Source organism: Oncorhynchus nerka, linkage group LG3, assembly GCF_034236695.1.
Source record: "Oncorhynchus nerka isolate Pitt River linkage group LG3, Oner_Uvic_2.0, whole genome shotgun sequence".
NCBI classification, from domain to species: Eukaryota; Metazoa; Chordata; class Actinopteri; order Salmoniformes; family Salmonidae; genus Oncorhynchus; species Oncorhynchus nerka.
In genome coordinates this window covers 5,688,436-5,760,524 of record NC_088398.1, presented here as the reverse complement: position 1 = coordinate 5,760,524, position 72,089 = coordinate 5,688,436, and the positions used below count along the sequence as shown (strand labels likewise).

General features: G+C 45.4%; 1 protein-coding gene and 1 pseudogene across 1 annotated transcript; one reads left to right on the top strand and one right to left on the bottom strand.

The window, feature by feature from the left end:
- Nucleotides 1–14,301: 14,301 nt before the first annotated feature.
- On the bottom strand, nt 14,302–36,714 carry LOC115125789 (serine/threonine-protein kinase SBK2-like). The gene is made up of 4 exons (XM_065007387.1): nt 36,357–36,714; nt 21,484–21,628; nt 16,532–16,734; nt 14,302–15,506 (listed from the first exon to the last, which is right to left on the bottom strand). The coding sequence occupies exons 1-4, from the start codon at nt 36,360–36,362 to the stop codon at nt 14,706–14,708; spliced, it is 1,155 nt and encodes a 384-aa protein (XP_064863459.1). The 5' UTR covers nt 36,363–36,714; the 3' UTR covers nt 14,302–14,705.
- Nucleotides 36,715–48,928: 12,214 nt separating this feature from the next.
- Nucleotides 48,929–72,089, top strand: part of LOC115126325 (epsin-1-like) — a 23,385-nt pseudogene continuing 224 nt past the window's right edge.

Here is a 72,089-nt window from a genome sequence, read left to right as displayed (position 1 = left end):
TATTCTAATAATTCATGTGAATGTGATAATATGATCATCTGTGTGCTCCATTTTGCATTTTGATGTCTGTTTGTGCGCAGCTCTGCCTCCCACTCACTAATACTCTAACCCTGGTTACAGCCCTGGACACAAACACACACAAACAACAAGTGCACATTCTCCCTCGCATACACACTCACACTCAATCACTCACAGCCTTTATGACCTAGATCAGGTGACATTGTGTGAGTCAGTGCTCCCTCTAGTAAGATAGTTCATTTGAGAATCATCCAGACTCCTTCCCTGATGCCATTCACCTGATCCAGCAGAACAATTCCAGTATTACTGACTTAACAAGGGGGCGGGGCACATCTCACCGTCTTGTCTCGCTCAGTCTGGTTATCTACTGTCTCTTATTTACCCAGTCTGTCTCTCTGTTTACCTCTGTCTGTCTGTCTGTCTCTGTTTAACTCTGTCTGTCCTCTTGTCTATCTGTCCCTCTGGCTTTGCCCCACCCCCTCTCTGTCCTGTTGTCTCACTGTCCCTCATATCAAACTGTCCTCCTGGCTATGTCCTATTATTTAATCACCTCTCTGTCACTCTCTCTCTCTCTCTCTCTCTCTCTCTCTCTGCCATGCAGACAGCCTCCCACAGATCTACGCCTGGATCAGCATCTTTGTGTTGGCACTCCATTGTCTACCTGCACCATGTGTTTCCATTTGTCAAACAGAGTGTCTGTGCTCCTGTATGAACCCCCCCAACCCTGTCACATGAGCCCTGTCCCCCTGTTTCCTGGAAATAGTCCACCCTAAACATCAACAACTGAGGGGGGGATCCAGCACAACCATTTACAAAGAGAGGGGGTGAGGGGTGTTAAAGACATGCTCTGGTACTTTGGCAATAAAGAAGTATTTTATAGACCTCCTGATTTGGGATGTGTCAATGTGTAGTTCATACATACATAATCTATGAGCAGAATTACTGTCAATTAGCCACAAAATCCCTAGTTTGAATCTGACTGTTTTCTTGAAAACCAGAAATACCAGGTGCATCCTGTTTCCATTGATCATCCTTGAGATGTTTCTTCAACTTGATTGGAGTCCACCTGTGGTAAATTCAAATGATTGGACATGATGTGGAAAGGCACACACCTGTGCATGTCAGAGCAAAAACCAAGCCATGAGGTCGAAGGGATCGTCCGTAGAGCTCCGAGACAAGATTGTGTTCGAGGCACAGATCTGGGGAAGAGTACAAAAAAATGTCTGCAGCATTGAAGGTCCACAGTGGCCTCCATCACTCTTAAATAGAAGAAGTTTGGAACCACCAAGACTCTTCCTTAGAGCTGGCTGCCCGGCCAAACGGGGGAGAAGGGCCTTGGTCAGGGAGGTGACCAAGAACCCGATTGTCACTCCGACAGAGCTCTAGAGTTCCTCTGTGGAGATGGGAGAACCTTCCATAAGAACAACCATCTCTGCAGCACTCCACCAATCAGGCCTTTATGGTTGATTTCCCAGACGGAAGCCACTCCTTATTAAAAGGCACATGACCGCCTGTTTGGAGTTTGCCAAAAGGCATCTAAAGACTCTAAGACCATGAGAAACAAGATTCTCTGGTGTGATAAAACCAAGATTGAACTCTTTGGCCTGAATGCCAAGCGTCACGGCCAAGCGTCACGGCATGGTGGTGGCAGCATCATGCAGTGGGGATATTATTCAGCGGCAGAGGCTGGGAGACTAGTCAGGATCAAGGCAAAGATGAACGGAGCAAAGTACAGAGAGATCCTTGATGAAAACATGCTCCAGAGCGCTCAAGACTACCGACTGGGGCTCAGGTTCACCTTCCAACAGGACAATGACCCTAGGCACACAGCCAAGACAAAGCAGGCCTCGGGACAAGTCTCTGAACATTCTTGAGTGGCCCTCCCAGACGCCGGATTTGATCCCGATCAAACATCTCTGGAGAGACCTGAAAAAAGTTGTGCAGCAACGCTCCCCATCCAACCTGACAGACCTTGAGAGGATCTGCAGAGAAGAATGGGAGAAACTTCCCAAATACAGGTGTGCCAAGCTTGTAGCATCATACCCAAGAAGACTCAATGCTGTAATTGCTGCCAAAGGTGCTTCAACAAAGTACTGAGTAGAAGGTCTGAATACTTATGTAGATGTGATATTTTCATTTTTTTTTAATTAAAGTAGCAAAAATTTCTAAAAACCTGATTTTGCTTTGTCATTATGGCGTATTGTGTGTAGATTGATGAGGAAAATGTATTTAGAATAAGGCTGTAATGTAACAAAGGCACTGTAGGATGTCCACAACTTGCATACAGAACTCTAGACTACACCAGCTGTTACTGGCCCAAGTAAGCAGTGACCTGCAGAGACAGAAGGCAATGAAGAGAAAGAGTGCATTTTTAAAAACTAGAGTGGGGACAAGATGTAATAAGTAAAAAAATGAGAGGAAACAAAAAAGCATGAGGTAAAGATAAAGGGGGAGAAAGTGCAAGAGAAGAGTGAGAAGGGGTGCCATGATAGAGAGAATGGACAAACTGTTGAACAACCACTAGAGTCTAAGTCAGGCTGCCTTGCGAGTTTTGGAGAGGAGGAAAGGTATAGAGTGAGAAAGGGAGGGAGGAAGAGAGAGAAAGAGAGTGTGAGAGAACCGATAGCGGAAGGTCAAACTGTTTGGCCAAATTGTGCTTTAAGGTATGGAGATGTAGAGTGGTAAAGAGAGAGGAAGCCAGGGAGAGGAGGCAGAGAGGGAGAGAAGTAGAGAGGGAGGGAGGGAGCCATGGAGAGAGGGAGGCAAAGAGGGAGAGAAGTAGAGAGGGAGGGAGGGAGGGAGCCAGGGAGAGAGGGAGGCAGAGAGGGAGAGAAGTAGAGAGGGAGGGAAGTAGAGAGGGGGAGGGAGACAGGGACAGAGGGAGGCAGAGAGGGAGAGAAGTAGAGAGGGAGAGAAGTAGAGAGGGAGGGAGGGAGCCATGGAGAGAGGTAGGCAGAGAGGGAGAGAAGTAGAGAGGGAGGGAGGGAGGGAGCCAGGGAGAGAGGGAGGCAGAGAGGGAGAGAAGTAGAGAGGGAGAGAAGTAGAGAGGGAGGGAGGGAGCCAGGGAGAGAGGGAGGCAAAGAGGGAGAGAAGTAGAGAGGGAGGGAGGGAGCCAGGGAGAGAGGGAGGCAGAGAGTGAGAGATGTAGAGAGGGAGGGAAGTAGAGAGGGGGAGGGAGACAGGGACAGAGGGAGGCAGAGAGGGAGAGAAGTAGAGAGGGGGAGGGAGACAGGGACAGAGGGAGGCAGAGAGGGAGAGAAGTAGAGAGGGAGAGAAGTAGAGAGGGAGGGAGGGAGCCATGGAGAGAGGTAGGCAGAGAGGGAGAGAAGTAGAGAGGGAGGGAGGTAGAGAGGGGGAGTGAGACAGGGACAGAGGGAGGCAGAGAGGGAGAGAAGTAGAGGGAGAGAAGTAGAGAGGGAGGGAGGGAGCCAGGGAGAGAGGGAGGCAGAGAGTGAGAGATGTAGAGAGGGAGGGAAGTAGAGAGGGGGAGGGAGACAGGGACAGAGGGAGGCAGAGAGGGAGAGAAGTAGAGAGGGAGAGAAGTAGAGAGGGAGGGAGGGAGCCATGGAGAGAGGTAGGCAGAGAGGGAGAGAAGTAGAGAGGGAGGGAGGGAGGGAGCCAGGGAGAGAGGGAGGCAGAGAGGGAGAGAAGTAGAGAGGGAGGGAGGGAGCCAGGGAGAGAGGGAGGCAGAGAGGGAGAGAAGTAGAGAGGGGGAGAGAGGGAGCCAGGGAGAGAGGGAGGCAGAGCGGGAGAGAAGTAGAGAGGGGGAGTGAGACAGGGACAGAGGGAGGCAGAGAGTGAGAGAAGTGGAGAGGGAGATAAGTAGAGAGGGAGGGAGGGAGCCATGGAGAGAGGGAGGCAGAGAGGGAGAGAGGTAGAGAGGGAGAGAAGTAGAGAGGGGGAGGGAGCCAGGGACAGAGGGAGTCAGAGAATGAGAGAAGTAGAGAGGGGCAGAGAGGGAGCCAGGGAGAGAGGGATGCAGAGAATGAGAGAAGTGGAGAGGGGGAGGGAGGGAGCCAGGGAGAGAGGGAGGAGGAGAGAATGAGAGAAGTAGAGGGGGGGAGGGAAGGAGCCAGGGTGGCAGTGTAGCCCCCGGAGCTGATGATGTATGTGTTGTGTAAATAGATGGGCCTGGGGTCTATTTATAAAGTCATCTGGAGTGGCCCTTAGCTGGGGTTAGCACAGACCTCCCTTCCTGACACACACATACACACTCCCATGCACGCATGCACACACAAACACACAAGCACATACATGCACACACACACAAATGAACGCACGCACTCACACACGCTGAGGATTTGTAGTTTTTCTATTTGTGTTAATTGGTATACAGTTCAGTCTGCGCACTATCAACCAATAAATGCTGCTACGTAACTGGTAGCATTGGCTTTGCATTCAATTAGGGGTCAAGTCTACATAGGCTACTGACAGGCTAACAGCATTGCATGGTTGGGTCTGGGCTATTAGGGTAACATTCAGGGAGGTCATTTTTCATCTGTTGGCATCATTCTCAGTGACAGAAATGGGACAGGTCCAGAGTTCCTTCTGCTGCAGGGTATAGTTATTGTACTCAGGGGGACAGTTAAGCAGGTCAAGGTCAAGGGTCATGGAGGCAGATCTCTCCACAGCAGGTTATTATATTCGTCAGTTGTGGCAGTGACATAACTTTAAAAGGAGCCTGTCCTGTAGTTAGGTGTTAGGGTCAGTTTTTGCTAAGGTAGTGACATAACTTTAAAGGAGCCTGTCCTGTAGTTAGGTGTTAGGGTCAGTTTTTGCTAACATCAGCAGTGTAATGATGGTGCCTGATTGACCTGCTTCTAATGAAACACCCTGATAAGCTATTATTCCTAACGTGGGTGGACAGGGCAGATAGGGGCCATATGAGATTGAATACTGAGCTTGGAACAGCCAGGGTATTAGGTATTATTTACTGCTAATGGTAGCCAAGTGTGTGTGTGTGTGTGTGTGTGTGTGTGTGTGTGTGTGTGTGTGTGTGTGTGTGTGTGTGTGTGTGTGTGTGTGTGCGTGTGTGTGTGTGTGCGTGCGTGCGTCTCCACATCTTTAGTTCCAGTACTGGCTTCATCCTGTCCCAAGGTCTTAAAGGTCCAATGCAGCTGTTTTTATGTCAATATCAAATCATTTCTGGGTAACAATTCAATACCTTACTGTGATTGTTTTCAATGATCTCAGTGATCACTGTCCTACTGCATTTATTAGCGATACCAAACAGATTAACACTGATCCTCAAATAATCATGACGAGAAATGTTTTAAATTCCAACAAGCTTTCTTCATAATGTATAACTCTGACATTTCCTCTATCAGCCACAGTGCCTTGCAAAAGTATTCACACCCCTTGGCGTTTTTCCTATTTTGTTGTATTACAACCTGTAATAGCATGTACCATGTAAATAGATTTTTATTTGGATTTCATGTAATGGACATATACAAAATAGTCCAAATTGGCGAAGTGAAATTAATAAAATTACTTGTTTCAAAAAATGTTTAAAAATGTAAAACGGAGAAGTGGTGCGTGTATATGTATTCATATGTATTCACCAACTTTGCTATGAAGCCCCCAAATAAGATCTTACCTTCAGAAGTCACATAATTGGTTAAATAAAGTCCACCTGTGTGCAATCTAAGTGTCACATGATCTGTCACATGATCTCAGTATATATACACCTGTTCTGAAAGGCCCCAGAGTCTGCAACACCACTAAGCAAGGGCCACCACCAAGCAAGCAGCACTATGAAGACCAAGGAGCTCTCCAAACAGGTTGCGGACAGCTCAGGTTTGGGTTATAAAAAAATATCCGAAACTTTGAACATCCCACGGAGCACCATTAAATCCATTATTAAAAAATGAAAAGAATATGGCACCACAACAAACCTGCCAAGTGAGGGCCGCCCACCAAAACTCACCGACCAGGCAAGGAGGGCATTAATCAAAGAGTCAACAAAGAGAACAAAGATAACCCTGAAGGAGCTGCAAAGCTCCACAGCGGAGACTGGAGTATCTGTGCATAGGACCACTTTAAGCCATACACTCCACAGAGCTGGAAGAGTTGCCAGAAAAAGCCATTGCTTAAAGAAAAAAAATTGCAAACACGCTTGTTGTTCACCAAAAGGCATATGGGAGACTCCCCAAACATATGGAAGAAGGTATTCTTGTCAGATGAGACAAAAATTTAGCTTTTTGGCCATCGAGGAAAGCGCTATGTCTGGTGCAAACCCAACACCTCTCATCAGCCCGAGAACAACATGATTTTCATCGGCAAGGACTGGGAAACTGGTCAGAATTGAAGGAATGGTGGATGGCGCTAAATACAGGGAAATTCTTGAGGGAAATCTGTTTCAGTCTTCCAGAGATTTGAGACGGGACGGAGGTTCACCTTCCAGCAGGACAATGACACTAAGCATACTGCTAAAGCAACACTCACGTGGTTTAAGGGGAAACATTTAAATGTCTTGGAATGGCCTACTCAAAGCCCAGACCTCAATCCAATTGAGAATCTGTGGTATGACTTAAAGAATGCTGTACACCAGCGGAACCCATCCAACTTGAAGGAGCTGGAGCAGTTTTGCCTTGAAAAATTGGCAAAAATCCCAGTGGCTAGATGTGCCAAGCTTATAGAGACATAACCCTCAGAGACTTGCATCTGTAATTGCTGCAAAAGGTGGCTCTACAAAGTATTGACTTTGGGGGGGGGGGGTGAATAGTTATGCACCTGTTATTTCTTGTTTGCTTCACAATAAAAATATTTGACATCTTAAAAGTGGTAGGCATGTTGTGTAAATCAAATGATACAAACCCTCCAAAAATCTATCTGAATTCAAGGTTGTAAGGCAACAAAATAGGAACAATTCCAAGGCCTGGGCCAAGGCTTTGTCAAGGCTGGGTCAAGGCTGGGTCAAGGCTGGGTCAAGGCCTGGGCCAAGGCTGGGTCAAGTATAGAAAAAATGACTCTGTAGCTGATTTGCAGCTTTTCAGGCAATTGGGAAATTGATGCACTTTTGCAAATTAGGCCAGCTAAATCTATCTACTGTCTTAGTTCCATCTCAGACTGATCTGTCTACATGTTAGAAAACAGTTAACGCGCTGAAGAGTGGAAATCCCTCTCCTTCCTTGCCTAAGCAAATTGTGTCAGACTCTGGGATCATTACTAAGAAAAGTAAGATGTGATGCTTTTAATCATTTTATCTCTGCAGGCTTTTTATTGTAAAACAAAATGGTGGTTTAATTGGCCCTGGTCAGCCAGTCGACTGCCTGCCCCTCTCCCCACCTCTAGTTGTCTCAATGGAAGTTCTGGCAACTTCTAATGAATCTTTGTTTTCATTTCAACAACTTTCTACTTTTGATGTGCTAGATGCATTAAGCAAGATTGAAGTTTTTTAAAAATGGGGGTCTGATTTGCTTGATCATTTCTATCTGCAGATTTCTGCTCCTCTGATTGCAGAGTATTTAACAAAAAATAACCTTCAAATTATTTCTGGTAACATCCCCAGGGTTTCGAAAGGTGGTGGGGACCTGTGTGACTTAAATAATTATCACCCCATTTCCTAACTCTCTTGCCTAGCACAAATGATCAAATCCTTGGTAAATACCCAACTTAGATCCCTTTCAACTATGAAATGTATTCTAAAATGAACACCAGTCAGGTAGGTTTCAGACCTGGTCATAGCACCATTTCTGCTATTTCTTTGGTTAACTGATGTTCTTAATTGTTTGGATCAGAAGAAACACTGTGCGGCCCTTTTTATTGATATGTCTAAAGCCTTCGACACAATTACTTACTCAGAGGCTTTCATCGATTGGTCTGGACCAGGCTGCGTGTAGCTGGTTTGGAAATGATTTAAAGTACAGAACAGAGTGTATTTACTGATGGTGTTTAATCAGGTTTTCTGGACATAACAAAGCGTGTCCCACAGGGATCGATTCTTGGTCCAGTTCATTTCACTATTTACATGAACAATAATAGTTTATCTGTAAAAAAATAAAAAAATAAGAAATGAATTTCACCTGTATGCAGCTGACACTGTGGTGAATGCTTTTGCCCCCACAGCTGACCAGCCTCTGTCAAAGCTTCAATCTGTCTTTATAGCCCTGTAGAAGGACTTTGTTGAACTGATATTGGTCATTAATGCAGGTAAAACCAAGTATATGTTATTTGCCAAAATGTACATGATGCATACATACTTTGGATGGTGCCTCATTGATCGTGTCCCTGTTTATGACTACCTGGGTAACTGGATTGATGAAAAAGTATCTTTCAAAAAGCATGTTGATGAGTTAATTAAGAAATGTATTATTATTTCAATAATTATTAGTCTTCATCTACAGGAACAGGTCCGGTCTTGTGTTAAATAGCAGAAAACAAATAATCAGGTCAACATTCATTCCGGTTATTGACTATGGCAATATCTAATGAATCCAGCTGCCAATGTATTGAAGCCATTGTACACAGTTTATCATAGCACATTGTGCTTTATTACGACGATAGGTTCAGTACACATCATTGCATTTTGTATCAGAAAGTAGGCTGGCCCTCCTTGAAGTCTCAAAGATCAATGCATAGATGCGGTAAAAAGGTCAATCGAAATCGAACAAAACAATGGAATTACTATGGAATCGTGTGGGGTAAAGGGCCGTGGGAGAAAGATCCCGAATTTCCTCATTGCTCCCCAGCATTTAGGCTATTGTGTATATGACATCTCACACTATGTTGGGGTAAAATTCTAAGTATAAAGCAAGTATGGATGCCAACCCCAACACATGTTCATTACAGTTACAAATGACTTTGACTACCACCACTGATTTCTGTATGCTAGCTATGCTAACCAGCTTATACAGGAGTTAGCATTTAGCAGTCACTTCTTCTAAACCTGAAAAGGGACTTATAAATGTTATGCAACAAAAACAAACAAATATATACAAATCGGATCACATTGTGGGCCTGTTACAATATATAAATCATGACGAATTTGACCAATATCCACTTTGTTAGTTCAGATGTTTTGATTGTGCGCCAATCTGGTCTGCGTTCCATTGACTCCTTTACCTCATCTAGCTCTTTCAGTCTATAAAGCACTCTTGCATTAACTTCTGCCATACCTTACCAACCTTCAGACGTATAAGTTACCAGACCCCGACTCAGACCCCGACTCAGACTCAGGGACAGACCCCGACTCAGGGACAGACTCAGACCCCGACTCAGACTCAGGGACAGACTCAGAGCCCGACTCAGACCCAGACTCAGACCCCGACTCAGACCCAGACTCAGACCCCGACTCAGACCCAGACTCAGACCCCGACTCAGGGACAGATAACCTCTTTTTTGTCCTCTCATGGAAAATGACCTCCAAAAGTCCTTAAAGTTGCCAGATTTGGTGCCTCCAAGAAAATTCAGTCGGATGTAAGAGGACCTTTTTTACTGAAGAATGTGTTTGTTGATTGCTTTTCGTGTTTTGTGTTTGCTTTTCATGTATTGATGTGTATATAGATATGTATAGTAAAACTGTTGTTTATTGATGTGTATATTGATATGTATAGTAAAACTGTTGTTTATTGGTGTGTATATAGATATGTATAGTGAAACTGTTGTTTATTGATGTGTATATAGATATATATAGTAAAACTGTTGTTTATTGATGTGTATATAGATATATATAGTGAAACTGTTGTTTATTGATGTGTTGTTTATTGATGTTTGACAGATCATCCTTGTAAATAAGAATTAGTTCTTAATTGACTTACTTGTATAAATAATAAAGGTTATATTTTTAAAAACATGTAAACAGTCAAAAAGAAACAAAAATAGCTTCTTAGCAAAGAGCCATTTCTGGGTGGGGAGGCGACACTGAAAAAGCTGCTATTGGCAGAGAGGTTTGGACTGCACATCAATCAACATTTTTGTAAATGTGCAAGATATAGCCAGCTAGCTAATTGATAACTGGAGAGTCTTGGCAGGTAGATACACACAAAAAAACACATACATTTTCCCCCAAAACTGGAAAGTATTCCCTTGACTTTTTCCACATTTTGTTACATTACAGCCTTATTCTAAAATGTTTTTTTATTTTTTATCTCATCAATCTACACACAATACCGCATAATGACAAATTCTGGGTGGGGAGGCGACACTGAAAAAGCTGTTATTGGAAGAGAGGTTTGGACTGCACATCGGAGTGTTGCTGCACAGTAATTTTCAGGCCTCTCCAGAGATGTTCAATTGGGTTCAAATCCTGGCTCTGGCTGGGCCACTCAAGGACATTCAAAGACTCCTGCATTGTCTTGGCTGTGTGCCTAGGGTCATTGTCCTGTTGGAAGGTGAATCTTCACCCTCGTTTGAGGTCCTGAGCGCTCTGGAGCAGGTTTTCATCAAGGATCTCTCTGTACTTTGCCTCGATCCTGACTAGTCTCCCAGTCTCTGCCGCTGAAAAACATCCCCACAACATGATGCTGCCACCACCATGCTTCACTGTAGGGATGGTGCCGGGTTTCCTCCAGGCGTGACGCTTGGCATTCAGGCCAAAGAGTTCAATCTTGGTTTTATCACACCAGAGAATCTTGTTTCTCATGGTCTTAGAGTCTTTAGATGCCTTTTGGCAAACTCCAAGCGGGCTGTCATAAAGGCCTGATTGGTGGAGTGCTGTAGAGATGGTTGTCCTTCTGGAAAGTTCTCCCATCTCCACAGAGGAACTCTAGAGCTCTGTCAGAGTGACCATCGGGTTCTTGTTCACCTCCCTGACTAAGGCCCTTCTCCTCCGACTGCTCAGTTTGGCCGGGCGGACAGCTCTAGGAAGAGTCTTAGTGGTTCCAAATTTCATCCATTTAAGAATTATGAAGGCCACTGTGTTCTTGGGGACATTTAATGCTGCAGACATTTTTTAGTACCCTTCCCCAGATCTGTGCCTCGACACAATCCTGTCTCTGAGCTCTATGGACAATTCCTTCGACCTCATGGTTTGATTTTTGCTCTGACATGCACTGTCAACTTTCCAAATCATGTCCAATCAATTGAATTTACCACAGATGGATTCCAATAAAGTTGTAGAAACATCTCAAGGATGATCAATGGAAACACCTGAGCTCAATTTCGAGTCTTATAGCAAAGGATGTGAATACTTATGTAAATAAGGTATTTCTGTTTTTCTTTTTTATAGATTTGCACAAAAAAAAATGTAAACCTGTTTTTGCTTTGTCATTATGGGGTAGTGTGTGTAGATTGCTGAGCATTTTTTTATTTAATCAATTTTAGACTAAGGCACATACACAATCCACACATACACATACACAATCCATGTCTCAATGTCCAAAGGCTTAAAAATCCTTATTTAACCTGTCTCCTCCCCTTCATCTACACTGATTAAAGTGGATTTAACAAGTGGCATCAATAAGGGATCATCTTTCACCTGGATTCACCTGGTCAGTCTATGTCATGGAAAGAGCAGGTGTTCTTAATGTTTTGTATACTCAGTTTAGAAAGAGGACCTAGTTCCCAAGGTGGAATTCCGAGTTGGATGACTATTCAAATAGATTATTCCCAGTCTGAGCAGTGGTGTAGTGGTGTAGTGGTGCCTGGAGAAGTGGGTATACTCTAATATTGCAACAAAAAAATCTAACCGGCCGCCAGGCGAAGGAAAGGCGCCCTGTGTGAAAAATTCTATGAGAAACAGTGACATACACTCTGAACGACCTAAAATCATGAATCCCATATTGGTCTGTCACAGTCAGGCCAACCCAAGCTGTACCGTGCAGAAGGCTAATAGTAGGCCTACTATTGGAACAGATAAACTGAGTCAGAAATTCACAGGTTTCAGAAGTCACACTTTTTTTTCTCCCGAAAAATTGGATGTTCTAAGTCCATAACAGTGCTTAAAACGCATCTGGAGACCTCTTTTGAGGTCTGGGAAAAATCTCAGATATGTTGCTTTTTAAAGTTACCCTTTAATTCAAGTGTGCAGGCACCTAGCATTATTGTTTGCGGTGTTTCTGTAGCACATGAGATGGAATTTGTAAAATAAATGGCCACTGGATTGACGCAAATAACATCATGGTATCATTCTGCAGTGGGGTAAAGTACTTAGGTAGTAATACTTGAAACTACTACTTAAGTAGTTTTTTGGGGCATCTGTACTTTACAGATTTTGACAGTTGTAAATGGTTTGCTTGATATAAGGAATTTGAAATGATTTATATACTTTCACTTTAGATACTTAAGTATATTTTAGCAATTACATTTACTTTAGATACTTAAGTATATTTTAAACCAAATACTTTCAGACTTTTACTCAAGTAGGATTTTACTGGGTGACTTTCCCTTTTACTTGAGTCATTTTCGGGTATCTTTACTTTTACTCAAGTATGACAATTGGGTACTTTTTCCACCACTGTCATTCTGACATGTAGGCTTCTTCGTAGCTAGTTAACATTTCATCTACCAGAATATGGTTAGACCTATCATTAGCATCGCTGTCATTAGTAAACCTGGACGTTTTATTTCATATTATGACGCATGTCTTACCTTGATTCAAACTAGCCTATAGCCAAAATCCCACCACAGAAACGTGGAGGCAATTATTATTATTCTAGCAGCTAAAGGCATTATCTTAATCATATTAGCAACTCATGATAGTTGTTGCATGTTTAAATCCCCCTCTTTCTAATGGATATTTCCATATCTGTCAATGAAATCTCTTGCGTGTGCAGGTGCCCATTTCAGAACGGTGTTTCCCGCAAATGCATTTGGGAACATTCACGGGTAGGCCTACTGCCGTGTGTACATTGCTGCTCCTAAAATGTGAATAAATACAAGTTTATCAACATAAGCTAAACATTCCGATCTTTTCCATCAGCCCTATAAATTGATACGATGTATAGCTCCACTACACTACTTTAATAAGTATCAGTAGGGATTAGTGCCGCGGTCAAACCTGGGAACTCTGGGGGGGGGGGGGAGAACTCCAACTGGGAAAAATCGTTTTGAACGGTCATCCAAGTCGGAATTCCAACTCGGGAACTCGAGCCTCTTTCTGCTCTTTCCGGAGCTCCGACTTTCCGACCTGAAGATCACTGACGTCATTCCCAGTTGTTTTGAACTGGGAAATGTCAGGATGAAAACCTCACACCATCATAAGGAAGACACCCCTCAGAGCTCCACCCATAGGAACAGCAGAGGACCAGAGAGGTCTGTTAGACCATCAACTTGACCCCACCCTTATAAATCAAAATAAAATATTACATCACGTTATTCACATCCTACCACAGAGAAGAGAAGCGTTTCCCCCGCTTTTTTATGGAAACTCAAATGAGTCATGCCTCTCTCGATACCTCCTGCTGTACCAGTACCTCCTGCTGTACCAGTACCTCCTATATACAGCCTCTCACGAAACCTCCTGCTGTACCAGTACCCCCTGCTGTACCAGTACCTCCTGCTGTACCAGTACCTCCTATATACAGCGTCTCACGAAACCTCCTGCTGTACCTGTACCTCCTGCTGTACCAGTACCTCATGTATACAGCCTCTCTCGATACCTCCTGCTGTACCAGTACCTCCTGCTGTACCTGTACCTTCTGTATACAGCCTCTCACGAAACCTCCTGCTGTACCAGTACCTCCTGTATACAGCCTCTCACGAAACCTCCTGCTGTACCTGTACCTCCTGCTGTACCAGTACCTCATGTATACAGCCTCTCTCGATACCTCCTGCTGTACCAGTACCTCCTGCTGTACCAGTACCTCCTGTATACAGCCTCTCACGAAACCTCCTGCTGTACCTGTACCTCCTGCTGTACCTGTACCTTCTGTATACAGCCTCTCTCGATACCTCCTGCTGTACCAGTACCTCCTGCTGTACCTGTACCTTCTGTATACAGCCTCTCACGAAACCTCCTGCTGTACCTGTACCTTCTGTATACAGCCTCTCTAATGCTATTTTACTGCTGCTTTTGAATAATTCCTTGCTATTTGTATTTTTTACACCTGTTGTATTCTGCGCATAAAATAGGATTTGATTTACCCGCCCCAGTAGCTTTCCATAGCCCCATACACACACTGCTTGTAACTTTTTGCTATTTTAATATAGTGACTTAAAATGAAAACTGAGTTGGCTAAAGTTTGAACTCAGGGGACTAAGCCCCCTTTAGTGCCCTCGTGGAGCCAGGTACACTTGTGGATAACCTAGTTAAAATCCCTAGGTTTGCATATTGGAAAATTTATTATTTAAAAATAATACAAGAAAAAGTGTATTAGACAAACATAGAGAAGCAAGACATGTATATAAATACAAACTGGTTTATTCAGATATTTTTACAACTTAAAGTGTCATAGAGTGATCATTATAATACTGCCTGTGTGTTGAAGGAGAACCAATCCATGTATTCTCTTAAGAGGCTAGCTGCCCCTAAGCCCACATGCACACTCACGATCATGTTCAAGCACGCACATACACAGGCAGGTATGGCACATGCACGCTCACACACACACATTATATTAAGTTGCACTACACTGTAGAGAACTATTACAAGATAAAACATACAACAATATCAAAATAAAGTTCTATCAATACAGAGTAAGAAATGTTCAGCAAAATATTCTGAATGTCAACCTCTATAAAGCAAATATTCTCTTTGAAAATGTACAGTACATCTTAAAAATTCTCGAACCTGTCTAGTATAAAACACTTTATCTCTCCCCTCTTCCCTCCCTCTCCCTCCCTTCCTCCACTGTTCCTGCCTCTCTTATTTTCCTGGCCTCCTTCTCTACCTCCTCTGCTTTCCTCTTCTCCTCTCTCTCCGTCTCCATCAACCAGGGCCCACCCAGGTAGCTGAGGATCTCGTCAGGGCCTCCTCGAAGCCTGGGCTGTGGGTTAAGCAACTCCCTGAAAAGAGACATCAACAGTGGACTGAAGCCTTCAAACTGTGGGGCCACAGGGTTCGACTTCTGATTCATCTCCAGGCTCATGATATTGTCCTTTTCCCTTTCACCTTCACACCAAATTACTTCCTCCTCCCCTCTCAGTCCCTCGCTCCTTTCCTCCCTCTCCATCTCGCGGTCATACCACTCCTTGTACCTCCTGTAGGCGGGGTCGTTGTGCGTGGTCTCTTCCCAGGGAAAGCATCCCGTCAGCAGGCAGTAGACCAGCACGCCCAGGGCCCAGCTGTCTATAGTGGTCTCCACTGTGATCCAAATGTTCTCCTCCTCCTCTCCATCCTCCTCTCTCTGCTCCCTCACTTTCTCAGACTCTTTGGCCTGCTCCACCTCAGGTGTGCAGAAGGGTGAGTCGTACCAGACGGCACGGATAGTGCAGCCAGTGGGGCGGGCCAGGCCGAAGTCACCCAGTTTGACCCAGCGACAGGTGCGGTCACACAGGAAGATGTTCTCTGGTTTGATGTCCCGGTGGACGAAGCCCATGGAGTGGAGGTGTGAGACGGCACCACTCAGCTGAGACATCACCCTCTGGACACACTCTTCATCGACACCCACCTGGAGACAGAGAGAGAAACAACATTATACTCTATATCATTGTTTCATAAATGGTATGACCTGGATTCCTTTTGGGTCATGGTTCAACATAGGCGGCTGCTAGGTTCAGTTTACTAGTTAGGTCACACAAAAAGCTTTATGTGGGTCACGATACAAAAATGTTTGGGAACCACTGTTCTATCACGTTGTCCTCGTCCCACCCAAAGATGCTAAATGGATCGGGGACAGCAAACACTTTGTAATTTTTCACATTTACAAGTTAGACATTTAGCAGATGTTCTTCTTCAGGGCGTCTTACAATTAGTGCTGAAGATACAGTATCTAGGTGAGACAACAATACATCACAATCGTATCAAGGACATTTTCCCTCGACAAAGCATTTACCAGCAAAGTCAGTGCTAGGGTGAAAAGAGGTGGGGGGAGGGGGCACCGTGAGAGCTATTTAAGATACTCTTCAAAGAGGTAGGGTTTCAGACGTTTTCGAAAAATGGGCATGACTATAGGGTAAAAGTTGTTCCACCATTGGGATGCCAGGACAGAGAAGAGCTTTGACAGGACCTTCCCTCCTGTAGGGGTGGGAGGCCCAAGAGACCAGAGGTGGCAGAATGAAGTGCTCAGGTTGGGATGTAGGGTTTGAACATAGCCTGAAGGTAAGGAGGTGCAGTTCCCCTTGCTGCTCTGTCGGCAAGCACCAGGGTCTTGAAGATGATGCAAGCTTATCATCCACTGTAGGTTACTGGCATAGACCGACACAAACAAAGAGTCACTAGAGGGGACGAGGTGGAGGCCACTGGAGAGATTCCATTGAAGTCTTTATCATGTACTCACTGACAGAGGAAGAGGGCAACTGGGACCAGGTCAATATGGAACAGTAGAGGTGGTGGCAGACAGAGGTCAGACCTCGGAGGAATTACAATACTGGGTCTGTGTTGTGCACTTAGCTTTAGTGCTTTGACATTGAAATGAAACACCTCTCATGTATGACTGACTCAGAGATTGTAAACAGATGTATGATTCTAACTGACCTCTGACACGATGACACTGTAGAGGTCTCCATAGAGACCAGCCTGCTGGGCGAAGACATAGTAGCAGGGGGTGGAGAAGAAGATACCCAGGGCCCGGGTGAGAGAGGGATGAGTGCAATAAGAAAGGGAGAGGTTGTATTCACGCAGGAAAGAGAAGAGGGATGTGGACTGGCGGGGGAAGAACTTCAGAGCCATGGGAGTGCCTGGTGGAGAGGAGGAGAGGCCCAAGAAATGATTTAGACATTAAAATCAAATCAAATACTGCAGCAAAACATCAATAGATCAATTATAGAGTAAATCATGTTGTCATCACTGTGACCACATTGATAACATAAAACCATCCTGGCAGATTCCATATCGCCCCGGGGATGTCTAATTACATTACTTCCCTGTTCCCTGGGGTTTAGATAGAGGAAATCCAATGACTGTTTATGAATGGATAAAGCCATCGATCAAGTGACAATGTTTTTTATTTACACAAAGATACACCACGAAGATTGACAATTTTCCATTCACTATCATGGGGATCCCATTTTTTGCTAACAATGCCTGCAGTAACGCAGTCGGCCTTGAACTTCCGGGGTTTCAGGTTGCGGAGAACTGGTTAAAAAAACAAATTAAGAAATTACATTTCCTGCAAAAATATTGTAATCAGAATACATATATTTTGAAAAACTAGATGATTACTTCTTGGATTATTTTTCAATACAGAAAGGATGCTTGCGAAAAAATACAATATGACACCTTTCTGTTTTGTCAATGACATAGGCAGGGTAGCCTAGTGGCTAGAGTGTTGGACCAGTAACCGAAAAGTAGCAAGTTAGAATCCCCGAGCTGACAAGGTACAAATCTGTCGTTCTGCCCCTGAACAAGGCAGTTAACCCACTGTTCCTAGGCTGTCATTGAAAATAGGAATTTGTTCTTAACTGACTTGCCTAGTTAAATAAAGATTTAAAAAATTCAGCATTGAAGAAAGGTGTATGTTTACATTTGTTCCACCCAATGAGTCTGACCACACGTCAGAGACCTCTATGATGACACAAAAACATACGTTTGATGGATAGTTTGTCTTCTTTTAACACCTCTTTAGGGGAAAGTAATCAGATTACTGAGTTTGGGTAATCCAAATGTTACATATTACAATTTTGGACAGGTAACTAGTAACTGTTACGTAAGACATTTAGAAAGTAACCCATCCAACCCTGCATGGCTTCAATGAGAAGGGGCAGTCATTCTCCCCTGAGGAAACCCCACAGACATTTAGAAAGTAACCCATCCAACCCTGCGTGGCTTCAATGAGAAGGGGCAGTCATTCTCCCCTGAGGAAACTCCACAGCAACTCTATCCCCAAGAATGTAGTAAAGCACTTCATAACAGCAACACTCATGCTAACGGTTGAGTTGACACTATTTAAAGACACCTCTACACTCACTGTTCACGTGTAGTTTTATCCTCTGAACTGTAACCCCAGACCCCTTCAGACCTATATTTCACTAGAACCAGAAATAAAATGTTATTAGTCACATGCGCCGAATAAAACAGGTATATACCATGTGTATCCCGTACAGTGAAATGCTTACTTACTAGCCCCTAGCCAACAGGTATATACCATGTGTATCCCGTACAGTGAAATGCTTACTTACTAGCCCCTAGCCAACAGGTATATACCATGTGTATCCCGTACAGTGAAATGCTTACTTACTAGCCCCTAGCCAACAGATATATACCATGTGTATCCCGTACAGTGAAATGCTTACTTACTAGCCCCTAGCCAACAGGTATATACCATGTGTATCCCGTACAGTGAAATGCTTACTTACTAGCCCCTAGCCAACAGGTATATACCATGTGTATCCAGTACAGTGAAATGCTTACTTACTAGCCCCTAGCCAACAGGTATATACCATGTGTATCCCGTACAGTGAAATGCTTACTTACTAGCCCCTAGCCAACAGGTATATACCATGTGTATCCCGTACAGTGAAATGCTTACTTACTAGCCCCTAGCCAACAGGTATATACCATGTGTATCCCGTACAGTGAAATGCTTACTTACTAGCCCCTAGACAACAGGTATATACCATGTGTATCCCGTACAGTGAAATGCTTACTTACTAGCCCCTAGCCAACAGGTATATACCATGTGTATCCCGTACAGTGAAATGCTTACTTACTAGCCCCTAGCCAACAGGTATATACCATGTGTATCCTGTACAGTGAAATGCTTACTTACTAGCCCCTAGCCAACAGGTATATACCATGTGTATCCCGTACAGTGAAATGCTTACTTACTAGCCCCTAGCCAACAGGTATATACCATGTGTATCCCGTACAGTGAAATGCTTACTTACTAGCCCCTAGCCAACAGGTATATACCATGTGTATCCCGTACAGTGAAATGCTTACTTACTAGCCCCTAGCCAACAGGTATATACCATGTGTATCCCGTACAGTGAAATGCTTACTTACTAGCCCCTAGACAACAGGTATATACCATGTGTATCCCGTACAGTGAAATGCTTACTTACTAGCCCCTAGCCAACAGGTATATACCATGTGTATCCCATACAGTGAAATGCTTACTTACTAGCCCCTAGCCAACAGGTATATACCATGTGTATCCCGTACAGTGAAATGCTTACTTACTAGCCCCTAGCCAACAGGTATATACCATGTGTATCCCGTACAGTGAAATGCTTACTTACTAGCCCCTAGCCAACAGGTATATACCATGTGTATCCCGTACAGTGAAATGCTTACTTACTAGCCCCTAGACAACAGGTATATACCATGTGTATCCCGTACAGTGAAATGCTTACTTACTAGCCCCTAGCCAACAGGTATATACCATGTGTATCCCGTACAGTGAAATGCTTACTTACTAGCCCCTAGCCAACAGGTATATACCATGTGTATCCCGTACAGTGAAATGCTTACTTACTAGCCCTAGCCAACAGGTATATACCATGTGTATCCCGTACAGTGAAATGCTTACTTACTAGCCCCTAGCCAACAGGTATATACCATGTGTATCCCGTACAGTGAAATGCTTACTTACTAGCCCCTAGCCAACAGGTATATACCATGTGTATCCCGTACAGTGAAATGCTTACTTACTAGCCCCTAGCCAACAGGTATATACCATGTGTATCCCGTACAGTGAAATGCTTACTTACTAGCCCCTAGCCAACAGGTATATACCATGTGTATCCCGTACAGTGAAATGCTTACTTACTAGCCCCTAGCCAACAGGTATATACCATGTGTATCCCGTACAGTGAAATGCTTACTTACTAGCCCCTAGCCAACAGGTATATACCATGTGTATCCCGTACAGTGAAATGCTTACTTACTAGCCCCTAGCCAACAGGTATATACCATGTGTATCCCGTACAGTGAAATGCTTACTTACTAGCCCCTAGCCAACAGGTATATACCATGTGTATCCCGTACAGTGAAATGCTTACTTACTAGCCCCTAGCCAACAGGTATATACCATGTGTATCCCGTACAGTGAAATGCTTACTTACTAGCCCCTAGCCAACAGGTATATACCATGTGTATCCCGTACAGTGAAATGCTTACTTACTAGCCCCTAGCCAACAGGTATATACCATGTGTATCCTGTACAGTGAAATGCTTACTTACTAGCCCCTAGACAACAGGTATATACCATGTGTATCCCATACAGTGAAATGCTTACTTACTAGCCCCTAGCCAACAGGGCAGTTAAAAAAAGATAAGAATAAGAGATAAAAGTAACAGGTAATTAAAGAGCAGCAGTATAAAATAACAATATATACAGGGGGTGCCGGTAGAGAGTCAAAGTGCAGGGGCACCGGTTAGTTGAGGTAGTTTGTACATGTAGGTAGAGTTATTAAAGTGACTATGGATAGATGACAACAGAGTAGCAGTGGTGTAAAGAGGGGGTGACAATGCAAATAGTCTGGGTTCATGTTCAAGAGTCTTATGGCTTGGGGGTAGAAGCTGTTTAGAAGCCTCTTGGACCTAGACTTGGCGCTCCGGTACCATTTTGACAATGTTTTACCTTGATAACAAGCCATTATAGGTGTGCCGTGGACACTAACAAGCCATTATAGGTGTGTCGTGGACACTAACAAGCCATTATAGGTGTGTCGTGGACACTAACAAGCCATTATAGGTGTGTCGTGGACACTAACAAGCCATTATAGGTGTGTCGTGGACACTAACAAGCCATTATAGGTGTGTCGTGGACACTAACAAGTTTCAGGTTTTATTAGCCGTCTGTGCGGGATACACATGGTTTATACCGTCCAGCTAAATGCTTACTGCCAGGTTCATTCTCCACAATGTAACAACAATGAGAAATTATAGAAGAATACGAACATAAAGTAAGTGGCTCAATGGCCTCCCGGGTGGCGCAGTGGTTAAGGGCGCTGTACTGCAGCGCCAGCTTTGCCACCAGAGACTCTGGGTTCGCGCCCAGGCTCTGTCATAACCGGCCACGACCGGGAGGTCAGTGGGGCGACTTCTGACTTCTGTGGCAGGCTCGGTGCAGTGCGCGCTAACCAAGGTTGCCAGGTGCATGGTGTACCCTCCGACACATTGGTCCGGCTGGCTTCCGGGTTGGATGCGTGCTGTGTTAAGAAGCAGTGCGGCTTGGTTGGGTTGTGTATCGGAGGACGCATGACTTTCAACCTTCGTCTCTCCCAAGACCATACGGGTGTTGTAGTGATGAGACACGATAGTAGCTACTAAAACAATTGGATACCATGAAATTGGGGAGAAAAACGGGGTAAAGTTCTAAAAAATAAAAAAAAGTAAGTGGCTCAGTAGAACAGAATAAATGTTTTAGCATAAGTATAATATCGGAAGGCATAATTTATAACGCAGTGCGGCAGTGCACCACCCCATAACTCTCCAGGACCAGGGTCAGGGACCACCACAGTGACCTCTGGTGCTTTACTGACCTCTCTTCTTGTGGACGGCCATCATGACCTTGCCGTAGGATCCCTCTCCCAGCAGCTTGACCATCTGGAAGTGGTCGGAGGTCTCCAGAGTGGACATGGACTGGGCTGAGAGGAAACATAGCTCGTCCAGTTCCTGAGCTGCAGCCTGACAGAGAAAACAAGGAAACATGGTCAAATAGGGGGAACAGGAGTTGATGTTTCATTGCCAATATCTTGTTACACTAGCAGGAATTGACTAGGCTTGTAGGCTACCACGCCGCATGGTGAATAACCAACCAACACTGAAAATGGTCAACGAGCAGTGGGAGTAAATACTAAACACATTATGACAAATGCAATATAAATACATTTAGATTTATCAATTGAATGATTGATTGATTGATTGATCAACTTGCTGATACATGTATGCTTGGGTGGGATATGGTTCAGTGTCACCATAAAATGTACTGTTACAGGATGTCAGGCGACCTCAGGGATTACCATCAAATGTACTGTTACAGGATGTCAGGCGACCTCAGGGATTACCATAAAATGTACTGTTACAGGATGTCAGGCGACCTCAGGGATTACCATAAAAAGTACTGTTACAGGATGTCAGGCGACCTCAGGGATTACCATAAAATGTACTGTTACAGGATGTCAGGCGTCCTCAGGGATTACCATAAAATGTACTGTTACAGGATGTCAGGCGACCTCAGGGATGACCATAAAATGTACTGTTACAGGATGTTACCTCAGGGATTACCATAAAATGTACTGTTACAGGATGTCAGGCGACCTCAGGGATGACCAAAATGTACTGTTACAGGATGTCAGGCGACCTCAGGGATTAAAATGTACTGTTACAGGATGTCAGGCGACCTCAGGGATGACCATAAAATGTACTGTTACAGGATGTCAGGCGACCTCAGGGATTACCATAAAATGTACTGTTACAGGATGTCAGGCGACCTCAGGGATTACCATAAAATGTACTGTTACAATGTCATAAAATGTACTGTTACAGGATGTCCTGACCTCAGGGATTACCATAAAATGTACTGTTACAGGATGTCAGGCGCGACCTCAGGGATGACCATAAAATGTACTGTTACAGGATGTCAGGCGACCTCAGGGATTACCATAAAATGTACTGTTACAGGATGTCAGGCGACCTCAGGGATTACCATAAAATGTACTGTTACAGGATGTCAGGCGACCTCAGGGATTACCATAAAATGTACTGTTACAGGATGTTCCAGCGACCTCAGGGATTACCATAAAATGTACTGTTACAGGATGTCCAGCGACCTTAGGGATTACCATAAAATGTACTGTTACAGGATGTCCAGGCGACCTCAGGGATTACCATAAAATGTACTGTTACAGGATGTCAGGCGACCTCAGGGATGACCATAAAATGTACTGTTACAGGATGTCCAGGCGACCTCAGGGATTACCATAAAATGTACTGTTACAGGAACCTCAGGGATGACCATAAAATGTACTGTTACAGGATGTCAGGCGACCTCAGGGATTACCATAAAATGTACTGTTACAGGATGTCCAGGCGACCTCAGGGATTACCATAAAATGTACTGTTACAGGATGTCCAGCGACCTCAGGGATTACCATAAAATGTACTGTTACAGGATGTACAGGGATTACCATAAAATGTACTGTTACAGGATGTCAGGCGACCTCAGGGATGACCATAAAATGTACTGTTACAGGATGTCAGGCGACCTCAGGGATTACCATAAAATGTACTGTTACAGGATGTGCGACCTCAGGGATTACCATAAAATGTACTGTTACAGGATGTCAGGCGACCTCAGGGGACTGTTACAGGATGTCACAGGGATGACCATAAAATGTACTGTTACAGGATGTCAGGCGACCTCAGGGATTACCATAAAATGTACTGTTACAGGATGTCAGGCGACCTCAGGGATTACCATAAAATGTAACCTCAATGATTACCATAAAATGTACTGTTACAGGATGTCAGGCGACCTCAGGGATTACCATAAAATGTACTGTTACAGGATGTCAGGCGACCTCAGGGATTACCATAAAATGTACTGTTACAGGATGTCAGGCACCTCAGGGATTACCATAAAATGTACTGTTACAGGATGTCAGGCGACCTCAGGGATGACCATAAAATGTACTGTTACAGGATGTCAGGCGACCTCAGGGATGACCATAAAATGTACTGTTACAGGATGTCAGGCGACCTCAGGGATTACCATAAAATGTACTGTTACAGGATGTCAGGCGACCTCAGGGATTACCATAAAATGTACTGTTACAGGATGTCAGGCGACCTCAGGGATTACCATAAAATGTACTGTTACAGGATGTCAGGCGACCTCAGGGATTACCATAAAATGTACTGTTACAGGACAGGATACAGGATGTCAGGCGACCTCAGGGATGACCATAAAATGTACTGTTACAGGATGTCACCTCAGGGATTACCATAAAATGTACTGTTACAGGATGTCAGGCGACCTCAGGGATTACCATAAATGTACTGTTACAGGATGTCCAGCGACCTCAGGGATTACCATAAAATGTACTGTTACAGGATGTCCAGCGACCTCAGGGATTACCATAAAATGTACTGTTACAGGATGTCCAGCGACCTTAGGGATTACCATAAAATGTACTGTTACAGGATGTCCAGCGACCTCAGGGATTACCATAAAATGTACTGTTACAGGATGTCAGGCGACCTCAGGGATGACCATAAAATGTACTGTTACAGGATGTCCAATGACCTCAGGGATTACCATAAAATGTACTGTTACAGGATGTCAGGCGACCTCAGGGATGACCATAAAATGTACTGTTACAGGATGTCAGGCGACCTCAGGGATTACCATAAAATGTACTGTTACAGGATGTCCAGCGACCTCAGGGATTACCATAAAATGTACTGTTACAGGATGTCCAGCGACCTCAGGGATTACCATAAAATGTACTGTTACAGGATGTCCAGCGACCTCAGGGATTACCATAAAATGTACTGTTACAGGATGTCAGGCGACCTCAGGGATGACCATAAAATGTACTGTTACAGGATGTCAGGCGACTTCAGGGATTACCATAAAATGTACTGTTACAGGATGTCAGGCGACCTCAGGGATTACCATAAAATGTACTGTTACAGGATGTCAGGCGACCTCAGGGATTACCATAAAATGTACTGTTACAGGATGTCAGGCGTCCTCAGGGATTACTATAAAATGTACTGTTACAGGATGTCAGGCGACCTCAGGGATGACCATAAAATGTACTGTTACAGGATGTCAGGCGACCTCAGGGATTACCATAAAATGTACTGTTACAGGATGTCAGGCGACCTCAGGGATTACCATAAAATGTACTGTTACAGGATGTCAGGCGACCTCAGGGATTACCATAAAATGTACTGTTACAGGATGTCAGGCGACCTCAGGGATGACCATAAAATGTACTGTTACAGGATGTCGTCCTTAACGTAGGAGACACTCCTAGCTAGCCAATAGCCAGCCAACGTCTACTGAATAGAACTTTCGCATTCCGGTCGCATTCCGCGTCGCTCCACAGGTAGTATCACTTTTTCATTTCATTTCATTACAGTCCCAACGGTGTGATTTGTTTGATCGTAGCTAGCTACATAGCTAGCTACATAGCCGTCTTTGTTTCAAAGATAATTGTGTAGTCTAGAGCGATTTTCTAGGTTAGCTAGCCAGCTATTGTCGTTCTCCTAACGCAACGTAACGTAACCAACACTGCTAGCTAGCCAGCTAGCTCCCGATAAGCAGCATTGTAGAAACTTCACACTCAACGGTACGACTTGATTAGGGTAGTGTCAACAACGCAGCTAGCCTACCCCAGCAGTACTCTATCATTTTAATCATTTTAGTCAATTAGATTCTTGCTACGTAAGCTTAACTTTCTGAACATTCGAGACGTGTAGTCCACTTGTCATTCCAATCTCCTCTGCATTAGCGTAGCCTCTTCTCTAGCCTGTCAACTATGTGTCTGTCTATCCCTGTTCTCTCCTCTCTGCACAGACCATACAAACGCTCCACACCGCATGGCCGCAGCCACCCTAATCTGGTGGTCCCAGCGCGCACGACCCACGTGGAGTTCCAGGTCTCCGGTAGCCTCTGGAACTGCCGATCTGCGGCCAACAAGGCAGAGTTCATCTCAGCCTATGCCTCCCTCCAGTCCCTCGACTTCTTGGCTCTGACGGAAACATGGATCACCACAGACAACACCGCTACTCCTACTGCTCTCTCTTCGTCCGCCCACGTGCTCTCGCACACCCCGAGAGCTTCTGGTCAGCGGGGTGGTGGCACCGGGATCCTCATCTCTCCCAAGTGGTCATTCTCTCTTTCTCCCCTTACCCATCTGTCTATCGCCTCCTTTGAATTCCATGCTGTCACAGTTACCAGCCCTTTCAAGCTTAACATCCTTATCATTTATCGCCCTCCAGGTTCCCTCGGAGAGTTCATCAATGAGCTTGATGCCTTGATAAGCTCCTTTCCTGAGGACGGCTCACCTCTCACAGTTCTGGGCGACTTTAACCTCCCCACGTCTACCTTTGACTCATTCCTCTCTGCCTCCTTCTTTCCACTCCTCTCCTCTTTTGACCTCACCCTCTCACCTTCCCCCCTACTCACAAGGCAGGCAATACGCTCGACCTCATCTTTACTAGATGCTGTTCCTCCACTAACCTCATTGCAACTCCCCTCCAAGTCTCCGACCACTACCTTGTATCCTTTTCCCTCTCGCTCTCATCCAACACTTCCCACACTGCCCCTACTCGGATGGTATCGCGCCGTCCCAACCTTCGCTCTCTCTCCCCCGCTACTCTCTCCTCTTCCATCCTATCATCTCTTCCCTCTGCTCAAACCTTCTCCAACCTATCTCCTGATTCTGCCTCCTCAACCCTCCTCTCCTCCCTTTCTGCATCCTTTGACTCTCTATGTCCCCTATCCTCCAGGCCGGCTCGGTCCTCCCCTCCCGCTCCGTGGCTCGACGACTCATTGCGAGCTCACAGAACAGGGCTCCGGGCAGCCAAGCGGAAATGGAGGAAAACTCGCCTCCCTGCGGACCTGGCATCCTTTCACTCCCTCCTCTCTACATTTTCCTCCTCTGTCTCTGCTGCTAAAGCCACTTTCTACCACTCTAAATTCCAAGCATCTGCCTCTAACCCTAGGAAGCTCTTTGCCACCTTCTCCTCCCTCTTGAATCCTCCTCCCCCTCCCCCTCCTCCCTCTCTGCAGATGACTTCGTCAACCATTTTGAAAAGAAGGTCGACGACATCCGATCCTCGTTTGCTAAGTCAAACGACACCGCTGGTTCTGCTCACACTGCCCTACCCTGTGCTCTGACCTCTTTCTCCCCTCTCTCTCCAGTTGACATCTCGTGTCTTGTGACGGCCGGCCGCCCAACAACCTGCCCGCTTGACCCTATCCCCTCCTCTCTTCTCCAGACCATCTCCGGTGACCTTCTCCCTTACCTCACCTCGCTCATCAACTCATCCCTGACCGCTGGCTACGTCCCTCCCGTCTTCAAGAGAGCGAGAGTTGCACCCCTTCTGAAAAAACCTACACTCGATCCCTCCGATGTCAACAACTACAGACCAGTATCCCTTCTTTCTTTTCTCTCCAAAACTCTTGAACGTGCCGTCCTTGGCCAGCTCTCCCGCTATCTCTCTCAGAATGACCTTCTTGATCCAAATCAGTCAGGTTTCAAGACTAGTCATTCAACTGAGACTGCTCTTCTCTGTATCACGGAGGCGCTCCGCACTGCTAAAGCTAACTCTCTCTCCTCTGCTCTCATCCTTCTAGACCTATCGGCTGCCTTCGATACTGTGAACCATCAGATCCTCCTCTCCACCCTCTCCGAGTTGGGCATCTCCGGCGCGGCCCACGCTTGGATTGCGTCCTACCTGACAGGTCGCTCCTACCAGGTGGCGTGGCGAGAATCCGTCTCCTCACCACGTGCTCTCACCACTGGTGTCCCCCAGGGCTCTGTTCTAGGCCCTCTCCTATTCTCGCTATACACCAAGTCACTTGGCTCTGTCATAACCTCACATGGTCTCTCCTATCATTGCTATGCAGACGACACACAATTAATCTTCTCCTTTCCCCTTCTGACGACCAGGTGGCGAATCGCATCTCTGCATGTCTGGCAGACATATCAGTGTGGATGACGGATCATCACCTCAAGCTGAACCTCGGCAAGACGGAGCTGCTCTTCCTCCCGGGAAGGACTGCCCGTTCCATGATCTCGCCATCACGGTTGACAACTCCATTGTGTCCTCGTCCCAGAGCGCTAAGAACCTTGGCGTGATCCTGGACAACACCCTGTCGTTCTCAAATAACATCAAGGCGGTGGCCCGTTCCTGTAGGTTCATGCTCTACAACATCCGCAGAGTACGACCCTGCCTCACACAGGAAGCGGCGCAGGTCCTAATCCAGGCACTTGTCATCTCCCGTCTGGATTACTGCAACTCGCTGTTTGCTGGGCTCCCTGCCTGTGCCATTAAACCCCTACAACTCATCCAGAACGCCGCAGCCCGTCTGGTGTTCAACCTTCCCAAGTTCTCTCACGTCACCCCGCTCCTCCGCTCTCTCCACTGGCTTCCAGTTGAAGCTCGCATCCGCTACAAGACCATGGTGCTTGCCTACGGAGCTGTGAGGGGAACGGCACCTCACTACCTCCAGGCTCTGATCAGGCCCTACACCCAAACAAGGGCACTGCGTTCATCCACCTCTGGCCTGCTCGCCTCCCTACCACTGAGGAAGTACAGTTCCCGCTCAGCCCAGTCAAAACTGTTCGCTGCTCTGGCCCCCCAATGGTGGAACAAACTCCCTCACGACGCCAGGACAGCGGAGTCAATCACCACCTTCCGGAGACACCTGAAACCCCACCTCTTTAAGGAATACCTAGGATAGGATAAAGTAATCCTTCTCCCCCCCCCCCTTTAAAAGACCTAGATGCACTATTGTAAAGTGGCTGTTCCACTGGATGTCATAAGGTGAAAGCACCAATTTGTAAGTCGCTCTGGATAAGAGCGTCTGCTAAATGACTTAAATGTAAATGTAATGTCAGGCGACCTCAGGGATTACCATAAAATGTACTGTTACATGATGTCAGGCGACCTCAGGGATTACCATAAAATGTACTGTTACAGGATGTCAGGCGACCTCAGGGATTACCATAAAATGTACTGTTACAGGATGTCCAGTGACCTCAGGGATGACCATAAAATGTACTGTTACAGGATGTCAGGCGACCTCAGGGATGACCATAAAATGTACTGTTACAGGATGTCAGGCGACCTCAGGGATTACCATAAAATGTACTGTTACAGGATGTCAGGCGACCTCAGGGATTACCATAAATGTACTGTTACAGGATGTCCAGCGACCTCAGGGATTACCATAAAATGTACTGTTACAGGATGTCCAGCGACCTCAGGGATTACCATAAAATGTACTGTTACAGGATGTCCAGCGACCTTAGGGATTACCATAAAATGTACTGTTACAGGATGTCCAATGACCTCAGGGATTACCATAAAATGTACTGTTACATGATGTCAGGCGACCTCAGGGATGACCATAAAATGTACTGTTACAGGATGTCCAATGACCTCAGGGATTACCATAAAATGTACTGTTACAGGATGTCAGGCGACCTCAGGGATGACCATAAAATGTACTGTTACAGGATGTCAGGCGACCTCAGGGATTACCATAAAATGTACTGTTACAGGATGTCAGGCGACCTCAGGGATTACCATAAAATGTACTGTTACAGGATGTCACCTCAGGGATGACCATAAAATGTACTGTTACTCAGGGATTACCATAAAATGTACTGTTACAGGATGTCAGGCGACCTCAGGGATGACCATAAAATGTACTGTTACAGGATGTCAGGCGACCTCAGGGATTACCATAAAATGTACTGTTACAGGATGTCAGGCGTCCTCAGGGATTACCATAAAATGTACTGTTACAGGATGTCAGGCGACCTCAGGGATGACCATAAAATGTACTGTTACAGGATGTCCAGTGACCTCAGGGATGACCATAAAATGTACTGTTACAGGATGTCAGGCGACCTCAGGGATGACCATAAAATGTACTGTTACAGGATGTCAGGCGACCTCAGGGATGACCATAAAATGTACTGTTACAGGATGTCAGGCGACCTCAGGGATTACCATAAAATGTACTGTTACAGGATGTCAGGCGACCTCAGGGATTACCATAAAATGTACTGTTACAGGATGTCCAGCGACCTCAGGGATTACCATAAAATGTACTGTTACAGGATGTCAGGCGACCTCAGGGATTACCATAAAATGTACTGTTACAGGATGTCAGGCGACCTCAGGGATTACCATAAAATGTACTGTTACAGGATGTCAGGCGACCTCAGGGATGACCATAAAATGTACTGTTACAGGATGTCAGGCGACCTCAGGGATTACCATAAAATGTACTGTTACAGGATGTCAGGCGACCTCAGGGATGACCATAAAATGTACTGTTACAGGATGTCAGGCGACCTCAGGGATTACCATAAAATGTACTGTTACAGGATGTCAGGCGACCTCAGGGATTACCATAAAATGTACTGTTACAGGATGTCAGGCGACCTCAGGGATTACCATAAAATGTACTGTTACAGGATGTCAGGCGACCTCAGGGATTACCATAAAATGTACTGTTACAGGATGTCCAGTGACCTCAGGGATGACCATAAAATGTACTGTTACAGGATGTCAGGCGACCTCAGGGATGACCATAAAATGTACTGTTACAGGATGTCAGGCGACCTCAGGGATGACCATAAAATGTACTGTTACAGGATGTCAGGCGACCTCAGGGATTACCATAAAATGTACTGTTACAGGATGTCAGGCGACCTCAGGGATTACCATAAATGTACTGTTACAGGATGTCCAGCGACCTCAGGGATTACCATAAAATGTACTGTTACAGGATGTCCAGCGACCTCAGGGATTACCATAAAATGTACTGTTACAGGATGTCAGGCGACCTCAGGGATGACCATAAAATGTACTGTTACAGGATGTCAGGCGACCTCAGGGATTACCATAAAATGTACTGTTACAGGATGTCAGGCGACCTCAGGGATTACCATAAATGTACTGTTACAGGATGTCCAGCGACCTCAGGGATGACCATAAAATGTACTGTTACAGGATGTCAGGCGACCTCAGGGATTACCATAAAATGTACTGTTACAGGATGTCAGGCGACCTCAGGGATGACCATAAAATGTACTGTTACAGGATGTCAGGCGACCTCAGGGATTACCATAAAATGGACTGTTACAGGATGTCAGGCGACCTCAGGGATTACCATAAAATGTACTGTTACAGGATGTCAGGCGACCTCAGGGATTACCATAAATGTACTGTTACAGGATGTCCAGCGACCTCAGGGATTACCATAAAATGTACTGTTACAGGATGTCCAGCGACCTCAGGGATTACCATAAAATGTACTGTTACAGGATGTCAGGCGACCTCAGGGATGACCATAAAATGTACTGTTACAGGATGTCAGGCGACCTCAGGGATTACCATAAAATGTACTGTTACAGGATGTCAGGCGACCTCAGGGATTACCATAAATGTACTGTTACAGGATGTCCAGCGACCTCAGGGATGACCATAAAATGTACTGTTACAGGATGTCAGGCGACCTCAGGGATTACCATAAAATGTACTGTTACAGGATGTCAGGCGACCTCAGGGATGACCATAAAATGTACTGTTACAGGATGTCAGGCGACCTCAGGGATTACCATAAAATGGACTGTTACAGGATGTCAGGCGACCTCAGGGATTACCATAAAATGTACTGTTACAGGATGTCCGGCGACCTCAGGGATTACCATAAAATGTACTGTTACAGGATGTCAGGCGACCTCAGGGATTACCATAAAATGTACTGTTACAGGATGTCCAGTGACCTCAGGGATGACCATAAAATGTACTGTTACAGGATGTCAGGCGACCTCAGGGATGACCATAAAATGTACTGTTACAGGATGTCCAGCGACCTCAGGGATGACCATAAAATGTACTGTTACAGGATGTCAGGCGACCTCAGGGATTACCATAAAATGTACTGTTACAGGATGTCAGGCGACCTCAGGGATGACCATAAAATGTACTGTTACAGGATGTCAGGCGACCTCAGGGATTACCATAAAATGTACTGTTACAGGATGTCAGGCGACCTCAGGGATTACCATAAAATGTACTGTTACAGGATGTCCGGCGACCTCAGGGATTACCATAAAATGTACTGTTACAGGATGTCAGGCGACCTCAGGGATTACCATAAAATGTACTGTTACAGGATGTCCAGTGACCTCAGGGATGACCATAAAATGTACTGTTACAGGATGTCAGGCGACCTCAGGGATGACCATAAAATGTACTGTTACAGGATGTCAGGCGACCTCAGGGATGACCATAAAATGTACTGTTACAGGATGTCAGGCGACCTCAGGGATTACCATAAATGTACTGTTACAGGATGTCCAGCGACCTCAGGGATTACCATAAAATGTACTGTTACAGGATGTCCGGCGACCTCAGGGATTACCATAAAATGTACTGTTACAGGATGTCAGGCGACCTCAGGGATTACCATAAAATGTACTGTTACAGGATGTCAGGCGACCTCAGGGATTACCATAAATGTACTGTTACAGGATGTCCAGCGACCTCAGGGATGACCATAAAATGTACTGTTACAGGATGTCAGGCGACCTCAGGGATTACCATAAAATGTACTGTTACAGGATGTCAGGCGACCTCAGGGATGACCATAAAATGTACTGTTACAGGATGTCAGGCGACCTCAGGGATTACCATAAAATGTACTGTTACAGGATGTCAGGCGTCCTCAGGGATTACCATAAAATGTACTGTTACAGGATGTCAGGCGACCTCAGGGATGACCATAAAATGTACTGTTACAGGATGTCAGGCGACCTCAGGGATTACCATAAAATGTACTGTTACAGGATGTCAGGCGACCTCAGGGATTACCATAAAATGTACTGTTACAGGATGTCAGGCGACCTCAGGGATTACCATAAAATGTACTGTTACAGGATGTCAGGTGACCTCAGGGATTACCATAAAATGTACTGTTACAGGATGTCAGGCGACCTCAGGGATTACCATAAAATGTACTGTTACAGGATGTCAGGCGACCTCAGGGATTACCATAAAATGTACTGTTACAGGATGTCCAGTGACCTCAGGGATGACCATAAAATGTACTGTTACAGGATGTCAGGCGACCTCAGGGATGACCATAAAATGTACTGTTACAGGATGTCAGGCGACCTCAGGGATTACCATAAAATGTACTGTTACAGGATGTCAGGCGACCTCAGGGATTACCATAAATGTACTGTTACAGGATGTCCAGCGACCTCAGGGATTACCATAAAATGTACTGTTACAGGATGTCCAGCGACCTCAGGGATTACCATAAAATGTACTGTTACAGGATGTCAGGCGACCTCAGGGATGACCATAAAATGTACTGTTACAGGATGTCAGGCGACCTCAGGGATTACCATAAAATGTACTGTTACAGGATGTTAGGCGACCTCAGGGATTACCATAAATGTACTGTTACAGGATGTCCAGCGACCTCAGGGATGACCATAAAATGTACTGTTACAGGATGTCAGGCGACCTCAGGGATTACCATAAAATGTACTGTTACAGGATGTCAGGCGACCTCAGGGATGACCATAAAATGTACTGTTACAGGATGTCAGGCGACCTCAGGGATTACCATAAAATGTACTGTTACAGGATGTCAGGCGACCTCAGGGATTACCATCAAATGTACTGTTACAGGATGTCAGGCGACCTCAGGGATTACCATAAAATGTACTGTTACAGGATGTCAGGCGACCTCAGGGATTACCATAAAATGTACTGTTACAGGATGTCCAGTGACCTCAGGGATGACCATAAAATGTACTGTTACAGGATGTCAGGCGACCTCAGGGATGACCATAAAATGTACTGTTACAGGATGTCAGGCGACCTCAGGGATTACCATAAAATGTACTGTTACAGGATGTCAGGCGACCTCAGGGATTACCATAAAATGTACTGTTACAGGATGTCAGGCGACCTCAGGGATTACCATAAATGTACTGTTACAGGATGTCCAGCGACCTCAGGGATTACCATAAAATGTACTGTTACAGGATGTCCAGCGACCTCAGGGATTACCATAAAATGTACTGTTACAGGATGTCAGGCGACCTCAGGGATGACCATAAAATGTACTGTTACAGGATGTCAGGCGACCTCAGGGATTACCATAAAATGTACTGTTACAGGATGTCAGGCGACCTCAGGGATTACCATAAATGTACTGTTACAGGATGTCCAGCGACCTCAGGGATGACCATAAAATGTACTGTTACAGGATGTCAGGCGACCTCAGGGATTACCATAAAATGTACTGTTACAGGATGTCAGGCGACCTCAGGGATGACCATAAAATGTACTGTTACAGGATGTCAGGCGACCTCAGGGATTACCATAAAATGTACTGTTACAGGATGTCAGGCGACCTCAGGGATTACCATAAAATGTACTGTTACAGGATGTCAGGCGACCTCAGGGATTACCATAAAATGTACTGTTACAGGATGTCAGGCGACCTCAGGGATGACCATAAAATGTACTGTTACAGGATGTCAGGCGACCTCAGGGATTACCATAAAATGTACTGTTACAGGATGTCAGGCGTCCTCAGGGATTACCATAAAATGTACTGTTACAGGATGTCAGGCGACCTCAGGGATGACCATAAAATGTACTGTTACAGGATGTCAGGCGACCTCAGGGATTACCATAAAATGTACTGTTACAGGATGTCAGGCGACCTCAGGGATTACCATAAAATGTACTGTTACAGGATGTCAGGCGACCTCAGGGATTACCATAAAATGTACTGTTACAGGATGTCAGGCGACCTCAGGGATTACCATAAAATGTACTGTTACAGGATGTCAGGCGACCTCAGGGATTACCATAAAATGTACTGTTACAGGATGTCAGGCGACCTCAGGGATTACCATAAAATGTACTGTTACAGGATGTCCAGTGACCTCAGGGATGACCATAAAATGTACTGTTACAGGATGTCAGGCGACCTCAGGGATGACCATAAAATGTACTGTTACAGGATGTCCGGCGACCTCAGGGATTACCATAAAATGTACTGTTACAGGATGTCAGGCGACCTCAGGGATTACCATAAAATGTACTGTTACAGGATGTCCAGTGACCTCAGGGATGACCATAAAATGTACTGTTACAGGATGTCCAGCGACCTCAGGGATTACCATAAAATGTACTGTTACAGGATGTCAGGCGACCTCAGGGATTACCATAAAATGTACTGTTACAGGATGTCAGGCGACCTCAGGGATTACCATAAAATGTGAGAAAATGATGAGATGAGAGATCGGATGGAGATCGGATCACATTGGAGCAACCAGAACATGCTGTATGTACATACCTACTGTCTCTTCAGTCCCCTGTGTCTATCATCTCATCAGTTTGATCCCCTATAATACAGTTGAAGTCGGAAGTTTACATACACCTTAGCCAAATACATTTAAACTGAGTTTAAATGTATTTGATACTTTTCTACCTGTTTCCTCCATCATCTTCACAAGGTCCTTTGCTGTTGTTCTGGGATTGATTTGTGCTTTTCGCACCGAAGTACGTGCATCTCTAGGAGACAGAACGTGTCTCCTTCCTGAGCGGTATGACGGCTGCGTGGTCCCATGGTGTTTATACTTGCGTACTATTGTTTGTACAGATGAACGTGGTACATTCAGGCGTTTGAAAATTGCTCCCAAGGAAGAACCAAACTTGTGGAGGTCTACAATTTCTTTTCTGATGTCTTGGCTGATCCAATGACATTTCCCAATTGACACCAAAAGCAGGTGGAAGACAGTTGCCCCAGACTCACCCACCTGACATTCACTGTGTCCTTGTATCCTGAGGTGATTATGAATGAATCCCTTATTGGTCAATGAATCCCCCTGTCGATAAGAGCTAGCTGTAATTGAAATATTGGCCTCTATGACAGTATTATGAGCTGTCCGAAGACTAACGCTATTAACAGATTTAAAGACAAGTGAAACCAGTAAAGATATAAACACTGGAAGCTGAAAAGCCTCTCTACTATGTGCTCCTTTCTGGACCCGTGGCTGTGGCAACCACTGACACCCCCAACTGAACGCCCCCATATGAAGACATGTCTATATTACAATGTCACTTCACTATGCAGATACGAGTGTCAGATGTTACTGTATTTACAGACCCATAAACATTATACCATTGTCCATAGAATGTTACCCCCGAAACAAACTAAGTCCAATGCAACATCTGACAGCAGGCTAAATCAAATCAAATCAAAAGCAAATGAAAGTTTATTGGTTGCGTAAAGCGTTCAGCAGATGCTATAGTGGTGAAAGGCTTGACTTACTAGCTGCTAACGATGCAGTCAAAATGTCAAACAATACACAAGTCATGAATCTACTTGTAAAAACAGTGGTTCTATGTTTATATGACTATAGTGCAATGTCATATCAGCCTCCTGTCGATGTAGTGGGGCGAGGAAGACATTGGCTGTATAAAAAAAATGTATTTATGACTATTTTGCGATGGAATTTCTCTGCAGTTGGTATAGAGGAAATTTAAATATATGACACCACCACTTTTCATACAATTTGCATAAGGACAACAATAGCTGAATTTTAAAGAAAAGTCCACTTACTGTCATTGTAGAGTTTTCTCAAATGGGAACGTCTGTCTCTGTTCAGCTTGTCTGGGTCCTCGTCAGCATCTAAATAGACTTCAACACCCTCCTGACCGTTTGTAGGTCTGCTGTTGGTATGCTGCTGTTCTGTTCCTAACTATTGTCTTTCACGGGTGATCTACTCTTTAGGAGATCTGTATCGGAGCACAAGTGGCTGTTATTGTTACTTTGTCTCTGCAGGTCCATGCGCTGGTAGTTTTTATAGCAGACACTGAGGTATATCTACCTTCCTATCCCTCAGGACCTTGGTACTTACCGTGTCTCTCTCCCTGAGAGACCACCACTTCACTCACTCTCTGTCTCCTCCCCTCTCTCTATCCCCCTCCTCCTGCTCTCACGCTCTCCCCCTCCCCCTCCTCCCTCCCTCCCTCTCTCTCTGTCCCGAACACACACTCTCTGTCTCCTCCCCTCTCCCCCTCCTCCCTCCCTTCCTCTATCTCTGTCCCGAACACACACTCTCTGTCTCCTCCCCTCTCTCTACCCCCCTCCTCCCACTCTTTGTCTCCTCCCGCTCTCCCTCTATCTCTGTCCCGAACACACACTCTCTGTATCCTCCCCTCTCAATTCAATTCAATTCAATTCAAGGGCTTTATTGGCATGGGAAACGTGTTAACATTGCCAAAGCAAGTGAGGTAGACAACATACAAAGTGAATATATAAAGTGAAAAACAACCAAAATTAACGGTAAACTATCCTCTCTCTATCCCCCTCCTCCCACTCTTTGTCTCCTCCCGCTCTCCCTCTATCTCTGTCTCTAACACACTCTCTCTCTCACTCTATGTTCCCCCACTTGTTTTTCCAGCAAATATGCATGTACCATAGTTGTAAGGTATTCCAACCCTCTCCCTCTCCCCACGTGTCCTTAGCCTGCTCCCTCTCAGCGTCAGTGTTACTGTTCAAATGTGCCCAATCCGACAGTCTGTCTGTCTACATTAACCCTGTAACCCATTCATTGTGCTCTCTCTCTCCCTCTCTCTCTCTCCCTCTCTCTCTCTTCTCCCTCTCTCTCTTATTCCCTCCCTGTCTCTCTCCTCCCGTACACAACCCCCCCACTCTCTCTCTCTCACTCTTCTCTCTCTCTCTTCTCCCTCTCTCTCTTATTCCCTCCCTGTCTCTCTCCTCCCATACAACCCCCCTCTCTCTCTCTCTCTATTAATTCAATTCAATTCAAGGGCTTTATTGGCATGGGAAACATGTGTTAACATTGCCAAAGCAAGTGAGGTAGATAATATACAAAAGTGAAATAAACAATCAAAATTAACAGTAAACATTACACATACAGAAGTTTCAAGACAATAAAGACATTACAAATGTCATATTATATATATATACAGTGTTTTAACAATGTACAAATGGTTAAAGGACACAAGATAAAATAAATAAGCATAAATATGGGTTGTATTTACAATGGTGTTTGTTCTTCACTGGTTGCCATTTTCTTGTGGCAACAGGTCACAAATCTTGCTGCTGTGATGGCACACTGTGGAATTTCACCCAGTAGATATGGGAGTTTATCAAAATTGGATTTGTTTTCGAATTCTTTGTGGATCTGTGTAATCTGAGGGAAATATATCTCTCTAATATGGTCATACATTGGGCAAGAGGTTAGGAAGTGCAGCTCAGTTTCCACCTCATTTTGTGGGCAGTGAGCACATAGCCTGTCTTCTCTTGAGAGCCAGATCTGCCTACGGCGGCCTTTCTCAATAGCAAGGCTATGCTCACTGAGTCTGTACATAGTCAAAGCTTTCCTTAATTTTGGGTCAGTCACAGTGGTCAGGTATTCTGCTGCTGTGTACTCTCTGTTTAGGGCCAAATAGCATTCTAGTTTGCTCTGTTTTTTTGTTAATTCTTTCCAATGTGTCAAGTAATTATCTTTTTGTTTTCTCATGATTTGGTTGGGTCTAATTGTGCTGCTGTCCTGGGGCTCTTTAGGGTGTGTTTGTGTTTGTGAACAGAGCCCCAGGACCAGCTTGCTTAGGGGACTCTTCTCCAGGTTCATCTCTCTGTAGGTGATGGCTTTGTTATGGAAGGTTTGGGAATCGCTTCCTTTTAGGTGGTTATAGAATTTAACTGGATTTTGATAATTAGTGGGTATCGGCCTAGTTCTGCTCTGCATGCATTATTTGGTGTTCTACGTTGTACACGGAGGATATTTTTGCAGAATTCTGCGTGCAGAGTCTCAATTTGGTGTTTTTCCCATTTTGTGAAGTCTTGGTTGGTGAGCGGACCTCAGACCTCACAACCATAAAGGGCAATGGGCTCTATGACTGATTCAAGTATTTTTAGTCAAATCCTAATTTGTATGTTGAAATTTATGTTCCTTTTGATGGCATAGAATGCCCTTCTTGCCTTGTCTATCAGATCGTTCACAGCTTTGTGGAAGTTACCTGTGGCGCTGATGTTTAGGCCAAGGTATTTTCTCGTTTTTTGTGTGCTCTAGGGCAATAGTGTCTAGATGGAATTTGTATTTGTGGTCCTGGTGACTCTTCTCTCTCTCTCTCTTCTCCCTCTTTCTCTTATTCCATCCCTGTCTCTCTCCTCCCATACACCCCCCCCTCTCTCTCTCTTCTCCCTCTTTCTCTTACTCCCTCCCTGTCTCTCTCCTCCCATACACAACCACCCCCCTCTCTCTCTCACTATTCTCTCTCTCTCTCTTACTCCCTCCCTGTCCCTCTCCTCCCATACATAACCACCCCTCCCCATACTCTGTTCTCCTCTCTGTCTTTCTCGCCCTCTCGCACAGTCTTGAATTCCTTCCACAGTGTTTGGATTCCGTATCTAATCAACAAACGTGGTGGATTAGGAGAGTCTGAATGAGCTAACAAGCTGTTTCCACCATCACTGTATCTGATGGAGTTTAGCTTCCAATGACTTCTCCTGCCAATCTGCATGTTTCAGTAGATCCCTTCTACTGAACATATCTCTGCTCTCTGGTCTCTCCCTCACTCTTTCTCTCTCTCTCTCACACACATACACTATCTCGTCTCTCCATATCTCTCTCTCTCTCCTTCTCTATCTCACACACAGCCATTCTCTCTCTCTCTCTCCATTTCTCTCACTAACAGACACTCTCTCTCTCCATCTCTATCTCACACACAGACACACACTCTCTCTCTCACTCTCCCTCCTTCTCTATCTCACACACAGACTCTCTCTCTCTCTCTATCTCTCCCCCCTTCTCTATCTCACACACAGACACTCTCTCTCTCTCCTTCTCTATCTCACAGACAGACACTCTCTCATTCTCTATCTCACACACAGACACTCTCTCTCTCTCTCCATCTCTATTTCACACACAGACACACACTCTCTCTCTCCCTCTCTCTCACACACACAGACACTCTCTCTCTCTCCATCTCTCTCATTCTCTATTTCACACAGAGACACTCTCTCTCCATCTCTCTCATTCTCTATTTCACACACAGATACTCTCCCTCCTTCATCTCATACACATACTCTCTCTCTCTCTCTCCCTCACTCTCTCTCTTTCCTTCTCTCTCTCACACACATACACTCTCTCGTTTCTCCCTCACTCTCACTTTCTCTCCTTCTTTCTCTCACACACAAACACTCTCTCTCTTTCTGACCCCTGCTCTCTCAAGCAGTGAAGTGAAATCAATTTTTTAAAACCCATGTCCTCTGTTCTCTTAGTCAGCTACAACGTTTAGAAACCTCTGTGTTACACATTTCTCGCTCTTTACCTCCCTCCCTCCCTCCCTACCTACCTCCCTACCTATCTACCTACCTACCTCCCTCCCTCCCTCCCTCCCTCCCTCCCTCCCTCTAGCCCAAACTGTGTTATGTCCCATCATCTGTGAGTGACAAAGCTAACAGCTGAAACTTTACCTTACCAAACAGCTTAATATCACAGTGCCATCTACATGCCAACTCCTTTTCCCTGCTTAGTGCCAACGAACTGGGACCTCTTCTACATCTCTCTCCCCCGACACCCTCCTACTCTTTCTGTCTACTCAGATTTCCCCTGATACTACATACTACTGTACTATTATTGCTGAGGGCTCTCGCTCTCTGTGTGCTGTGTAACTAAAACACAGGCTGTTATAGCAACCACCCAGCTCTGTGGGCTCCCTATGCCCCTGCTGTGACAACCTGCCACCACTCCACCAGGAACATGTCTCATCACTACCTATGATTGGACACCCGGCCTACTCTGCTTTAATTTAATTTAATTTCACATACATTTGAAGTCGGAAGTTTACATACACCTTAGCCAAATACATTTGAACTCAGTGTTTCACAATTCCTGACATTTAATCCTAGTAACAATTCCCTGTCTTAGGTCAGTTAGGATCACCACTTTATTTTAAGAATGTGAAATGTCAGAATAATAGTAGAGAGAATTACATATTTCAGCTTTTAATTCTTTCATCACATTCCCAGTGGGTCAGAAGTTTACATACACTCAATTAGTATTTGGTAGCATTGCCTTTAAATTGCTTAACAAGGGTCAAACGTTTTGGGTAGCCTTCCACAAGCTTAAGTGAATTTTGGCCCATTCCCCCTGACAGAGCTGGTGTAATTGAGTCAGGTTTGTAGTCCTCCTTGCTCGCACTTGCTTTTTCAGTTCTACCCACAAATCTTCTATAGGATTGGAGGTCAGGGCTTTGCGATGGCCACTCCAATACCTTGGATTTGTTGTCCTTAAGTCATTTTGCTACAACTTTGGAAGTATGCTTGAGGTCATTGTCCATTTGGAAGACCCATTTGCGACCAAACTTTAGCTTCCTGACTGATGTCTTTAGATGCTGCTTCAATATATCCACATCATTTCCCTGCCTCATGATGCCATCTATTTTGTGAAGTGCACCAGTCCCTCATGCAGAAGAGCACCCCCACAACATGATGCTGCCGTGCGTCTGGCTTTTTTATGGCGGTTTTGGAGCAGTGGCTTCTTCCTTGCTGAGCAACCTTTCAGGTTATGTTGATATAGGACTTGTTTTTCTGTGGATATAGATACTTTTCTACCTGTTTCCTCCAGCATCTTCACAAGGTCCTTTGCTGTTGTTCTGGGATTGATTTGCGCTTTTCGCACCAAAGTACATTCATCTCTAGGAGACAGAACGCATCTCCTTCCTGAGCGGTATGATGGCTGTGTGGTCCCATGGGGTTTATACTTGCGTACTATTGTTTGTACAGATGAACGTGGTACCTTCAGGCGTTGTAAAAATGACTTGTGTCATGCACAAAGTAGATGCCTGATCCGACTTGCCAAAACTACAGTTTGTTAACAAGAAATTTGTGGAATGGTTGAAAAAGAAGTTTGAATGACTCCAACCTAAGTGTATGTAAACTACCGACTTCAACTGTACACACACGCTCACACACACCCACACAGCATATACTGTACATATACACCCGTATACACTTGCTCATACACACACCAGCATGCAGACACGTACGCTCGCACACACACACACTCTCTCCTTCCATTCACAAAACATTGTTGCTGACAGATGCAGACCTTTCTGCTCCTAAATGACTTGTAAAGTACAGACAGTCTTTTTGCAGTTTACAGTTTTTTCTGATTGCTTAGGCACTCTCTTTCAAACTATAGGTTACTTTTGCAAAACCCTACACACTAACCACAAAACCTTATACCAAACCAGAAAACATTATACATCTCTTGCAAAAGCAAACAATTCTTGCAAAACTCTTCAAACTCTTTTTTAAAATTTGTGTTTTTGCATTAATACAGTACACATTTGAATAAGCACATGAAGCACCTACTAGGGACTGATAGTATGAATGAAAAACACTTGTGGATTTAGCTCTTTCTGTGTGCAGGGCATAGCAGTTAGCAATCAAGTTTTGTCATGCATGTAGTAAACACACATACACATAGGTATTCAAATGTGTAAAGTATGGATGTGTAATGCGAACATAACACACTATCAATACAGATGAGGGGATTATTTTTTCTCTCAAAATGTTCTAACACTCCTTAAACAACAAAAGCGCAGTAGAAGAAAACTAAGAACAGAACAAAATGAAGCTACATCTCACCTTCTTTGTGGGTCTGGCCATAAGACTTCATCCACATCACATGTGATGTTGTCTTGAGTTAGGCAGCATGGAAAGTATGGCCTGGAGGGCTGTATCCAGGCCTGGCATGACCCCTGACCCATTGCCTGTAGAAGGGGTATGCGTTGGTGGGGCTGGCGATCATACACCTTCCAACGCCATGCAGAGAAGAATTCCTCAATAGGATTCAAGAACAAAAAGTAGGGGGGAGATTGAGTGCTATGAAAAGTGGGTGACCTGTGAATCAATTGCGGATCACAGCATCCCGGTGGAAACTAACATTGTCCCAGATGATAACGTACCTGGACTGCTCTGGCCCCTGGTCATCAGGGGTTAGTCTGTTGTGGAGGGTGTCCAGAAATGTGGTCATGTGTGCAGTGTTGTATGGGCCTAGGATTGCATGATGGTGAAGGACTCTGTTTTGACTAATAGCCACACACATTGTTATGTTTCCAACACGTTGTCCCGGGGCGTTGATGATGGCACGGTGTCCGGTGATATTTCTGCCGCGGCCCCTTGTTTCTGCAAGGTTGAAACCTGCCTCGTCCACATATATTAGCTCATGATACACTGCATCTGCTTCTAGCTCCATGACTCTCTGAAAGAGACAAGACAAAACAATGTAGCACAATACGAAAAGACAGGGATCAGTCAATATGATGTAGCACCATCCACTTCTAGATCCAGTACCAATGATGGGATAGTATAGCTTACCTGCACATGTTCATATCTCAGTTGTTTTACACAGTCTGAGTTTCTTTAGAAAGGGACTTTGCACAGCTGCTTCATCTTAATTCTTTTGTGTTTCAGTAGACGAGACAGTGCAGAGACTCACTCTGTTGACATTTTGGAATATGGTGTTATCTGACATTATGTGGTCCTGCAGTTCTCTGAGTCTGATGCAGTTATTTTCAATGACCATATTTACAATGTGGGTCTCCTGCTCTGGGGTGAACAGTCGACCTCTTCCACCAGATACTGTTAAGTTGCAGCTCTGTAAAAACATTTGAATGGTTTCCTCTCCTTCTCCCCCATCCTACGTCACCTCTTCCTCCTCCTCCTCTTACTTCTTCACCTCCTCGTCCTCCTCTTCCTCCTACTCGTCCTCCTCTAGTTCTCACCCCTCTTACTCTCTGTCCAATATTGACCTCCATTGTTGTCCAAACCAAATGTTTACATGTGGCCTATTTATAGTGCTCAAGCTCTGATGTGTAAGTGAACTCATTATCTAAGTGTTTTCACATGTGTCAATGTGGAAAGGCAATTGGCAAAATAGTGTAGCAATGTAGAGACCAATATTTACAGTTTTGCTAGAAGAGTGTTATTAAGTTACAAACTGAGTGTAAAGCAGAGAACGTGCATTCAGTTTGGCACACTTGGTAAGTATGTTTCCTACAAGTGTTAATGGTTTCAGAGAACGTGCATTCAGTTTGGCACACTTGGTAAGTATGTTTCCTACAAGTGTTAATGGTTTCAGAGAACGTGCATTCAGTTTGACACACTTGGTAAGTATGTTTCCTACAAGTGTTAATGGTTTCAGAGAACGTGCATTCAGTTTGACACACTTGGTAAGTATGTTTCCTACAAGTGTTAATGGTTTCAGAGAACGTGCATTCAGTTTGGCACACTTGGTAAGTATGTTTCCTACAAGTGTTAATGGTTTCAGAGAACGTGGATTCAGTTTGGCACACTTGGTAAGTATGTTTCCTACAAGTGTTAATGGTTTCAGAGAACGTGCATTCAGTTTGACACACTTGGTAAGTATGTTTCCTACAAGTGTTAATGGTTTCAGAGAACATGCATTCAGTTTGGCACACTTGGTAAGTATGTTTCCTACAAGTCTTAATGGTTTCAGAGATAGTGCTTCGAGAATCATTGTTAGTGTTTAAGCATTCAGAATAGACTGAAATACGTGTAATGACAGCATTGTGGTACCTGTATAACAGGTTCATCTGTCCCCTGTCCTTCTGCAATTCTTGCTAGTGGCAGAATAAGAACTACTTTATGTTTGCACTTAATACATTTTGCATTAAAAGTAATGGTTAGAATTTGTTATATATTGTTTTAACTATCATAAGATCCATCAAGTAATGTAAAATAAAATCTCCCTAACACAATCCAATCTTAGAGCATGACCCAAGAGCAACCTACCATCACTACCCCGACCCACCTTTCAAGAAACACTAATAAGGATTTTACATTGCAACTCAAGCATAAACTATATTTCTTTGAAACACCAAAGCATATTTGTGTGTTTTCCTATGTGCCTGTCTGATCAGTGCGGGACCCACACCCTCTCAAGTGTCCCCAGCAATCCTAACAGAGCATAGGGGGAGAGGGAGAGACAGAGAGAGAGAGAGAGAGAGAGAGAGAGAGAGAGAGAGAGAGAGAGAGAGAGAGAGAGCAAGAGAGAGAGAGAGAGAGAGAGAGAGAGAGAGCGAGAGAGAGAGAGAGAGAGTTTTGTTGTCTGTGACTCCAGTAGTATTTGTGGAAATAATATAAACGCAAAAATATAAACGCCACATTCAACTATTTCAAACATTTTACTGAGTTACAGTTCATATAAGGAAATCAGTCAATTTAAATAAATTCCTTAGGCGTTAAAATATGGAAACTGGAAATACAGATATGCAACTGTTTGTCACAGATACCTTAAAAAAAGGTAGGGGTGTGGATCAGAAAACCAGTCAGTGTCTCATGCAGCATAACCCATCTTCTTCGCATAGAGTTGATCAGGCTGTTGATTGTGCCCTGTGGAATGTTGTCTGACTCCTCTTCAATGGCTTTGCGAAGTTGCTGGATATTGGCGGGAACTGGAACACGCTGTTGTACATGTCAATCCTGAGCATCCCAAACATGCTCAATGGGTGACATGTCTGGTGTGTATGCAGGCAATGGAATAACGGACATTTTCAGCTTTCAATTTTCTTAAACAGCTCTGGTGGACATTCCTGCAGTCAGCATGACTATTGCACACACCCTCAAAACTTGACACATCTGTGGCATTGTGTTGTGTGACAAAACGGCACATTTTAGAGTGTCCTTTTATTGTCCCCCAGCACCAGGTGCATCTGTGTAATGATCATGCTGTTTAATCAGCTTCTTGATATGCCACACCTGTCAGGTGGACGGGTTATCTTGGCAAAGGATATATTCTCACTAACAGGGATGTAAACAAAATTGTTCACAAAATGTGAGATAAATAAGCTTTTGGGATCTTTTATTTCAGCTCATGTAACATGGGACCAACACTTTACATGTTGAGTTTATATTTGGTTTCAGTGTAAAGAGTGGATAAAAGGAGGAGTTGTGACCCACATGTATAGCAGCTCTTATAATGGTCCTATGATCTGTTGACCTCCATGCATTATCATGGTTCAGCTGGGTTCTGACGCTATACTGTACATCTCTGTAAAATATGCTGGAGGTTACCTCTGTGTGGATGCTATATGCTACAGTAGTGTTATTGAGGGCAATTTACACAGCGACCCACAGCAGACATGCACATGTCCCAGACACACAATCGCCAAGCTCAGAGGTGTCCTGTTGGGTTAGGGTTACAGGTTATGGGGTTAGGAACGTGATCTCTGGACATTACTGTCTGACTGTACCATGTGTATTAGTAAAAAGAGCTCTACAAATGTGAAGGAAAAATGTGAGTGATTGATGCCTGTGGATGTGACAACGCTTGCGGGATTGTGCCTGTTGAAAGATGATTCTCTTTTATTGTGATCATAGTTTTCATAATGATATGCACATGAACAGGGTCTCATGCCTGAGGAGGACAGGATAGATGTTTCGTGTTGATGGACATTCAGCAGGGAGGGAGTGGAGAGGTGTTAATGATTACTATTCATACCAGCAGAAACCAAAGCAACAATAAAATGACACAACACACTTCTGTGTGAATCTGAATGTGAAGAATGTGGATGAGAGGAATAGTTCCATTCACAACGAGGTGATTTATATGAGGTGATTTTATTTATAGCTCAATATTTGCCACTGGTTTTGCTGCTAAATTTAGGAAGTGGGCCTGCAGGAACGTCAACCAACACACAACACAAGCCTAACCCTCTTGAAATCAGTGTCAGACAAATCTGATTTGTTATCTACTGTCCCTTAGTAATATATATATTTGATGATTTGTGTTGGCTAGTATTTTATCTTATTTGATAAATGCTTTGAAATATAAGTATTGAAATATGCTTATATTACTAAAGTATATTCATATTTGATCCTTTTTTTATATAAGGGTTTCTAGGCCCGTTTGGGAAACAGTCAGGAGTCAGCTATAAAAAGACAAGCTAAGTTTATTAAGCGATTCAGGCTACGTAGGTTCTCTTGTTTCAAACAGGATAAACTCAAAGCACATTAACGCAATTACATCCGGCCGTGATTGGGAGTACCATAGGGTGGCACACAATTGGCCCAGCGTCGTCAGGGTTTGGTTGGGTAAGCCGTTATTATGAATAACCATTTGTTCTTAACTGGCTTGCCTAGTTAAATAAAGGTGAAATGAAAAATCAATAAAGAGGAAATCTACAGTTGTAACAATAACAAAACATATTCCCAACCTGTTTCTGTATAAACCTGAAGGATGGGGCTGGAGAAATGTAACCCCTCTCCTTGCGTCCATAGACAGAGATATGGATACAAGGACTGATCATTCAAGCATCCATGATATCAACATTATAGTTTTATCCATGTTTTGAGGCTATACAGTGTTTGTCTACATTTACTTTGTTTACAAACATTGGAGTAAAACAAGCTTATATTTTTGGTTCTGATGGGTTACTACAGTTCAACTAAGCTCTGTAGGCATTTTTAAGTTATATTCTTCAAGAATGAATGGGTACATATCATGTCAAAAAATGTGTGCAGCAACAGCAGTTTTCCCCTTTAACAAAATACACATTTGGAATGTTGGCAACATTGCACTCGGGCACCCGAGTGGCACAGCAGTCTAAGGCACTGCATCTCAGGGCTTGGCACAGCAGTCTAAGGCACTGCATCTCAGGGCTTGGCACAGCAGTCTAAGGCACTGCATCTCAGGGCTTGGCACAGCAGTCTAAGGCACTGCATCTCAGGGCTTGGCACAGCAGTCTAAGGCACTGCATCTCAGGGCTTGGCACAGCAGTCTAAGGCACTGCATCTCAGTGCTTGGCACAGCAGTCTAAGGCACTGCATCTCAGGGCTTGGCACAGCAGTCTAAGACACTGCATCTCAGGGCTTGGCACAACAGTCTAAGGCACTGCATCTCAGTGCTTGGCACAGCAGTCTAAGGCACTGCATCTCAGTGCTTGGCACAGCAGTCTAAGGCACTGCATATCAGTGCTTGGCACAGCAGTCTAAGGCACTGCATCTCAGGGCTTGGCACAGCAGTCTAAGGCACTGCATCTCAGTGCTTGGCACAGCAGTCTAAGGCACTGCATCTCAGTGTTTGGCACAGCAGTCTAAGGCACTGCATCTCAGTGCTTGGCACAGCAGTCTAAGGCACTGCATATCAGTGCTTGGCACAGCAGTCTAAGGCACTGCATCTCAGGGCTTGGCACAGCAGTCTAAGGCACTGCATCTCAGTGCTTGGCACAGCAGTCTAAGGCACTGCATCTCAGTGTTTGGCACAGCAGTCTAAGGCACTGCATCTCAGGGCTTGGCACAGCAGTCTAAGGCACTGCATCTCAGGGCTTGGCACAGCAGTCTAAGGCACTGCATCTCAGGGCTTGGCACAGCAGTCTAAGGCACTGCATCTCAGTGCTTGGCACAGCAGTCTAAGGCACTGCATCTCAGTGCTTGGCACAGCAGTCTAAGGCACTGCATCTCAGTGCTTGGCACAGCAGTCTAAGGCACTGCATCTCAGTGCTTGGCACAGCAGTCTAAGGCACTGCATCTCAGGGCTTGAGGCATCACTGGCAGCGGGGTTTGGCCGTTGTTGTAAATAAGAATTTGTTCTTAACTGACTGGTTAAATAAATTAATATATATATATATATATATATATATTTGATTTGAACACATTCGACCACACCACTTACATTTATCTTGGTCCTCAAATGTTTCTTAAACAGACTACGCACAGCACCGACGCCACACATTCTCAACCGACACCACACATTCTCAACCGACACCACACATTCTCAACCGACACCCAACTTCAGGTACAATTATAGAGGTTTGACGGGTGCTTTTATAGGCTCCACATGTTCCTGCATACAAAACAATCAATATCAAGGGTCAGTTTGACATTATGTTACAGTATAAAGCTTATTTACAAGTGTGATAAATAGCGCTACATTCCCATCCAGACAATGAAATAGGTTAGAATTTAGATCAAATTTAAACTATTTAATGCATAATGACTGTGTAGCTTCGCCCAGTTCATAAATATTAAATGATGGGAGCGTGCAAAGGGGTGCGGTCTTTCTTGTATTCGGGAACGGAACCGGAAGTTCCGCCATCTCCTTGTACCATTCGAGCTACAACAGGGTCAGTATAGACTTCATTTAGATGTTAAGTATGGTAAATTGTCAACAGTTATTAAATGTTATAAGTAATATTGACAGAGTGAACGTTCCATAATCATCAGTTTTATGTTAATTAAGGATGGTGGTGTCACTCGATCAGATCATAAATACCACTCCTATTCTGTTGCCACTTGAACTGCTAGCAACAGGGTTCAACGTTATCTCATCTGTTTGTACTGTTGGCTACTTCAGCTACCTAGCTAGGTAAATAGCAATGATTCATTCAGTGTCGTGACAGGAATACCTATATTTAGTTAGTCGGGTTTCTCTTTCACGTTTTCCCCTTAACCCCAAACACAATTGTAAAACGTTAAAATTGTTCGCAACTGAGAAAGCCAAGGAGAAGGGAGTTAACGGTAAGTAGCTAACGTTTTCCAGCTGATAGTTGGGAGGGTGGTACCAGATAGCTAGCTATAGGCTGGCTAACGTTGGCTAACGAATTAGTTAGTGTTCCCTTTTATCTGGTTTGGATGACCTTCTAAGTTTGCCAACCAAGTTCGTTACACTTCCCATTTTGTTCTTTGACAGTAGTAGTGTCAAGTATTTCCTGTGGCAATGTTTACATTAGTGTTGAATTGCTGTGTAGACTGTTATGAGAGATGATAACTGGTTAGCATGATAACTGGGTGGGGGTCTCTGGCTCAGGAGGGTGTGTGACTGTCTGATAGCAAGTGGGAACGAGCGTAGTGGCCACAGTGTCTCTGACATTGTCATGATCGTTACACCGCCCTTGTTTTTCTGGCGTTAGCACAAATATGGGTTGGTAGCGCCATAACTTTAAACTTGCTAGCTAATTCAACAGTTTGGTAGTTAGCTTATATTAGACTCAGCCAAGTTTGTCTGGCTTCAGATAGCTAGTTGCATGTGTATTGCATGTTGGGATTTGATTGCTAATAATGTATCTGCCATTGAATGCACATTGTATGTCTAGTGTCAGTGAAACCAAGGAAGTTCTGATACTTATTCCACTGTAAGCTGTCCTGAATATTTAAATGGCGTTAGCTAAGCTCCTTATCAACAGTTGAACTTGACAGTACAATAACATAGCTACATACAACACCCGGACGTCTCCTGTCCTGTAGCATGTAGCTATGTTATTGTACCGTCAAGTTCAACTGTTGATAAGGAGCTTAGCTAATGCAGTGCTCCACATTATGATGTGTAGGGTTGAGGTCATTGCCATTTTAAATTCAGCACAGGATATGTCTGTTTCAAGGAAATATCACTTTTTTTGGAGTATTTCTCAATTATTGAATTGGAATTTCAGATCTCTTCCTCACTTTACATAGAATTGGCCTGAACCCTGTTGAATTGTGAGAGATTTGGGCTAAGCTTGTCCCTTATCTACATTCGGTCTTGGTAGATGCCTTGTATGAACTTTGTAACGTTGCTCCAGTAATCTCTAAACTGACTTCAGGAATGGTTATCTCTCTGTGTTATGCAACCTAGTCTCCTATTAGTACTGTACAACCTGTCGTCTTCCACTCCTTATTAGTCTGCTCGGCCACACTGCTAGGGTCATTCAGCAGCACTGGAACAATTCTGTCAGAGAAGACAGTTAAATCATATAGGAATATGCTGTACCTACATATTAGATGAGTTTGTTAGTCACATACACAGGCTCGCAGATGTAATTACAGGGCACAGTGAAATTCTTAAGCTCCGAGCTCCAACAGTCCAGGTCAAAAAGAGAAGTGAATAAAACCCACTAAGAGTATTCATGCCACAGCATTGCTAAACAGTCCACAGAGTACTAACAGTTCAATGGTGTCAAAATAGTGACACTGTTCAAGCCTGCATGCCATGCTCATCTGACAGCATTAAGTGTGTCAGATAGTGAATCAAAGTAAAGTAGGGGCCTGGGAGTTTTTCATAGATGTCAACCATGCCTGTCCTGGAACTGTATGTGTGGACAAGAACATCAAGTCTGCTGCACCCCTGCCCAAAACACTGTGCCTAATTCCAATTAAACCCTGCCTGGCTTATGTTGTGTTTGTAACAGGTGTGTGTGTGTGTTGACTTTCTCTCTCTGTTGACATAAAGGAGCACTATGTCCACTAAAATTGATTGCTGGTTTCATTTCTCTTTCACGCAATGTTTTCCTATTCATCTTGCCTCTTGATGTCTCTCTCTGATGTGTCTCTCTCTCTCCCTCTCTCTTGATGTCTCTCTCCCTCTCGATGTCTCTCTCCCTCTCTCTTGATGTGTCTCTCTCGATCTCTCCCTCTCGATCTCACTCTCCCTCTCGATCTCTCCCTCTCGATCTCACTCTCGCTCCCTCTCGATCTCACTCTCGCTCCCTCTCGATCTCTCTCTCGCTCCCTCTCGATCTCTCTCTCGCTCCCTCTCGATCTCTCTCTCGCTCCCTCTCGATCTCTCTCTCGCTCCCTCTCGATCTCTCTCTCGCTCCCTCTCGATCTCTCTCTCGCTCCCTCTCGATCTCTCTCTCGCTCCCTCTCGATCTCTCTCTCGCTCCCTCTCGATCTCTCTCTCGATCCCTCTCGATCTCTCTCTCGATCTCTCTCTCGATCCCTCTCGATCTCTCTCTCTCGATCTCTCTCTCTCGATCTCTCTCTCTCGATCTCTCTCTCTCGATCTCTCTCTCTCGATCTCTCTCTCTCGATCTCTCTCTCTCGATCTCTCGATCTCTCGATCGATCTCTCTCTCGATCTCTCTCTCGATCTCTCCCTCTCGATCTCTCCCTCTCGATCTCTCCCTCTCGATCTCTCCCTCTCGATCTCTCCCTCTCGATCTCTCTCGCTCCCTCTCGATCTCTCTCGCTCCCTCTCGATCTCTCTCCCTCCCTCTCGATCTCTCTCCCTCCCTCTCGATGTCTCTCTCCCTCCCTCTCGATGTCTCTCTCCCTCCCTCTCGATGTCTCTCGCTTGATGTGTCTTGTCTCTCTCGATGTCTCTCTCTCTCTCTGTTGCTGCTTTTCTTTTTGTCTACTTGTTTCTTCTCCTCAGAGTTTGGCTCCTCTCCTCTCTCTGTGTATTAACTCACTGTACACTTTGCCCTGGCTGCTATTTGTTTTGTGTTGTATTAACTGTTTTACAACCCTCTCTTTCTCTGTGTGGGGCAGATTTTCCGTGGAAACCGACAGCCAGACGGTTGCCATGTCGACCTCATCGCTACGGCGACAAGTGAAGAACATTGTCCACAACTTCTCAGAGGCAGAGATCAAGGTTCGCTCATCCTCTTCCCTATTTTCTCTCTTCCTCTCCAACCACTTTTCCACCCACACCCCACACCTTTATTTTTTATTCTTCTGTTACCCATTGTCCTCTTCCTCCTATCCTCATCACTTCTGTTCAAGGCCATCTCACCTCAGTCTTCCCCGCCTCTGCTTCCTCCCTCTCCAACTCTTTCTTCCTCTCCTCCCTTCTGTCTTAACTCCTCTTAACTATTGGTACTTACCAAAGAATACATTCCACTGTGTACTCCCTGTATCTCCACCTCTTGATATCTGGGTTCATGTAATCATGTTATCCATTCATCATGATGATTCTGTCCAGCCTGTTTATCATCACATCATCTCCACACCCCAGAGAGTAGAAGAGATGATCAGTTAAGGTGACCTACGATCACGGCTGTGGACTTATCAGGGGTTCATTTGATTAAAGTACTTTGCATAATTGTTTTGTCTGTTTTTACATGTTTAGTCGGGAGCTTTGTATCGTAATATATTTTGTTGGCCTGAGCTTGCTAAGGGAATGAATAGTCTGTTGTCTTGATATAAACTACCAGTTGATTAATCAATTCATTGATCAATAAATCACAACTTAGATTGTTCAATGTTGAGTGCTTTTGGGGCGTCAGGTAGCCTAGTGGTTAGAGCGTTGGGCAAGTAACCGGAAGGTTGCTCGATCGAATTACCGCGCTGACAAGGTAAAAAATCTGTCCTTCTACCCCTGAACAGTTAACCCACTGTTCCCCTGTAGGCTGTCATTGTAAATAAGAATTTGTTCTTAACTGACTTGCCTAGTTAAAAAAAAAACGTCCCTGGTCTCTCTCCCCCAACCCCCCCGTCCCTGGTCTCTCTCTCCACCAACCCCCCGTCCCTGGTCTCTCTCTCCACCAACCCCCTGTCCCTGGTCTCTCTCTCCCCCACCACCCCGTCCCTGGTCTCTCTCTCCCCAACCCCCGTCCCTGGTCTCTCTCCACCCCCCCGTCCCCGTCCCTGGTCTCTCTCTCCCCCAACCCCCGTCCCTGGTCTCTCTCTCCCCCAACCCCCCGTCCCTGGTCTCTCTCTCCACCAACCCCCCGTCCCTGGTCTCTCTCTCCACCAACCCCCCGTCCCTGGTCCCTGGTCTCTCTCCCCCTGTCCCTGGTCTCTCTCTCCCCCCTGTCCCTGGTCTCTCTCTCCCCCCTGTCCCTGGTCTCTCTCTCCCCCTGTCCCTGGTCTCTCTCTCCCCCCTGTCCCTGGTCTCTCTCTCCCCCTGTCCCTGGTCTCTCTCTCCCCCTGTCCCTGGTCTCTCTCTCCCCCTGTCCCTGGTCTCTCTCTCCCCCTGTCCCTGGTCTCTCTCTCCCCCTGTCCCTGGTCTCTCTCTCCCCCTGTCCCTGGTCTCTCTCTCCCCCTGTCCCTGGTCTCTCTCCTTCTCTCTCCCCCCGTCCCTGGTCTCTCTCCTTCTCCCCCCGTCCCCCCTGTCCCTGGTATCTTTCTTCTCCCCTCTCCCCCTGTCCCTGGTATCTTTCCTTCTCCTCTCTCCCCCTGTCCCTGGTATCTTTCCTTCTCCCCTCTCCCCCTGTCCCTGGTATCTTTCCTTCTCCCTCTCCCCCTGTCCCTGGTATCTTTCCTTCTCCCCTCTCCCCCTGTCCCTGGTATCTTTCCTTCTGTTCTCCCCCTGTCCCTGGTATCTCTCCATCCCCCCCTGTCCCTGGTATCTCTCCTTCTCCCCCCTCCCCCTGTCCCTGGTATCTCTCCTTCCCCCCCGTCCCTGGTATCTCTCCTTCTCCCCCTGTCCCTGGTATCTCTCCTTCTCCCCCCCTGTCCCTGGTCTCTCTTCTCTCCCCCTTGTCTCCAGGTGCGGGAAGCGACGTCCAATGACCCATGGGGCCCCAGCAGCTCTCTGATGTCAGAGATTGCAGACCTGACCTACAACGTAGTGGCCTTCTCTGAGATCATGAGCATGGTGTGGAAACGACTCAACGACCACGGCAAGAACTGGAGACACGTCTACAAGGTGAGTGAGTGAGTGAGTTCTGTTCAAGATTGAGCATAACAACGGGTGACGTAGTCTGTCTGTCTGGTTTGTCTGCTCACTGTTGTATGTGTGGACATAGGAATTAGAATACTAGAATGGACATGACCAAAGATAGACCACAGCCTGTCATTTCAAATGGGAACAAATTAGTCATAGTGGGCAGAACAAGAAAGGAGGTGGGCAGAGCCAAGCACGATCTAGCGAGATCGTATTGGTGCGTTCTAGCATGCATTTGCATATTTTCTAGCATGCGGTAACATTTTAGTTTTGGGAAGAGAACTGTATTAAGATAAATAGTTTTATTGATGAGAAAATGTGCAGAATGTCTGCCAAAATCCATCTCGTTCCATCCACTGCCGGCCACTGGGCTTCCTCTCACTACCATATTTGGTAGTGAGTGGAAATGCCAAACAGATGCTTCATATTTATACATCCGGTGAAATATCTGTCTCATTGTTCTATCTGTGACCTAAGGCTTCATATGACAGTATAAAAGATCTGTCATTTTGTCCAGTGACTAGGTCAGCCAGTGATAAGATATTGTGCACATTATGCTTGTTAGCTAGCCAGTCAGTTTCAGTGGAATTAATGATTCCATGAATTTTTCAAATGAACTGCCATAGACGCGTTAAAGAGGTCAATGGAACGCAGACTGTGGGGGATAGAATAAGGACGCCGGATTGGCACACGTTCAACCAATCTGATCAAACAAAGTGGATATTGGTCAAATCCGTCATGGTTGATATATTGTAACATCCCCACAATGTGGTTACTTAAGTCCCATTTGGCTGTTTTCACTGCATTTAGATGTAGTTCCTTTTCAGCTTTAGAAGAAGTTGACTGCTAAATGCTAACTCGTATAAACTGGTAGCATAGCTACACTACATGACCAAAAGTATCTGGACACCTGCTTGTCGAACATCTCATTCCAAAATCATGGCCATTAATATCAAATAAAATGTTATTTGTCGCATACACATGGTTAGCAGATGTTAATGGGAGTGTAGCGAAATGCTTGTGCTTCTAGTTCCTACAATGCATTAATATCCAACGAGTAATCTAACCTAACAATTTCACAACAACTACCTTATACACACAAATGTAAAGTCCACAATCATCTCCTTTGTTTAGTTGACGTTGAGTGCGAGGTTGTTTTCCTGACACCACACTCCGAGGGCCTTCACCTCCTCCCTGTAGGCCGTCTCGTCGTTGTTGGTAATCAAGCCTACCACTGTAGTGTCGTCTGCAAACTTGATGATTGAGTTGGAGGCGCGCATGGCCACGCAGTCGTGGGTGAACAGGGAGTACAAGAGAGGGCTGAGAACGCACCCTTGTGGGGACCCCGTGTTGAGGATCAGCAGGGTGGAGATGTTGTTACCTACCTTCACCGCCTGGGGGCGGCCCGTCAGGAAGTCCAGGACCCAGTTGCACAGGGCGGGGTCGATACCCAGGGTCTTGAGCTTGAGGATGAGTTTGGAGGGTACTAATGGTGTTAAATGCTGAGCTGTAGTCGATGAACAGCATTCTCACATAGGTATTCCTCTTGTCCAGATGGGTTCAGGCAGTGTGCAGTGTGATTGCGTCGTCTGTGTACCTGTTGGGGCGGTAAGCAAATTGGAGTGGGTCTAGGGTGTCAGGTAGGGTGGAGGTGATATGGTCCTTGACTAGTCTCTCAAAGCACTTCATGATGACGGAAGTGAGTGCTACGGGGCGGTAGTCGTTTAGCTCAGTTACCTTAGCTTTCTTGGGAACAGGAACAATGGTGGCCCTCTTGAAGCATGTGGGGACAGCAGACTGGGATAAGGATTGATTGAATATGTCCGTAAACACACCAGCCAGCTGGTCTGTGCATGCTCTGAGGGTGCGGCTGGGGATGCCGTCTGGGCCTGCTGCCTTGCGAGGGTTGACACGTTTAAATGTTTTGCTCATGTCGGCTGCAGTGAAGGAGAGTCCGCATGTTTTAGTAGCGGGGTGTCAGTGACACTGTAGTGTCATCAAAGCAAGCAAAGAAGTTTAGTTAGTTTAGTTGTTTAGTCTGTTTGGGAGCAAGACATCCTGGTCCGTGACGGGGCTGGTTCTCCTTTTGTAATCCGTGATTGACTGTAGACCCTGCCACATACCTCTTGTGCCTGAGCCGTTGAATTGCGACTCTACTTTGTCTCTATACTGACGCTTAGCTTGTTTGGTTGCCTTGCGGAGGGAATAGCTACACTGTTTTGTATTCGGTCATGTTTCCGGTCACCTTGCCCTGGTTAAAAGCAGTGGTTCCCGCTTTCAGTTTTGAACGAATGCTGCCATATTGAGTTAGTCCCCCTTTGCTGCTATAACAGCTTCTATTATTCTGGGTAGGCTTTCCATTAGATGTTGGAACATTGCTTCCATACTTCCATTCAGCCACGAGCAGTAGTGAGGTCGGGCACTAATGTTGAGCAATTAGGCCTGGCTCGCATTCGGTGTTCCAATTATTCCAAAAGGTGTTCAATGGTGTTGAGGTCAAGGCTCAGTGCAGGCCAGTCAAGTTATTTCACACCAACCAGTTCTGTATGAACCTCGCTTTGTGCAAGGGGGCATTGTCATGGTGAAATGGGACAGGGCCTTCCCAAACTGTTGCCACGAAGATGGAAACACAGAATTGTCTAGAATGTCATTGTATGCTGTAGTGTTAAGATTTCCCTTCACTGGAACTAAGGGACCTTGCCCGAACCATGAAAAACAGCCCTGGATCATTATTCCATCCCCAACAAACTTGACAGTTGGCACTATGCATTGGGGCAGGTAGCGTTCTCCTGGTATCTTCCCAAACCCAGATTAGTCTGTCGGACTGCCAGATGGTGAAGTGTGATTCATCACTCCAGAGAAGATGTTTCCACTGCTCCAGAGTCCAATGGCGGTGATCTTAGGCTTGTGTGCTGCTGCTCTGCCTTGGAAATCCATTTCATCAAGCTCCCGACAAAACAGTTATTGTGCAGATGATGCTTCCAGAGGCATTTTGGAACTCTGTAGTGAGTGTTGCAACTGAGGACAGACTTTTTTTGTTTTTTGTTCACACTACACGCTTCAGCACTCGGCGGTCCCGTTCTGTATGCTTGTGTGGCCTACCACTTCATGGCTGAGCCGTTGTTGTCCCTAGACATTTCCACTTCACAATAACAGCACTTAGAGTTGGCCGGGGCAGGTCTAGCAGATCCTCCACCATATTTCACAGTGGGTGCTAGACCTGGAGAGGCCTACAAGCCACAGTGTCTCGCACCCACTGTCAAATTTGATGCAGGATCAGTGACGATCTGGGGTTGCTTCAGCAAGGCTGGAATCGGGCAGATTTGTCTTTGTGAAGGACGGATGAATCAAGCCACGTACAAGGTTGTCCTGGAAGTAAACTTGCTTCTTTCTGCTCTGACAATGTTCCCCAACTCTGAGGATTGGTTTTTCCAGCAGGACAATGCTCCATGCCACACAGCCAGGTCAATCAAGGTGTGGATGGAGGACCACCAGATCAAGATCCTGTCACGGCCAGCCCAATCTCCAGACCTGAACCCCATTAAAAACCACCAGATCAAGACCCTGTCATGGCCAGCCCAATCTCCAGACCTGGACCCCATTGAAAACCTCTGGAATGTGATCAAGAGGAAGATGGATGGCCACAAGCCATCAAACAAAGACGAGCTGCTTGAATTTTTGCAGCAGGAGTGGCATAATGTCAAAGTCTGGTGGCTAGCATGCCAAGACTCATGAAAGCTGTGATTGAAAATCAGGGTTATTCCTCTAAATATTGATTTCTGAACTCTTTCTAAGTTAAAACATTTTTGTGTTGTTTAAAAATGAATATGAACTTTTTTTCTTTGCATTATTCGAGGTCTGACAACACTGCATCTTTTGTTATTTTGACCAGTTGTCATTTTCTGCAAATAAATGCTCTAAATGACAATATTTTTATTTGGAATTTGGGAGAAATGCTGTCAGTAGTTTATTGAATAAAACAAAAAAAATCATTTTACCCAAACACATACCTATAAATAGTAAAACCAGAGAAACTGATAATTTTGCAGTGGTCTCATCATTTATTTTTTCCAGATATATACAGTGGGGCAAAAAAAGTATTTAGTCAGCCACCAATTGTGCAAGTTCTCCCACTTAAAAAGATGAGAGAGGCCTGTAATTTTCATCATAGGTACACTTGAACTATGACAGACAAAATGAGAAAAAAAATCCAGAAAATCACATTTTAGGATTTTTTTATGAATTTATTTGCAAATTATGGTGGAAAATAAGTATTTGGTCACCTACAAACAAGCAAGATTTCTGGCTCTCACAGACCTGTAACTTCTTCTTTAAGAGGCTCCTCTGTCCTCCACTCGTTACCTGTATTAATGGCCCCTGTTTGAATTTATCAGTATGAAAGATACCTGTCCACAACCTCAAACAGTCACACTCCAAACTCCACTATGGCCAAGACCAAAGAGCTGTCAAAGGACACCAGAAACAAAATTGTAGACCTGCACCAGGCTGGGAAGACTGAATCTGCAATAGGTAAGCAGCTTGGTTTGAAGAAATCAACTGTGGGAGCAATTATTAGGAAATGGAAGACATACAAGACCACTGATAATCTCCCTCGATCTGGGGCTCCACGCAAGATCTCACCCCGTGGGGTCATAATTATCACAAGAACGGTGAGCAAAAATCCCAGAACCACACAGGGGGGACCTAGTGAATGAGCTGCAGAGAGCTGGGACCAAAGTAACAAAGCCTACCATCAGTAACACACTACGCCGCCAGGGACTCAAATCCTGCAGTGCCAGACGTGTCCCCCTGCTTAAGCCAATACATGTCCAGGCCCGTCTGAAGTTTGCTAGAGAGCATTTGGATGATCCAGAAGAAGATTGGGAGAATGTCATATGGTCAGATGAAACCAAAATATAACTTTTTGGTAAAAGCTCAACTCGTCGTGTTTGGAGGACAAAGAATGCTGAGTTGCATCCAAAGAACACCATACCTACTGTGAAGCATGGGGGTGGAAACATCATGCTTTTGGGCTGTTTTTCTGCAAAGGGACCAGGACGACTGATCCGTGTAAAGGAAAGAAGAATGCCCTTCCATCAGCAAGGGCATTGAAGATAAAACGTGGCTGGGTCTTTCAGCATGACAATGATCCCAAACACCCCGCCCGGGCAACGAAGGAGTGGCTTTTCAAGGTCCTGGAGTGGCCTAGCCAGTCTCCAGATCTCAACCCCATAGAACATCTTTGGAGGGAGTTGAAAGTCCGTGTTGCCCAGCAACAACCCCAAAACATCACTGCTCTAGAGGAGGTCTGCATCGAGGAATGGGCCAAAATACCAGCAACAGTGTGTGAAAACCTTGTAAAGACTTACAGAAAACGTTTGACCTCTGTCATTGCCTAACAAAGGGTATATAACAAAGTATTCAGAAACTTTTGTTATTGACCAAATACTTATTTTCCACCATAATTTGCAAATAAATTCATTAAAACCCCTACAATGTGATTTTCTGGATTTTTTTTTCTCATTTTGTCTTTCATAGTTGAAGTGTACCTATGATATAAATTACAGGCCTCTCATCTTTTTAAGTGGGAGAACTTGCACAATTGGTGGCTGACTAAATACTTTTTTGCCCCACTGTAAGTGTATATAGGCCCATTATCAGCAACCATCACTCCTGTGTTCCAATGGCATGTTGTGTTAGCTAATCCAAGTTCATAATTTTAAAAGGCTAATTGATCATTAGAAAACCCTTTTGCAATTATGTTAGCACAGCTGAAAACTGTTGTTTCTGATTAAAGAAGCAATAAAACTGGCCTTCTTTAGACTAGTTGAGTATCTGGAGCATCAGCATTTGTGGGTTTGATTACAGGCTCAAAATGGCCAGAAACAAAGACCTTTCTTCTGAAACTCGTCAGTCTATTCTTGTTCTGAGAAAACAAGGCTATTTCATTTGAGAAATTGCCAAGAAACTGAAGATCTCGTACAACGCTCTGTACTGCTTCCTTCACAGAACAGCGCAAACTATCTTGGTGATGATGACATGAACCTGTATTGGGGTTAGTATCTATACAAGCATTATACACTGATTTTTTTACCTCAACATAGTGTGAAATGCACATAAACAATAGCCTAAATGTAGGCTAATTCTGCTGTGGGGAAATGAGGAGATTCGGGATATTCCTTCACTGCCCTTTCCTGTACTCTTCCTTGGCAATTCCGTTGTTTTGGTTGAGTTCGATTGACCTCTTTACCACATCTATGGCTGCCATTCTCGTCCTGTTCTGGAACTTTGGGGGTTTATGACATAGCATCTCCAGTAATTGAATATCTGTGGTTTCTACTGTACTGTGTGTTCTCCAGGCTATGACTCTCATGGAGTACCTCATAAAGACGGGTTCAGAGCGCGTGGCTCAGCAGTGCAGAGAGAACATCTACGCTGTCCAGACTCTCAAGGACTTCCAGTTCATCGACAGAGACGGCAAGGACCAGGTACGACGCGCTCGCACGCACACACACACACTGTACACACATACTGGTACAGTATCACTACTCGCCTCTCATTGAAGGACTTTACAATGTGACCTCTTATACAAACACAGAGTGAAAGCCAACAGTAACATGTTTATGGGCTGATAATGGCAATATAGCAGGTCACTTTTTTTATTTTTTTTATTTTACCTTTATTTAACCAGGCAAGTCAGTTAAGAACACATTCTTATTTTCAATGACGGCCTGGGAACAGTGGGTTAACTGCCTGTTCAGGGGCAGAACGACAGATTGTCAGCTCGGGGTTTGAACTCGCAACCTTCCGGTTACTAGTCCAACGCTCTAACCACTAGGCTACGCTGCCGCCCCACAGGGAAACACTGATGGAAATGGAATGACTGAAACAGGAATGTAGCACTTAGTTTGCTAGCAAATAACTGACATTTATCAACTATTCAGTGACACAGCTGTGTAGTTAGGAAGGTTGTGCACTGAGTTGTATATACTCATGTGCATTCACCTGCATGTGTGTCAGGGGGTGAATGTGCGGGAGAAGGCCAAACAGCTGGTAACACTGCTGAAGGACGAGGAGAGACTACGAGAGGAGAGGATCCATGCCCTCAAGACCAAAGAGAAGATGGCACAGACCACCAGTGGTGAGAGACACCTACATTACCCAGCCTGCACCAGCCACCAGGGGTTCTGAAACAGATTGAGGAGAAAAGCAAACCATAGACAGAAATGTAGTTTTAAATTGTCTGCTGTGATGCAGAGCTTCCCTGGTCCTGGAGAGATGCATGTGGTGTTTGCAGGCTTTTATTCCTGCCCAGCTCTAACTATGCCCAGATGCAAACTATAACATTTTTTTTCCCTGTTCTCCGTTCCCCTCATCCTGTCCCCCAGCCTCTTCGGCCCCCTCAGCTCCAGGTCTGGGGGGTGGAGCGCTGTCTCAGGGCTCTCACTCCGGAGGGGCGGACCCAGAGCAAGCGTGGCCACAGAGCTCCGGTGAGGAGGACCTGCAGCTGCAGCTGGCCCTGGCCATGAGCAAGGAGGAGGCGGAACAGGTATACAGTACAGCCAGCCTGGAGCTGGTGGAGGGTAGGCAGAGCCCCCGCTGGCCAACCACACTGTTAACCTGAGGTCCAATGGCTTGATAAAGGGGTTGATTTGTATAGGATATATGCACTGTACACCCTACAACCACTATACATAGAACACATGTATATGGTAACACTTAACTACAGTCCATAACAGAAGTATCCGGGCATAGCAAGGTTAACCCAGGACAATGTGTGTTTCCATTCACTCACCTTTACCCTCTGACCCCTGACCCCCAGACTACTGTGGCCCCTCTGGAGGACGCAGAGCTCCGCTATGCACTCACACTCAGCAAGGAAGTACAAGAACAGGTCAGGGGGCAAAGGTCACCTGACCGGCCGATCATCATCTACCTATCTACCTTTCTGTCTACCCAGCCGGCGGTCACTCCATCGAGTCTTAATCCCAATCAAAATGAATGATATTTATAGGAATGATCTGTTTCATTAATTCCAAACATACACATGTCAATGGGTTAATAATATAAGAGGGTAAGAAGGAAAGAAGTAGTTTTAAAAATAACTCCCCTATGATTTAATCAGTGTAAAATGATGCATGGTAAAGACTTCATCATTTGAATGACTCAATTTAACCCTTTCTGAATGAGTGATTACTCCCTTTTTTCCTTCCGTTGCAAATGACTCTGTTCTGAATGCATGCTTCAAACTACACACACAATGACATACTTAAACACACTCAATTAAAGGCATCTTCCAGTGCCCGCACTCTGCAAGTTGGAGGGCAGTATTCAATCAACACCGGTATTCAGAAGTTTAGAGGGTAAGGGAAAACAACTCTACCTTTAGCATAAAGACAAACTGGGTAAAAACAACCCATGTTCTTTGTCTCACAAAGTTCTTAAGTATAGATAAAGCCTCAATGTAATTCTATGACCCTGACTTCTTTGTAGAAGCACAAGAAGAGGACTTGTTTTGTCTCTCCATGAATATTTCTGGATACAGGTAGTGTTTGAATAGAGAGCCCTGGCAGATAGTCCACGTCCACTATGGCTGGGACCCTGACCAGTTTCTTCAGAAGGTGAAAGAAGAGGAAGCTGCCTATAGCGGCTGGTCTAGAATCAGTTTTTGATTTCCTCAAGGAAGGGAGAATGTTTTCCAACTCCCTAAGTTGGGTGGAGGGGAGCTGATCTGAGAGCAGCCACTAAAGGAAGCATCTCTCCTGAAGCTTTGCATCATGGTCAGATAGTGCTTCCTGGGGAAGTGAAATTAAGTTGCTCCCTAGACACTGATCTAATGTCAGTTTAGCATTTTCTCCCCAAATGGCTTTGGCTACAATTTGGAGGTAGTAAGCTGATCCTAGATCTGTGCCTATGGGCTGGCCTGCCCGAGCGCTTGTCGCAGGTGATGACATCACAGCTGTATGTGATTGGCAGGAGGAGAGGCTGCGCAGGGGGGACGACCTGAGACTGCAGATGGCCATCGAGGAGAGCAGGATGGAGAAGGCCAAGCCAGAGGAGGTGTGTTTGGTGACGTGTGTGTACGCCAGCCATAGGGGAGGGATGGATGGGGGCTACACACACTCTTAAGACAATACCACTCAGTTCCTCTTTCTCTCTCCTGGTGTTACCTGCTGTAGTTGTGTCTCTCACCTGTGCATTCTGTGATGGAGAGAACTGAAAGCGAAGGTAGTGTAGGCCGACACCAGAAGGGTTTCTGAACCCTATCACGTAACTGACTGTAAGCTATGATATTTCCTACAGGAACCTTTTAGAATTAAAGTTGTGCTTTAGAACTGAAAGCGTTTGCCAATTATCTGACTGACATCAACAGACCACAGGTTGAGAAACAATAAACACCCCTCGCTCTCTCCCGTCCCGGTACTAGTTGATCTATCCCTTCTTTCATACTCTGCTTTCATCAAGGCAACTGTGTGTTGCCTGTGTCAACATTTATTTAGTGTGTATGTTAACTGACTGTATGCTCTGATTTTCATGTGTGTATGAGAGACAGACTACTCTAGCCTTGAGCTCATTGACTCTTGGTGTCTGTTCAACATCAGTGTGGGTGTGTGTGTATGAGAGACGGACTACACTAGCCTTGAGCTCATTGACTCTTGGTGTCTGTTCAACATCAGTGTGGGTGTGTGTGTATGAGAGACGGACTACACTAGCCTTGAGCTCATTGACTCTTGGTGTCTGTTCAACATCAGTGTGGGTGTGTGTGTATGAGAGACAGACTACTCTAGCCTTGAGCTCATTGACTCTTGGTGTCTGTTCAACATCAGTGTGGGTGTGTGTGTATGAGAGACAGACTACACTAGCCTTGAGCTCATTGACTCTTGGTGTCTGTTCAACATCAGTGTGGGTGTGTGTGTATGAGAGACGGACTACACTAGCCTTGAGCTCATTGACTCTTGGTGTCTGTTCAACATCAGTGTGGGTGTGTGTGTATGAGAGACGGACTACACTAGCCTTGAGCTCATTGACTCTTGGTGTCTGTTCAACATCAGTGTGGGTGTGTGTGTATGAGAGACAGACTACACTAGCCTTGAGCTCATTGACTCTTGGTGTCTGTTCAACATCAGTGTGGGTGTGTATGAGAGACAGACTACACTAGCCTTGAGCTCATTGACTCTTGGTGTCTGTTCAACATCAGTGTGGGTGTGTGTGTATGAGAGACAGACTACACTAGCCTTGAGCTCATTGACTCTTGGTGTCTGTTCAACATCAGTGTGGGTGTGTGTGTATGAGAGACAGACTACACTAGCCTTGAGCTCATTGACTCTTGGTGTCTGTTCAACATCAGTGTGGGTGTGTGTGTATGAGAGACAGACTACACTAGCCTTGAGCTCATTGACTCTTGGTGTCTGTTCAACATCAGTGTGGGTGTGTGTGTATGAGAGACAGACTACACTAGCCTTGAGCTCATTGACTCTTGATGTCTGTTCAACATCAGTGTGTGTGTGTGTGTATGAGAGACAGACTACTCTAGCCTTGAGCTCATTGACTCTTGGTGTCTGTTCAACATCAGTGTGTGTGTATGAGAGACAGACTACTCTAGCCTTGAGCTCATTGACTCTTGGTGTCTGTTCAACATCAGTGGGTGTGTGTGTGGGTGTGTGGGTGTGGGTGTGTGTGTATGAGAGACAGACTACTCTAGCCTTGAGCTCATTGACTCTTGGTGTCTGTTCTACATCAGTGTGTGTGTGGGTGTGTGTGTATGAGAGACAGACTACTCTAGCCTTGAGCTCATTGACTCTTGGTGTCTGTTCTACATCAGTGTGTGTTTGGGTGTGTGTGTATGAGAGACAGACTACTCTAGCCTTGAGCTCATTGACTCTTGGTGTCTGTTCTACATCAGTGTGGGTGTGTGTGTATGAGAGACAGACTACTCTAGCCTTGAGCTCATTGACTCTTGGTGTCTGTTCTACATCAGTGTGTGTGTGTGTATGAGAGACAGACTACTCTAGCCTTGAGCTCATTGACTCTTGGTGTCTGTTCTACATCAGTGTGTGTGTGTGTGTATGAGAGACAGACTACTCTAGCCTTGAGCTCATTGACTCTTGATGTCTGTTCAACATCAGTGTGGGTGTGTGTGTATGAGAGACAGACTACTCTAGCCTTGAGCTCATTGACTCTTGGTGTCTGTTCAACATCAGGGTGTGTGTGTGGGTGTGTGTGTATGAGAGACAGACTACTCTAGCCTTGAGCTCATTGACTCTTGGTGTCTGTTCAACATCAGTGTGGGTGTGTGTGTATGAGAGACAGACTACACTAGCCTTGAGCTCATTGACTCTTGGTGTCTGTTCAACATCAGTGTGGGTGTGTGTGTATGAGAGACAGACTACACTAGCCTTGAGCTCATTGACTCTTGGTGTCTGTTCAACATCAGTGTGGGTGTGTGTGTATGAGAGACGGACTACACTAGCCTTGAGCTCATTGACTCTTGGTGTCTGTTCAACATCAGTGTGGGTGTGTGTGTATGAGAGACAGACTACACTAGCCTTGAGCTCATTGACTCTTGGTGTCTGTTCAACATCAGTGTGGGTGTGTGTGTATGAGAGACGGACTACACTAGCCTTGAGCTCATTGACTCTTGGTGTCTGTTCAACATCAGTGTGGGTGTGTGTGTATGAGAGACAGACTACTCTAGCCTTGAGCTCATTGACTCTTGGTGTCTGTTCAACATCAGTGTGGGTGTGTGTGTATGAGAGACAGACTACACTAGCCTTGAGCTCATTGACTCTTGGTGTCTGTTCAACATCAGTGTGGGTGTGTGTGTATGAGAGACAGACTACACTAGCCTTGAGCTCATTGACTCTTGGTGTCTGTTCAACATCAGTGTGGGTGTGTGTGTATGAGAGACGGACTACACTAGCCTTGAGCTCATTGACTCTTGGTGTCTGTTCAACATCAGTGTGGGTGTGTGTGTATGAGAGACGGACTACACTAGCCTTGAGCTCATTGACTCTTGGTGTCTGTTCAACATCAGTGTGGGTGTGTGTGTATGAGAGACAGACTACACTAGCCTTGAGCTCATTGACTCTTGGTGTCTGTTCAACATCAGTGGGTGTGTGTGTGGGTGTGTGGGTGTGGGTGTGTGTGTATGAGAGACAGACTACTCTAGCCTTGAGCTCATTGACTCTTGGTGTCTGTTCTACATCAGTGTGTGTGTGGGTGTGTGTGTATGAGAGACAGACTACTCTAGCCTTGAGCTCATTGACTCTTGGTGTCTGTTCTACATCAGTGTGTGTTTGGGTGTGTGTGTATGAGAGACAGACTACTCTAGCCTTGAGCTCATTGACTCTTGGTGTCTGTTCTACATCAGTGTGTGTGTGTGTATGAGAGACAGACTACTCTAGCCTTGAGCTCATTGACTCTTGGTGTCTGTTCTACATCAGTGTGTGTGTGTGTGTATGAGAGACAGACTACTCTAGCCTTGAGCTCATTGACTCTTGATGTCTGTTCAACATCAGTGTGGGTGTGTGTGTCAGTGTGGGTGTGAGAGACAGACTACTCTAGCCTTGAGCTCATTGACTCTTGGTGTCTGTTCAACATCAGGGTGTGTGTGTGGGTGTGTGTGTATGAGAGACAGACTACTCTAGCCTTGAGCTCATTGACTCTTGGTGTCTGTTCAACATCAGTGTGGGTGTGTGTGTATGAGAGACAGACTACACTAGCCTTGAGCTCATTGACTCTTGGTGTCTGTTCAACATCAGTGTGTGTGTATGAGAGACAGACTACTCTAGCCTTGAGCTCATTGACTCTTGGTGTCTGTTCTACATCAGTGTGTGTGTGTGTATGAGAGACAGACTACTCTAGCCTTGAGCTCATTGACTCTTGGTGTCTGTTCAACATCAGTGTGGGTGTGTGTGTATGAGAGACAGACTACTCTAGCCTTGAGCTCATTGACTCTTGGTGTCTGTTCAACATCAATGTGGGTGTGTGTGTGTATGAGAGACAGACTACTCTAGCCTTGAGCTCATTGACTCTTGGTGTCTGTTCTACATCAGTGTGTGTGTGGGTGTGTGTGTGGGTGTGTGGGTGTGTGTGTATGAGAGACAGACTACACTAGCCTTGAGCTCATTGACTCTTGGTGTCTGTTCTACATCAGTGTGTGTGTGGGTGTGTGTGTATGAGAGACAGACTACACTAGCCTTGAGCTCATTGACTCTTGGTGTCTGTTCTACATCAGTGTGTGTGTGGGTGTGTGTGTATGAGAGACAGACTACACTAGCCTTGAGCTCATTGACTCTTGGTGTCTGTTCTACATCAGTGTGTGTGTGGGTGTGTGTGTATGAGAGACAGACTACTCTAGCCTTGAGCTCATTGACTCTTGGTGTCTGTTCTACATCAGTGTGTGTGTGGGTGTGTGTGTATGAGAGACAGACTACTCTAGCCTTGAGCTCATTGACTCTTGGTGTCTGTTCTACATCATCAGTGTGTGTGTGGGTGTGTGTGTATGAGAGACAGACTACTCTAGCCTTGAGCTCATTGACTCTTGGTGTCTGTTCAACATCAGTGTGTGTGTGGGTGTGTGTGTATGAGAGACAGACTACTCTAGCCTTGAGCTCATTGACTCTTGGTGTCTGTTCTACATCAGTGTGTGTGTATGAGAGACAGACTACTCTAGCCTTGAGCTCATTGACTCTTGGTGTCTGTTCTACATCAGTGTGTGTGTATGAGAGACAGACTACTCTAGCCTTGAGCTCATTGACTCTTGGTGTCTGTTCTACATCAGTGTGTGTGTGGGTGTGTGTGTATGAGAGACAGACTACTCTAGCCTTGAGCTCATTGACTCTTGGTGTCCAACATCAGTGTGGGTGTGTGTGTATGAGAGACAGACTACTCTAGCCTTGAGCTCATTGACTCTTGGTGTCTGTTCTACATCAGTGTGTGTGTATGAGAGACAGACTACTCTAGCCTTGAGCTCATTGACTCTTGGTGTCTGTTCTACATCAGTGTGTGTGTATGAGAGACAGACTACTCTAGCCTTGAGCTCATTGACTCTTGGTGTCTGTTCTACATCAGTGTGTGTGTGGGTGTGTGTGTATGAGAGACAGACTACTCTAGCCTTGAGCTCATTGACTCTTGGTGTCTGTTCAACATCAGTGTGTGTGTGGGTGTGTGTGTATGAGAGACAGACTACTCTAGCCTTGAGCTCATTGACTCTTGGTGTCTGTTCTACATCAGTGTGTGTGTATGAGAGACAGACTACTCTAGCCTTGAGCTCATTGACTCTTGGTGTCTGTTCTACATCAGTGTGTGTGTATGAGAGACAGACTACTCTAGCCTTGAGCTCATTGACTCTTGGTGTCTGTTCTACATCAGTGTGTGTGTGGGTGTGTGTGTATGAGAGACAGACTACTCTAGCCTTGAGCTCATTGACTCTTGGTGTCTGTTCAACATCAGTGTGGGTGTGTGTGTATGAGAGACAGACTACTCTAGCCTTGAGCTCATTGACTCTTGGTGTCTGTTCTACATCAGTGTGTGTGTATGAGAGACAGACTACTCTAGCCTTGAGCTCATTGACTCTTGGTGTCTGTTCTACATCAGTGTGTGTGTATGAGAGACAGACTACTCTAGCCTTGAGCTCATTGACTCTTGGTGTCTGTTCTACATCAGTGTGTGTGTATGAGAGACAGACTACTCTAGCCTTGAGCTCATTGACTCTTGGTGTCTGTTCTAAATCAGTGTGTTGTTATAACCTGTGTATTATCCTCTCCCAGAGTGCGTTAATGGAGCTGAGTGCTGTGGACCCCTGGGGGGCTCCTGCTGGTGCCTCTGGGGGCTCTGCCGGCCCCTCACCCCCTCCCACAGTCCCCCTCCCAGCCCCCTCTGGCCCCTGGGTCCTGGCCCCTGCAGACCCTTGGGGAGCCTCATCGCCTGCCTCACCCCCCAGCGTAGACCCGTGGGCTAGTGGAGGGACGGCCCCCCCAACGATAGCCCCCCCGCCAGACCCCTGGGGAGAGACAGCCTCCTCAAGAGTCAACTCAGTTGACCCCTGGGGACCCTCAGGTTAGTGACCTCTGACCTTTACTCCCCTGGCCTGGTCTACACCTGTTACCCTCATTCCGTCTCCTTGTCCCACACCCCTACCTCCACACACTGGACATCAATACATTTGGTCTATTTTCCCAATACTCTTCAAATGGCCAGCATGTTTATATCATTTGGAATGTGACCCTCCATATCTCAGTCAGGGGTATCTCTGGTTTCAATAAAAGATCTCTGTCCGTTCTTACCTCCTTTCAAGAAAAAATACTGTCTTTCCAGCTCTTCAATAGTAGTACAGATAAAAGAGAGAAAGTGGGAAAGGAAGCCAAATTGGACTATTGGGATCCAGCCCAGCTCCTTGTTCCCTGAATATTGTATGATGTTGTGCAGGGTTGTATTCCATTCCTGTTCAGTTCAAGAGATGAACAATTCTCATTGAAATTAAATTCCACTTTTTAAATCTTAGATGGGAATTCCAATTCATCTTTTGAATTGATTGACTTGAAATGGTATTGACCCCGACCCTGGTGTTGTATGTGAGCCAAACCCCTGCCTGTCTCCCTCCCCCATAGCTGTGACCCCCCCCAGTGTCGACCCCTGGGGCCCCTCTGTGCCCCTCTCCACCACCTCCTCTTTTGGGGGGCCAATAGACCCCTGGGCTGGGGACGGGGTTGACCCCATCATCACCTCTGACCCATGGAGCGACTCCGCCAAACACACTAATGGCACAGGTACATCCACACACACACTGACACATAATGGCAAGGACATGTGGATGAGATGTTCATTGAGCCCCCCCCCCCCCATTCACCCACAAACACAGTTGTCTTGCATTCCATCCTCCCTCAGTAATACTGGTATAATGCTGTGGTGTCTAATCTGGTTAGTCACTATAAATACAGTACTCCATGTTCACCTTCACTCTCTCTGTCTCTCGGTCTGTAGGACACCCAGAACTGCGAGGTCAGTTAACGGGCGATAGTGCGGGTTCTCCGGTGCCCTTTGACCTCACATCTCTGTGCTCTTCACTTCCTGTCCGTAAGACCCCTGAGTCGTTCCTGGGGCCCAACGCATCTCTGGTGGACCTGGACTCACTGGTGTCTTCTAAACCCAAACCTAAACAACCTCCTCCTCCATCAATCTCCTCCTCAACACACAACCCCTTCCTCCAGACCACAGGTACTGATAACACACAAGCACATAAATACACACACACATTTTTAAGCACTTTGTGTTTGTAATAAATGAAAGTATATTGATTGAAGTATTCTCTCCTCTCCAGCCTCGTCTTCAGCCCCTGGCATGGCAGTCACCCCGGGCAGCACAATCTCCAGCAGGGGGGTTTCCCCGACGCCACCCCCCACCTCCAACCCGTTTGGCGCGGCCGCCCCCATGTCCTCCATCTCCCCACAGCCCTCCACACTGGGCCTCAGCAGCCTCCGCACCAGCCCTGTACCACCCAACCCCATGGCATACCCTGGCATGGGCTTGGGGCCTATGGGTATGGGAGCACCAGGCCTGGGGATGGGCATGATGCAGAGCCCCATGGGAATGTCCCCTACGGCGGGCTCTCGCCCATGGGTCCTCCTGGGTCCTCTCACTTCATGGGGCCCGGAGGGGCCCTGCCCCCACAGCTGAATTTTGGGGGGCCTACGGGGGCAGCTGGAGTGATGGGAGCCGGGGGAGCAGTGGGAGGGGCCGGAGTGACGGGCGCCAGCACCAATCCCTTTCTTCTTTGAGGGCGTTTCGGCACTACCCCTTCCTCTTCAACACCCAATCCAGGCCCTGCCCCACCCCCTGGCTCATCTACTGCCCCCCCTTCCCCCCCTGAGCGATCCTCCTTCAACACAAACAATGTATGTTTCCAATAAGAAACGTGTGTACATCTCTATATTTAAAGAAAATCTGAATTTGTTATTTTCTTTCAGAAGCATTTACATGTATTTTTCTCCTAGCTCAGATGAATTTCAACAACAAATATTTTGGTTCCTTTCATTTTAGTGGGATGTAGCGAGAGGGAAATAGACGTTTATTTATTTTTATTTCGTTTGAATGCGTTTTGCTTTCTTTCAGTCCTTTCTGAAATAAAGGTGGGTGTTTGAGAGTTAGGCTTCATCAGTTATGTCACACTGATATAATATTGTATTATTGCACTGACAGAGATGGGGAGAGAGATGGGACATGGCCACTAACAAACTGAAACACAAACAAATTCCTGTACTTGCCTCTTCCTTTCTTTGTCTGAAAAGAGAAGGATTGAAGGAGGATTTGATTAAAAAAACTCCTGAACAAGATTTGGACTGAAAAAACTGGCATTAACATTTCAGCCACAATATAGTCAAATCATTCAATAGCTGTTCTATTTTTTATTTCATGTAATTTATTTCCCTTTTTTTCCACTCCTGGGAATGAATAAACAAGGGGGGGAAATTACGCAATTATGCCATTAAATCAAATGCTTATTTTTTTCTTGTCATGGAAATCAAGAGGGCATCTATTGAATTGGTTGAGGAGAGATGGAATGTGTTTTGTAAATGTGTTGTGTGGAAGAGTGTGTGTGAATGTGTCTCTGTCTCCATTCATCCTGCGTCCTCGCTTATTTCAGCAAGATACAAATCTATTATTTTTGTTTTTAAAAATTGTCACTTGTATCAATGCTATGTAATGTTGGGATTTCAAATGAGGTATTATAAGGATCGCATTTTTCTGCCAATTTTATTTCACAAATGTTTTGTATTAATCAGAAGCATTAGTCTTTCTCACTCTTTCATACAGAATGTCTCGTCTCCAGGTGTCTCAGCATGACTGGACCCTCTCCTTTCTGACCCTCGTTCCTACGGGGGGAGAGCTGCAGATGCTTCTTTTAAAGAGACAATTCAATGAACGAAC

Bases quoted from the DNA above. Each gene is read 5' to 3' on its own strand.
- LOC115125789 (XM_065007387.1), bottom strand. The intron at 16,735-21,483 runs GTCAGTAAAGCA...CCTCTCCACCAG, and splicing joins GGCCGTCCACAAGAAGAGAG to GCACTCCCATGGCTCTGAAG. The intron at 15,507-16,531 runs GTCAGTTAGAAT...CTCTGTCTCCAG, and splicing joins ACAGTGTCATCGTGTCAGAG to GTGGGTGTCGATGAAGAGTG.